At 38.4% G+C, this 70,727-nt stretch overlaps 6 protein-coding genes across 14 annotated transcripts in view; 3 read left to right on the top strand and 3 right to left on the bottom strand.

Moving 5' to 3' along the window:
* The window catches only part of LOC112576240 (tubulin beta chain-like), a 12,507-nt gene extending 6,763 nt beyond the window's left edge, over positions 1 to 5,744 (top strand). Inside the window, exons 4-8 of the mRNA XM_025258544.1 lie at positions 1,407 to 1,534; positions 2,273 to 2,453; positions 3,079 to 3,350; positions 3,455 to 3,655; positions 4,321 to 5,744. Of these exons, the coding sequence (XP_025114329.1) occupies positions 1,407 to 1,534; positions 2,273 to 2,453; positions 3,079 to 3,350; positions 3,455 to 3,655; positions 4,321 to 4,488 (950 nt within the window). The 3' untranslated portion in view covers positions 4,489 to 5,744. The remainder of the gene's footprint in view (positions 1 to 1,406; positions 1,535 to 2,272; positions 2,454 to 3,078; positions 3,351 to 3,454; positions 3,656 to 4,320) is intronic.
* Positions 5,745 to 13,953: 8,209 nt separating this feature from the next.
* LOC112576233 (serine O-succinyltransferase-like) lies at positions 13,954 to 26,438 on the top strand. The gene is made up of 11 exons (XM_025258535.1): positions 13,954 to 14,690; positions 16,136 to 16,349; positions 17,799 to 17,911; positions 18,523 to 18,556; positions 19,920 to 20,006; positions 21,102 to 21,181; positions 22,534 to 22,683; positions 22,966 to 23,146; positions 23,568 to 23,721; positions 23,945 to 24,036; positions 24,345 to 26,438. Exons 1-11 carry the CDS (start codon positions 14,353 to 14,355, stop codon positions 24,423 to 24,425), a joined length of 1,524 nt encoding a protein of 507 aa, XP_025114320.1. The 5' UTR covers positions 13,954 to 14,352; the 3' UTR covers positions 24,426 to 26,438.
* Positions 26,439 to 26,943: 505 nt separating this feature from the next.
* LOC112576231 (zinc finger protein 420-like) lies at positions 26,944 to 34,849 on the top strand. Of its 3 annotated transcripts, XM_025258529.1 has the most exons (3): positions 28,220 to 28,457; positions 28,571 to 28,736; positions 29,394 to 34,849. In XM_025258529.1, the coding sequence occupies exon 3, from the start codon at positions 29,718 to 29,720 to the stop codon at positions 32,862 to 32,864; it is 3,147 nt and encodes a 1,048-aa protein (XP_025114314.1). In that variant the 5' UTR covers positions 28,220 to 28,457; positions 28,571 to 28,736; positions 29,394 to 29,717; the 3' UTR covers positions 32,865 to 34,849. The 3 variants fall into 3 exon arrangements, with proteins under 3 accessions (XP_025114313.1, XP_025114315.1, XP_025114314.1); XM_025258528.1 differs by lacking the exons at positions 28,220 to 28,457; positions 28,571 to 28,736 and adding an exon at positions 26,944 to 27,739; XM_025258530.1 differs by lacking the exons at positions 28,220 to 28,457; positions 28,571 to 28,736 and adding an exon at positions 27,998 to 28,116.
* A 3,282-nt stretch (positions 34,850 to 38,131) lies between these two features.
* Positions 38,132 to 53,510, bottom strand: LOC112576232. Of its 4 annotated transcripts, XM_025258532.1 has the most exons (9): positions 49,539 to 50,162; positions 48,788 to 48,990; positions 48,028 to 48,104; positions 43,268 to 43,380; positions 42,287 to 42,422; positions 41,687 to 41,781; positions 41,264 to 41,439; positions 40,979 to 41,052; positions 38,132 to 39,939 (listed from the first exon to the last, which is right to left on the bottom strand). In XM_025258532.1, exons 1-9 carry the CDS (start codon positions 49,704 to 49,706, stop codon positions 38,849 to 38,851), a joined length of 2,133 nt encoding a protein of 710 aa, XP_025114317.1. In that variant the 5' UTR covers positions 49,707 to 50,162; the 3' UTR covers positions 38,132 to 38,848. The 4 variants fall into 4 exon arrangements, with proteins under 4 accessions (XP_025114317.1, XP_025114318.1, XP_025114316.1 ...); XM_025258533.1 differs by lacking the exons at positions 48,028 to 48,104; positions 48,788 to 48,990; positions 49,539 to 50,162 and adding an exon at positions 52,449 to 53,510 and having other exon boundaries at positions 42,293 to 42,422; XM_025258531.1 differs by lacking the exons at positions 48,028 to 48,104; positions 48,788 to 48,990; positions 49,539 to 50,162 and adding an exon at positions 52,449 to 53,509.
* Positions 53,511 to 58,977: 5,467 nt separating this feature from the next.
* LOC112576235 lies at positions 58,978 to 64,617 on the bottom strand. Of its 4 annotated transcripts, none has more exons than XM_025258537.1 (6): positions 64,275 to 64,617; positions 63,920 to 64,013; positions 62,722 to 62,815; positions 61,547 to 61,641; positions 60,673 to 60,743; positions 58,978 to 59,990 (listed from the first exon to the last, which is right to left on the bottom strand). In XM_025258537.1, exons 1-6 carry the CDS (start codon positions 64,483 to 64,485, stop codon positions 59,170 to 59,172), a joined length of 1,386 nt encoding a protein of 461 aa, XP_025114322.1. In that variant the 5' UTR covers positions 64,486 to 64,617; the 3' UTR covers positions 58,978 to 59,169. The 4 variants fall into 4 exon arrangements, with proteins under 4 accessions (XP_025114322.1, XP_025114321.1, XP_025114324.1 ...); XM_025258536.1 differs by having other exon boundaries at positions 61,547 to 61,644; positions 64,275 to 64,614; XM_025258539.1 differs by lacking the exon at positions 62,722 to 62,815 and having other exon boundaries at positions 64,275 to 64,615.
* A 2,148-nt stretch (positions 64,618 to 66,765) lies between these two features.
* The window catches only part of LOC112576041, a 4,133-nt gene continuing 171 nt past the window's right edge, over positions 66,766 to 70,727 (bottom strand). Inside the window, exons 1-5 of the mRNA XM_025258264.1 lie at positions 70,135 to 70,727; positions 69,074 to 69,279; positions 68,301 to 68,783; positions 67,626 to 67,987; positions 66,766 to 67,428 (exon numbers count right to left, since the gene is read on the bottom strand). The exon at positions 70,135 to 70,727 is cut by the window's right edge and continues 171 nt beyond it. Of these exons, the coding sequence (XP_025114049.1) occupies positions 67,049 to 67,428; positions 67,626 to 67,987; positions 68,301 to 68,783; positions 69,074 to 69,279; positions 70,135 to 70,727 (2,024 nt within the window). The 3' untranslated portion in view covers positions 66,766 to 67,048. The remainder of the gene's footprint in view (positions 67,429 to 67,625; positions 67,988 to 68,300; positions 68,784 to 69,073; positions 69,280 to 70,134) is intronic.

The following is a 70,727-nucleotide window of genomic DNA, read 5'->3' on the forward strand; positions in this document are numbered from 1 at the left end:
CACACTACATTTTCCTAGAACATACTTTGTTAGACATGTCATCAATGAAAGACTTCTCAAGACTTCTGTTATGTTAAATTTAAAATAAAAAAAATTAACATGATTAAAAACAGCAAGAACACTGTTGCACATGGAAATGTAATGTATGGAAATCTACAAGGATGAGGAAATCTATGAGAAAAACATTATTTCAGTCAAAACTAGATTTAAAATGATAATAGTGATGATAATTGAAACTGTGGATGCAAACTTAATGCACTGCACGTAAAAGACTACAAATATTTCAACAGTCAACCATAAAAGAAACATATGCTTCAACAAATAGATGATACCATGACAGAAACAAAACAAAACAGTAAGTGCATGGATGAAGAAATGAGGAGTAGGTGGAGCATTACTTTTGATTATGCAAGATATTTCTTAAAGAGATGAGATTCAAGGCTGGATCCTAAGGTTTTAAATGTAGACACAGATCAAAGAGGAGGAAGAGAATTCCAGCCAGTGAGACCTCAATTTCTCCAATCTCATGCATGGCACAGAGGAGAGGGCAACACAAACAGACCAAGAGACTGACTTAGATGGTAAGGCATCAGTAATAAAGGCAAGGTCATAAAGATAACGGTAGCACAGCATGACAATCTTGAGTAAAGTTAGCTCAGACTGAAAGAAAATGAACCTCACAGAGGAGAGCTATTGCATAATCTGCATTTCATCTACGGAAGACAACATAAGCAGCATCAGTCTGAGCCTTGTGTAGTTTTTTCAGTATCCAGTTAGGGATATCAATGAATTGAGAGTTTCAGAAATCCAACCAGGACAGTAGCTTTTCAGTGGCAGAAACTGACAGGAAGGGTTGGATATGACTAATTCTGTAAAGCTTAAGGAGGGTAGATTTTGAGATTTAAGCCATGTTTACAAATCAACTATATTAATTGCATGTGACCAAATAGAATTCTGGCTTTTATAGAAGATTCTTTTTATTCCTTTATCTCATCTTTCTCCCACGAAACTGCATTTTAAATATTTAAAAAAAAACTGCTGTGGTGTTCTGTTCTGAAACTTGAAACCATGAAAACTTTTCCTCTGTTTACATGACATTCATGAAATGGGCACTTGTATTTCTCAATAACTAAAATAATCAGCTTGGCTCACCATCAACATATTTTAGCAAAATTAAATAACAGTTATGAAATTATACCATGCTATTGCACACATTGATGTTTATAAATCTATATATAGATAATCATCAATCCCTACTCAAAAAACAAAATGCACAGGATGAGTACATATGCACACACACATACACTATGAGAGTATTCAATCAAAACATCAGTAAAAACATACCTTTAAGATTTGAATTGTCAGAAGTGCGAATTTGAGGCAGAAATCTATGATATTGTTGTTAGGATTCCAGTTGACCCACTCACTGGGTGGTGGCACAGGCTCTGGTATGGGCACCCTGCTCATCTCTAAAATTCGTGAGGAGTACCCTGACAGAATCATGAACACCTTCTCTGTTGTTCCATCGCCAAAGGTTTATTATTCTTGCAGTCTCATTTCAATTTCCCTTTGATTAGTTTAGCTATATATTGCTAATCTAACTTCCTAATGTGATTGGTCCACGGATGGTTTGTGATCCTTTTTCAACAAATAAATTTGTTTTCCTAGTGGGATGAAGAATGTAAGAGGTAACTTGGTTTTTCTTTTCAAGTTTATGGATTAATCTGTAAATTTTTTAAAGTGTTTCAACATCCACTTTGTCCAATAAATTGCTTTTTATGGCTCATGCTTAATATATGGCTTTTTTGGAAGAAATTTGATATATTTTAACAGGTATTGTGATGTGTTAGCAAAATTATGTTTTGTTTGTTAACTCCAAGATCAGTCGCAGCCCATGATGTTTTGTCTCCATTGAATTTTGAAGTGTAGCGTTTATTTGAATGTTGTATAAAATGCGAAAGTGAATTGGAGAATCAAACAGTGGTTTGCAGTTTTTCATTATACATTGTTAAGAAAAAAAACCAACAAAAAACATGGGGGTTTTTTTGGGAGGGGGTTGTTTTTAGCAATTAGCATCTGTGGTATTTGATGATTGTCTCCCTTCTTCCAAACTGATTGTCTAAATTGGAGTTTCTTATGATAAAGTATTCATATCTCTAAATTGTTACTGCATCTATGACATCCATTATTATCTATTTTATAGGTGTCCAAATTAATATTTTTTTCTGTCTGTATGTTCAGAGCAAACCTTATGACTTTTATTTATCAACAGGTTTCAGATACAGTTGTGGAACCATATAATGCTACTCTATCTGTTCATCAACTTGTTGAAAACACAGATGAAACCTACTGCATTGACAATGAGGCCCTGTACGATATTTGCTTCCGCACTCTCAAACTGACCACACCTACCTATGGTGACCTCAACCATCTAGTGTCAGCCACCATGTCAGGTAACTGTAAGATCCCACTCTGCATGCAGGATGCCTTAACCTGTTGCAGACATCAGCTTTTGCAGGAATACTCACAATTCTTGTGCACATATGTACTTACACATTCTGTCATCAAGTGACAATTAAAGGAATTAAATGGTCCTTGTTGTGTATTTCATAAAACTTATAAAAAAAACCTGGAGATTATAGTCACATAAGTTAAATCAAGGCTATGTACAATGAGAAACATAGTAAAGCATACATTTGAAGATTTTTAAAATTGTTTTAAAATTTATTTTCTAGTAATGGTATGCAGACTTTTATCATATCTTAAGGATAAATGTCCATAAGACATTAAGTTTCTAAACAACTATGTATATTAAATTTAATAATGATCTTTATGATTCAATGGGGAAGTAATCTTCACAGCTTGATATGTGATCGTTCTTGTCAGCTCAAAACCTTAGTGACTCAGACCAACTTTTGCAGTTTTGCTCAGGTAATTGCAACTAAAATGTGTCAGGACTGGACACTTGAACTATTGAATGTTGATGAAGTCTGTTTAGTGCCCCAAGAAATTGTAACTGTTTTATGATAAGTGAAATCTACAAGATTACACTGAAGAGATTAACTTTTATGTTTACAGGTGTCACCACCTGCCTGCGGTTCCCTGGCCAGCTGAATGCTGACCTCCGTAAACTTGCTGTCAACATGGTTCCCTTTCCTCGTCTCCACTTCTTTATGCCTGGATTTGCTCCCCTTACCTCTCGTGGTTCGCAGCAGTATCGCGCCTTGACAGTGCCAGAGCTCACTCAGCAGATGTTTGATGCCAAAAACATGATGGCTGCATGTGACCCACGTCATGGCCGATACTTGACTGTTGCTGCAATGTTCCGTGGTCGCATGTCCATGAAAGAGGTAAATTCTTGCATCCTTGATGTAATACACATGTTCTGTTATTTGTGGGAAGATCTCTTTAAATCCAAAAGGGACATGTCAACTTAATGTTTCTCTGGCAACAGGTTGATGAGCAGATGCTGAATGTTCAGAACAAGAACAGCAGCTACTTTGTGGAATGGATCCCCAACAACGTCAAGACTGCTGTCTGTGACATTCCACCCCGAGGTCTCAAAATGTCTTCTACCTTTATTGGTAATTCCACGGCCATTCAGGAGCTATTCAAGCGTATTTCTGAGCAGTTCACTGCCATGTTTCGTCGCAAGGTCAGGGTCCATTCCTTGTGCACTCAAACTGTTATATTCATCTTCCAAAAAATTAAATGATAAAAATAATCATTCTTGGCTTTATAAATGCTTCCTTTAATATAAGATGCTGTTGTATATTGTCTGCCCTTTCTTGATCTTATGTTTGTGCGAACATTTGTATGACATGCATAGACAAGTGTGCATAAAGTTAATTTTAGGTCAGATCCACAGATCAGTGGGAAATTTTATAGGAAACTTTAAATGTTTGTATTGAAAAGATTGTTTTTTTCTTATAGCATATGGTGCCTTCTAGAAAACAGTTACAAGTTTAAGGAACAGTTAGCACTTCTCATTACTCTTTTTTTTTTATATACACTTTAACAATTTATATAACATAAATAAATATTTAAACATGTTAATGAAAGCAAACAACCCTGAAGATTTCCCACAAAAGTATTGAATTCATCACCACATACAAAAAAAATTTAATGCGAAGATTCCCAGATAATGGAAAGGTTAAATGTCAAGAAAAAGTGTTTATATGGGTTGGGTGCATAAGGTATTAGTAGTTTTAGTTTATTTCTTTTTACTCCTTGAGCAACATAGAGCTTGATAGGGTATTAAGCATAATTAATAGTAAAGACTTTGACAAACTCTTACATCAATATTTTTCAAACCCACAGGCTTTCCTGCACTGGTACACTGGTGAGGGGATGGATGAGATGGAGTTCACAGAGGCTGAGTCAAACATGAATGATCTGGTGTCTGAGTATCAGCAGTACCAAGACGCCACAGCCGAGGAGGAGGGTGAGGCTGATGAGGAGGGTGAGCCTGATGAGGAGGAAGCCTAATCTTTCACGAGCGCTGGAGTTGTTTCCACATGACCAACTGTAGCTTGCACACAGACACACTAACCAACTGGTGGAGACAAAGGGTGAAGATAACATCATCTCGGTTTGCTTGTTGCCTTTTACATTGTTGTTGTGTATGGTGTCACTGTTGTTTAAACTGCTTTTTTTGCAAAAGTGAACAGGTGCCAAAAACTGTATTAAAAGAAATTGTACATTTTAAAAAGAAAGGTTAAATGTTTAAAGTTATTTTCTTCATTGCTGTTAATAGGTTTTTTTAAAATATCTTTTTTAATTCTTTTTATTTTTGGTAAAACTAGAAAAAAATTAAACCTTTAGACTCAAGAATGATAGAAAAGCTTTCAGCATGTGTCCACATGCCTTCCTCAGTAACTATAAGATTTGTGCCAACTGTCTCAAAACTGTTATTGCTGAATTTACCCATCTATGGTGGATTCATTTCTTTTTTTGATCCCTAACATCCTCAGTACTAAACACTCAGGATGAAAATGAAAGAAAGACGACTGCTTTTTAGACGGTTCCAAAAAGCATGAAAAGGTACCAGTGTTGATACTATGTGCATATTTTATTTGCTGACTAGTGACATGTTGCTTAATGAAGGGCTTTTGCCTGTGCCATCTTTGTTAAATTATATGTTTTTAAAAACAGATTTTCTTAAGCTTATTTTGTGACTGTACTATTGTGCAGATGTTTCTCTTGTACCTCATTTAGGGTACATTTTAAACATGTATTGTCGTTTTTTATGCTGTTTGCTGCAACTGGTATTTTGTGAGTTTTACATGTTGAAGAAACATGGACAATGCTTCCAGCTGTTGTACTTACTTATTTCCAAGTCATTGTAGAAAAATGGTTTGGTTTTTTTTTTTTTTTGAAGGGGGGAATTGTGATAAAAAAAAACAAACAAAGAGAAATGACAATGCCATTTCCTTTTAAGTTTATTATTTATACCTGACAATCATTTATGATCTGTAAAGTTTTTGATGGACTCTTGGTAACAAAAAAAAAAAAAAAAAAAAAGTTGTATGAAGAATCTCATTACTTACCTTAAGTTACCATTTATTGACATAAATGGTATCTGATGCAAGTTATTATAAAGGGGTGATATCATTGCATGATTTGCATCATTAGAAAAACATAAAAAAAGAGAAAGTCTGTGCTTCAAAATAAGCTTCCACCACTGCATGGTAAAGGCCACCGTTGCTTTCAGTGAAGAATAAAATATGCAGGTCAGAACTCTGTGTTTGAAGGATTTGTCCATTTTATTATTTATTTTTATTTTTGGGTGAGTGTTGATTCAAGATCCTGTCCCAAGCCAAAGCCAACACTGAACATCAATGTAAGGGCTCTAAAGTGTATGAACTGTTTCCCTGCATAAAAGTACAAATGATTCTTTGGTCCTTGTGCATTTAAAAGATATAGCTAGACCCACTTGTACAACCTATAAAAAAATATGCTTTCATATCAAATATCAGTGCAGATCGCATGGCTATTATTTACTTTATGAAGTTGCATCGTCACTCTAGTGGGTTCTGTTGAGTAGAGGTTTTTTTACCCACTCCTTTGTGCAATACATTTACAGGTGATTCTGGGGCAGGAGTATGCCCACTGATCCAGAAATAAATGCATTGTTCTCTTTGTTGTACCTGTCTATAGGGACTCACAAAACAAGTGCTGAAATGGCTAACTATAAAATGTTTAGTATTAACACTGGTTTCCCGTACATGCAAAGCATTTTAAGTCCTTAATCCTACAACAGACCTGGGCAAAGGCCGGCCCGCGGGCCGGATCCGGCCCGCCTCCTGTCTCTGACTGGCTGGCCCGCCCGCCAGTATATATACTATATATACAGTATTGGGTAAAACTGTTAACTATATTAGTCCGGCCCTCTGAAACCATCCCAATTTCTCATGCGGCCCCTTGGGAAAATTAATTGCCCACCCCTGTCCTACAAGGTCATAATAGGGCATGAGAGTCAAAGCAGCAGAAAAATATCTCTGGTACATGATCTGTCCTTCTGAAGCAGTTTTCATATGTCTCCTTTCATATGTCTCCTATTTCTCTTTGCAACTCCTTCCAGCATACTCGTCAGACAGTCTTGGTAAGACTGCCATGTTTTTATTTGATAACCAAATCAAGTCCTCAATCTTGAAGTTAAGTATGGAGTATGAAGCCAAGCATCTTCCTATGCTACTGTCAGCGTCCATTTTTCTGTATGTGTGTGTGGGGTTTTTTTTTTTCAAGGTCCTCTTTGTATAAAGTCTGCTATAATGATTGGTAAGGAAAGTGTTTCCACCTAGAGGGTTTTTTTACACACTACAAGAAGTTACTGAAGTGGGGAGAAAACTGGAGCACCTAATGGCCAGGCCTGCAAACAGGTGTCACATACAAAACGTGGCACAAGAGGAAATCTGAACTCAAGCCAACACTGCTGTGGTGACAAGCAGCATGCTAACCACTACACTAAGCACTCTTCTGCTCTATTTAGCTGCTTCATGGTATAAATCCAGTTTGTTTTTCAGCTGGAGATTTCACTTTGCTTTTTTTTTAAGTTGGTTAATAGACCTTGCTGCTGATAATTATATGCTTTATTGCTTAAATGGGCTTTGAAAAAGGCTCTGGCAAAGAGGTTGTAAGCGACTTCCTCATTTTTGTAGGGCTAGGTTTGGGCTTCTATATATGTACATCTGCTCCTGTTTTAGCTTTGTTGTAGTTTAAAGTGCGGTATGGCACTAAGATGAAGTCTGACTATACCAAACTGCCGAGCCCATGCCGTGTCCTCCTAGATGTAGGGAGGCAGTATAAAATTATCGTTTTCCCTTTAATGCCAGAGTAAGCATCCAAGTCTGTTACGAAATTGAGTATTTTTAGTTTGACGAGGCCCTGGCGGAAGTGGCGATGTCAAGGCCAGGGCGTACTGCGTCTTAATTTTTTTAATATTTTTTTTTTATTTTGCATTTTTAGCATTTTTGAAGGGATCTATAAAAAGGGCTGGGGTAGACCTAGGTGTCGGTATTCGATTTTTCTGAGTTGTTAGTAGTACTCTGTGTGAGTTGGAAGTAGTACTCTGTGTGAGTTGAAAATAAGAGGATAAGTAGCCTGTGTGTCAGTCCGCTGATTATGTGGTTATAACGTTGAGTTGTTGAACATTGAAATAATACTGAGAAATATTACAGTGTGAGCCGCTGTATACGTGTTCTATCTTCTGTTCAACGGATGACTGAAGTGACTTTGTACAGGAAAGTGTGACACCGCAGATTTTCATATCTTTAAACGAGCCAAGTTACCGCTACGGTCGTAACATCTGGGGGCCTGTCCGGGGATCTGCACCGTCATCGTTTCCGTACAAAGAAGCTGCTGTAGAAAGGACAAGAGAACTGTGAGTGAATCTTTTTGAGTTGAGTGTACAGCCATGGAAGTTACGAAGGAGCTAGTGAAGTTAGGCAAAGAATTAGGCCTGGAGAGAGAAGAGTTAAAAGTGTTTGTAAAACAGATGGAGAGAGAACAAAGAGAGAGGGAGAGAGGAGAGAGAAGAAAGAGCTGCAGAGCGAGAACTGCGGAAATTACAACTAGAACATGAAGAGAGAGAAAGACAACGCGTGCATGAATTAGAGATGGCGCGTCTGAGGCCAGCAGTCACCATGTCGGAGGTGTCTGTGAAGTGTGAGAGGCCAAAGCTGCCGAAATTTGTAGACGGTAAAGACAGTATGGACAGTTATTTACAAAGGTTCGAGCGCCATGCTGAGCTGTCTAGTTGGCCACGAGGTGAGTGGGCGGTGTCGCTCAGTGCGTTACTGTCCGGGCATGCACTGGACATTTATTCACGCATGCCGACAGAAGCAGTTCAAGACTATTATCAGTTGAAGCAAGCGTTGTTGAGTGGATATGACTTCACGGAGAACGGCTTTAGGCGACGTTTCCGTGCAAGTAAACCAGAGAAAGGGGAGAGCCCCGAGCAGTTTACAGAAAGGTTAAGAGCATACCTTTATAGATGGATTGAGGCAGCGGGGCAAAAGACGGACTTCGACGGTCTGTTGTATATAGTACTCAAAGAGCAGTTCATCGAAGCCTGCCCCAAAGACTTGGCAGTCTTCTTACAGCAGCAAGAAGACCAAAGCCTGAAAGCATTGTCGAATGCTGCGACAAGATACCTGCAGTCGCAAGGCAGAGAGTTCACAGCCAGGTTAAGAGGGTCCCTGTCTGCAGCCGACACGGCCCAGAACACCACATCTGCCCAGCGCAGCCAAGGTTACGATCGGCATCAAGGCAACGAGCTGCGGTGTTATTCCTGCGGTGGGAAGGGTCACAAAGCCATGGCGTGCCCGAGCAACTCGATGAGACATTCAACCAGCCGCCAAACATTGGAGGGAAACACACGACGGACTCCGCAACCGTCGAATCGTCGTCCTGTAATGTCAGCAAACGTGGCCATTTGTGAGCGAGATAGCCAAGGGCCAAGCTATGAAGGCCGACGACAACACACGATCGCTACTGACAGCACGACCCAGAACGAGCGGCACACTCCAGTGGTAGACTGCGCGTTTACCACGAGAACGACCGGCGACATTGGTAATATGCCGGTGTCACGCGGACAGGTGGGAGGTAACAACGTCACCGTGCTGAGGGACACTGGGTGTTCTGGAGTAGTCATCCGGAAAGACCTTGTGTTAGAAGGCCAGTTCACGGGTAACAGCTCGAGGCTCAGATGCTGCCACGGGCATAGTCAGGATGTGCCGACTGCTGATGTTGAAATATCATCGCCGTACTTCAGTGGCCAGGTGAATGCAGTATGCCTCGATAACCCGCCATATGATCTGATCATCGGCAACATTGAAGGCGCTGGAGCCGCTGATGACCCCGACCCAGAGTGGAACACACATGTGCTGTAATGACTAGAGCACAGGCGGCCCAAGAAAAAGTAAAACCCAAGCTTTAGCTGTCATACCGAACGTGAGAATGCCTGACATTGATAAAGAAGAACTCATTCGGATGCAGCGAGATGACCCGACACTGGACCAATGTCGCAAGCAGGTCGCCAAGTACACAGAAGATGACGAAAAGATCAGGTTTGAGGAGAAAGGAGGGTGTTGTACCGCATATTCCGCCAGCGAAACTTCCATAATGGGCAGCCGGTCCGCCAAGTGCTAGTCCCAGCTCCCTTACGGCGGTCAGTGATGGACGTCGCACATTCATCCATCATGGGTGGTCATTTAGGTGTCAGGAAGACTTTGGACAAAGTCACTGCAGCCTTTTACTGGCCTGGCATCTCCGGGGATGTAACCCGCTTTTGCCAGTCTTGCGATGCCTGTCAGAAAACGGTGCATAAAGGCAAGGTGGCTAAGGTACCTTTACAGAAGATGCCGCTGATTGATGTGCCTTTTAAGCGGGTAGCGGTAGACCTCATAGGTGAGATTAAGCCCGCCAGCGAGTCAGGACATAGGTATATCCTGACGCTAGTTGACTACGCAACCAGGTACCCAGAAGCAGTCCCTCTGAAGAAGATCGATACTGAGACCGTCGCTGAAGCCTTGATTGGAATATTCAGCCGCCTTGGAGTGCCAGAAGAAATACTTAGCGATTTGGGACCGCAGTTTGTGTCTGAATGCATGAAAGAGGTCTCCAGGCTCCTCAGCATTCGCCAGATTACCACTACCCCATACCACCCGATGTGTAATGGACTTGTCGAGAGATTCAACGGTACCCTTAAGGCCATGCTAAGAAAACTGTGCCGCGACCAGCCTAGACAGTGGGACCGATACGTCAACGCACTGCTGTTCGCTTATCGGGAGGTCACCCAAGAGGCTACGGGTTTTTCACCTTTTGAACTGTTATTTGGACGAACCATACGAGGTCCTATGCACATTTTGAAGGAGCTATGGACCAAGGAGGTCAACGAACCCGAAATTCGGAACAGCTATCAGTATGTATTCGAGCTGCGGGAAAGGTTGGAAGAAACCTTACAGCTTGCAATGACTGAACTAGAGAAGGCTCAAGGAAAGGCCAAGCATTTCTATGATCGGAAGACGAAGAACAGAACGTTCAAGCCCGGCGACAGAGTCCTAGTGCTACTACCTTCAGACCACAATAAACTGTTAATGCACTGGAAAGGTCCGTTTGCAGTGCGAGACGTCAAGGGTCTGAACGACTATGTCGTGTTTATAAAAGGAAAAGAGAAGGTGTTCCACGCCAATCTGCTCAAGCGGTACATAGAGAGAGATCCAGATAGAGCGGCTGAAAACATTACCGAGATAGCAATTGCTTCGATTGCTAATGGGCCGCCAAGCTTGAGCAACTCGGCATCATGTCAAGTGGCCACCATCACGAGTGATGAAGATGGGTGTGTCGAGGACGGGGGTGAGGACCTCCTCGAACTGGGAGACATACACCATGGTGAGTCGGTGGACAACCTGGTTTACGGGCTCAATCTGTCCAGCCAACAACGGGCAGAGCTACAAGAACTAGTGAGACAACATAGCTGTATCTTTACGGACGTACCGGGAAAAACTAACCTCATCCAGCACGAGATACGATTAACGTCAGACGTGCCGGTCAGATGTAAGCCTTACCCGATACCATATGCTACCAGGGAGGCTTTGAAGAAGGATATCGAGGAAATGCTGCGTTTGGGAATTATTCGGGAGTCCAAGTCACCCTACGCGTCGCCAGTTGTGGTAGTGAGAAAGAAAGATGGAAGCAACAGGGTGTGCGTCGACTTCAGGAAACTTAATAAACTTACCCACTTGGACCCAGAGCCATGCCGACGCCGGCTGATCTGTTCCGACAGCTGAGCGGTGACAGATTCTTTACGAAAATCGATTTAAGCAAGGGTTATTGCAAGTGACCATACCCGAAGAGGACATCCAGAAAACAGCGTTCGTGACACCCGATGGTGTATACGAATTTTTGAGAATGCCGTTTGGAATGAAAAATTCAGGTGCAACATTGAGGAGAGGTTTAAAGAAGATATTAGACGACTTGGAGGGTATCGTGCACTACTCCGACGATATACTGGTTCACACTCAGACTTGGGAAGATCATCTCCGCGTGATCCGCGTGCTGCTTGATCGCATCGTCGAGAACAACCTGACTGCCAGGCCTAGTAAGTGTATACTCGGCACTGATGACGTAGACTTCATAGGGCATCGTCTTAAGAGCGGAGTGAAAGGAGTGCACGAGGACAATGTCAAGAAGGTGAGAGATGCACCAAGGCCACAAAATAAGAAGCAGTTACGTTCTTTCCTTGGCCTGGCATCCTTTTATCGGGAGTATATGCCTCACTTCGCAGCCGTGACGGCACCTCTCACGGACCTTCTAAAGAAAGGACAGCCAAACTCACTCGAGTGGGGTGAAGCGCAAGAGCGGGCATTTGTTACCGTCAAAACATTCCTGACCAGTGACCCGGTGCTGCAGCTCCCAGATCCTTCTAAGATGTACGTTTTAAGCACAGATGCATCAGATACAGGGATTGGGGCGGTTCTGATGCAGGAACACGAAGGAAAGTTATTCCCTGTTTGCTACGCAAGCAGAAAGCTGAATGGGGCTGAGAGAAGATACTCTACTATCGAGAAAGAGTGTTTAGCCATCGTATGGGCGGTGAGGAAATTCCGGTTATACCTAGAAGGAGTTAGGTTTACCATACGGACAGACCACAACCTCTCACCTATTTGAACACTGCACGATTTGAGAACAATAGGGTGATGAGGTGGACCCTGTTTTTGCAGAACTTTGACGTGCATTTTGACTCTGTAAAGGGATCGGACAATGTTGGTGCTGATTTCTTGAGCCGGGTTGGCTCAAAGAACTGAACTGAGCTGAATATAACTACAATCCGATGAAGGATACTGTAATTAGCAATTACATGTGTGAAGTTTTGTTAAGTGGCTTTATTGTTAAGAGACTGGTTAGTTTTGATGTGAGGAGAGATCATGCTTTAATTTGGTTTTTGGTTGAGAAGATGGATGATACCTTAAAATGTTTGTTTTATTTCGTATGTTTGTAGAAGAAAGTCCTGCGGAGTTTCTTCTTGAAGTGGGAGGGTATGTTACGAAATTGAGTATTTTTAGTTTGACGAGGCCCTGGCGGAAGTGGCGATGTCAAGGCCAGGGCGTACTGCGTCTTAATTTTTTTAATATTTTTTTTTTATTTTGCATTTTAGCATTTTGAAGGGATCTATAAAAAGGGCTGGGGTAGACCTAGGTGGTCGGTATTCGATTTTTCTGAGTTGTTAGTAGTACTCTGTGTGAGTTGGAAGTAGTACTCTGTGTGAGTTGAAAATAAGAGGATAAGTAGCCTGTGTGTCAGTCCGCTGATTATGTGGTTATAACGTTGAGTTGTTGAACATTGAAATAATACTGAGAAATATTACAGTGTGAGCCGCTGTATACGTGTTCTATCTTCTGTTCAACGGATGACTGAAGTGACTTTGTACAGGAAAGTGTGACACCGCAGATTTTCATATCTTTAAACGAGCCAAGTTACCGCTACGGTCGTAACAAAGTCTGATCTTACCGTTTCTTCTGTTTTCTAGAGCTATCATGTTCTCTAGTGCCCTCTTCGTGAATTTCTTATAGTTGTCAGAATACTCTAGCTGAGCCTAAAAAAAAAGTACAAATCAAAAAGTTGTTTACACCAAAATAAGTGGAACAAGAGTGTACATTAAAAGCAAGACAACAGACTGTCCTAAAGCAGGAGCACGTACTAAAAAACTGCACGTGCTGATTTCCTGCCAGCTGAGGTCATAGCTAGGAAGCAAGTCATTTTATTCCCAAGGGTGAAATCGGTAATTCATGGAAAAGAACATTGCTTTCGTAAATACAATGCGATGCTTAGACCTGCATGTGCGCGTTACTTACTGTTTCTTTAACCCAAGTTATAACTACGAAACTTCGGAAACAATAAGACGCTTTTCCATGGGTTCCCCGCATTGACCCAGGCCCTAGGAGGATATATATGTATAACGCACTTTGCGGCATATGTATATGACAAACCAAGCTTCTGCTGTTTACCAATCCACATACATGTAACATGAAACAACTTCAGGAGGCCTCATCGCTACACCTACAGTGTCTACACTGATAGGTTGTTATGGACGCCAAGATAAACATCATGACACCAGATAACGCCAATCTTGGCTTTGATATGAACCTTAAATCTTATTCAAACCTTCAGTAAAAACTTTCATTGCACTGAGCTCATAAATTTGAGTGTTTATTGGATTCCCTTACATCCTTTCATGGTGAGCAGTTAAGCCTGATATATTTTCACGCTGTCGTGTACCGTGTTTCTGAACTGTGACCTGCTGGCTTAAGCATTCATGAAAATGCGATTCAGGCGCAACGTGCACTTAACAATGAACACAACCGACAACAAAAATGACGAAGCAAAATATTTGTGTCCTACATTTCGCGGACGCAGACGCAGATTAGAACATGGCGAGAGCAAATACAACGACACTTCTGATTGGACCAAAACCCTGTCAATCAAGCGAGTCCTGATCAACAATAACTTTCGCAGAAACGAAGACATCGCGATTATTACGATGCAGATTTTAGGAGAATATGAATATGCAAACTGAAATAAACCCCTTCCGCGTATAAAGCAATCCTTGGGTGAAACCGCTACAAAGAGTTATAGCTTCGACACATTGGTTCTTCTTGCATAAAGGTCAGTGCCCAAAGTCTGTGGGTCAGTGTGTCTCCGATTTTTTTTTTTTCGGGATAGTTTGACTTGTGGCTGTAATCCAGGAAATGTGGAAGGCGGTCCACAATGGCTACTTATGACGATGTCTGAAATGAAAAGAGCTTCTCAGTCTAAGTAAGTCTAAGCAAGTGTTTGTCTGCTACAAAAGGAATGATGGCTGCATCTTTCAGCCGCAAGTCTTTATCGGTGTTACGGACTGCTAATAAGTATGGCTTTCCCACACCAAAAGAAACACGTTGCGAGAGTCGTCTGCTACGAGAAATCGAAAAACGAATGCAGCTTTTTTCTACAGTGAGAGGTTACTTCTCTCAGAAAAGACCAGATCGTGAGGCATTTGCAAGTTGTGGGCAAGCACGAAAGACACCTACTTTTCATCAAGTAGAAACACCAGAATACGGAGAGATTATAGTCGAAAGTCAACTCGACAAACCAGACCAGCCATCGCCATTCAAAGGACTCAGAAGCGATTTTCCATGTGTTTCAAGAAAGTAAGTTTTGCAAGTTCAGTGGCATTATTGTCATTGTCCTATCATTTTCTCAAGTTTTTATTGAAACATTATTTTGTAAAAGAGAAACACAATGTAAATGAGAAACACAAACCAAGATCAGAGAGATGCATATATTTTTCAGAGCAAATTTCCTTACACGTACTGTACAAGATGATCTTTTCTATAATTTATAAAAGTATAATTACTACATATCAAAAGGACAATATATTATTATTTAATTTCTGTGACAAGAGTGATAGCTAAAGAGACTTGACTGTTCTCTGTTTTGTTGTTTACTTGTCGCTGTGTAAAACATATATCAAATACATTAATTGCATGTTTATTCAGAAGAAAATGATTGTCACTTGTTCTAAGGTACATCCATACTTTTAAAAGCAAAGGTTATTTTTATGAAAGCATTACAACTGATATTTTGATCAGTGCTATGGTTGAAACACTACTACATGTATAGATTTTAAGGTGTAAACTAATACTGAAGTGATCCTATTGTACAAGAGAGACTGCATTGTCCTTTTCTCACTTTCTGGTTAACATGAATACATGACTACATCAACACACATGTTTAAAAGGACACACATAAACTACAATACAGAAAGGATGTGGGCCTATGAGACATATGGCATGTTCCCTGTGTAAAGTAGAAATACAAGATGAAGCACATGTACTCTTCTTCTTCAAAGCATACACCAGCATCAGGATGCAAGTCCCAGCACTGCAAGGTGTGCAAAAAAGACCCAGACACTGTGTCTTGGGTCATGAGAGATACCTCCTGAGGCAACCATTAGGCTGATTTCCCGCTTTCTGAATAGAGCCTTTAAATTGCACTATGCTGGTCAAGATGTACCAAAATAATATTGTTATACAATGAGTGATGTTCTTGTGGGTACGTTGTTATTTAAATGTTAATGACCCAGTGTATCTTTTTAATGTTGATGGCATTATATTTATATAATTATCATAATATATAATAGTCATAAGAAATTTGGTCTCTGTAGGTATGTAGAACTGTGAGGTAACAGTCATGGTCTTTATAACAGAACTGCACAGACCAGGGCTTCTGCTTACGCAAAAAATTGCGTACAGTACGCATTAAAAGTTCGGAGGATCCCTTCAATTTTCGTCAATGGGGTCCCCTTCAAATTTGGGCGAAGAACAGGGACCCCTTAAAAATCTGAAGAAGGGGTCCCTGGGATCCCAAAGAATTTAGCCTTGGCAGAAGCCCTGGCACAGACATATATGTGTATGTGCAACCAGCAGCAAGCGCCTCTAGAAATTTAGTATGTAGATAAGTTTTATTGTTCATTAAACAAACAAATGCTGCTATAGAAAGTTTCCTTTTTGCAGTAAATCGGACAGTGTGTGATATGAAAAGGCATAGATGTGAAAGGACAGAAGGAAATTTGTTTAAACATTTGTTGCTGCAGTGCAATGTCCGGCCCAGAGCCAGAATACGACAATATCACCAAGGGATATAAATTATTCGTTGACAACAAGCCATTTTATCTCAAGTACAATGAAGGAGTTTTACCAGAATTGAATGTGGCTTATGAAACCTGGGGCACCCTCAATGAGGACCGCAGCAACGCTGTCATCATCCACGCTGGCCTTTCGGCCAGCTCCCATGCCAAGAGTCATGTGGTGAGTTGTCTGTGATCAAGTGTGAGATATGTTGTCTTCTAACAAGCCTGAGTAACATTACCTGCTAGCAAGTTTGGAGCATATTGGGATTAGTCTGCTGGCAGGTAAGAGTCATGCGTTGTCTGTTGTTGTGCCAGTCTGCAGTAGTGAATTGTCTGATGTGTATTGTGTTTTTTGTAGGATGCAATATACGATTTCTCAAAATTTGGCAAATATTCCCCTGCATAGGAAGAGGTCAAGTTATAAAATCACATTTGTACAATAATATGCCTAATTAACATATTTATTTGCTCTCATGTTGGCTGAATCCCTGACAGCATATTGGTGTTTATAGCTGTATATTTCAAGAACAGAAGTGAGGCATTCACCCAGATTAAGGGTCATTAAAGAATAAAAACAAAGAAATGCATAATGTAAAATGCATCCTACTAGATCTTTAACCCTGTTAGCATGGCAGGCCATGATCATGGCTTTACCAGGAAACAGGATAAGTCGATTTTCATTACTTTTATTACAAAGTTCAAGTTTTCTCCTTTCCAAAAATGTATAGGTTTCTTGGTCTAATGTTTACCTCAGAGCAGCAATAATAAAAAACAAACTTCACCATCTGTCCTCATCACAGTCTTCAGATATATCAGTCATGTAATGTTGCATTTTTATGTCGTGCTAAAAGGGCTAAGTCTGACCTTGAAATCTCTTTGGTGATTCCCTTCATAGCTAATCCTCATTGTTTTGACTGGAGCATAAGGCGCTAGCAAATCTCTTCTAACCAGCTCAGTCCTGGGCAAGCCAGCCAACTTCATTCCTTGTATTACCTGCCGCCTCTGTCTCCTTGACAGTTTATTACCACATACCCAGTGGCTGCTTTTCTTTCTCCTGAGGAAATCCAGCTGAGAGCAGCATGCAGCTTGTGAGTGCATAGTACTGTTAAATGGTAGTGTTTGCATAGCTAGAGGTTGTTGTTGGTTGGATTTGGCCAAGGACTTCTTTAGGGCAGGAACTTCTTTCTGGATATTGTTACTACTCTTCGTACAAGACATTTCTGCTTCGGTTACTCAAGGTTTGGTGAGTTTCTAATGACTATGTCAGTGTTTCTGTAGCATCAATTATTTTTCTATATGGTGCATTGCTCGCCCTATACACAGTCCTTCTTTTTTCTCTTCCTGGACCTGGAAAAAGGTAGCGGTAAAATTACCTTCACAGTAGTTTATGATTTCTTCTCACCATCTCTCCTTCTTGCTCATACTCCCTTATTTTTGTATTTTGCATTTCTCACGCTGTTCTTTTAAGTGCATTAAACTTAATGCCAAAAACTGACATGTGATATATAAGTGCTTTTTTATTATTTCTTCTTTTTATGGACTTCTTTTTTTTTTCATGTTCATTATCAAATGATTAAGAACAATGCTTTTTGTTCATGTTCATTGTCATTGGTTGTTTTTACTGAAGGATAATCCCAAGCCAGGCTGGTGGGAAAAATTTGTTGGTCCTGGTCGTGCTGTGGACACTTCCAAATATTTTGTTATTTGCACCAACAATTTGGGTGGATGCTATGGCACCTCGTAAGTACTTTTTTCTCGTGAGTTAATGGTGCACTTGCCACCTCACTTTGGGGCAGCTGAACCAGGATAAGACTGCGTCACATGAATGCCCCTCAAAACAAATAAACAGAATGTTTTTCTCAAACTTCCAAAGCCAAACCTATTCCCTTGAACTCTTTTTTTTAATGGGTTTGACTTCACTTATTCTAAAAAAAAATGATGTTTATTTATTTAAGAAATATATTTGAAATATATTTAGCAGTTGAATGGTTATATCAAGTTAATGAGGTTGGGAAAGGGCTTAAATCAGGATGTATTAGGTGACCAGGAGATATAAGAATTCAGTTGTCATATTTATCCATAATATGAAAAGTTGTAGAATGCTCAAAATGTAGTTATTGGTTGAATTATCAAAAAAAAAAAAAAAAAGCTTGAAAAGGTTCACATGAAAATAATATAAACAGATTTTTCTAAAAAGGAACTTTGTTTTAAAATCTTGTGCTGATAAATGGCATGCTATGCTGTCAAAGGAAAAGTGATAATTTAATATTTTGTTTGTTCTTGCATTTATAAAAATTGCTATTACACATTTTTAACTGATTACCTACCAATCGTGATTTTTCTGTATTTAGAGGACCATCCACTATCAATCCTCTTACAAACAAGGTACGGACATACTCTTTGAGTCTGTGTTTGCATGTGTGTGAATGAAAAGAAAGAGAAGAAGAATATGCAGGCTTTGTTTTGCCTGTATGGTGAGAATATTGACAAAATGAGAATATTTGGTGCTCTTCAAAGGATGGTGTCCTTGTTACTGCCTTTCACCTTATCTTTATAAGTGTCTTAAGACTTATGGCATATTTGTTTATGTATTGTAAAACTGAGTTTCGCATAAGTTAAAGCATACATATATTTTTATGAAACTGTAAATGTTATGTTAATACATGTACTTAATCTGGTCAGGTATGCACTGTTGTAGAGAAGGGAAAATAGCTGTGGGTTATATGCGCACACTGCAAGTCCTGATGCATTTATTTATGACTCATTGAACTCAATGAAAGTTCTTATTTCGATTGTAAAAAGGGAATATGTGTATTTAATTCTACTTTCATAAAGACACAATTTTTTAAAACCCTACTTATGAGTCAGCACTTATAAGTACTCTCATTCAGCACTTTAAATGTTCATTGCAGAACAATCTGTTTTCAGCTAACGCTTCAAGTGTTGACCAACACCAAGTTTTCAGCCGGTACATTGTAGACAGAAGATTGAAGACAATAGATTGTGGACAAAATTACAATTATCTCAAATGTTAGTCGAAGATAAAACACATTTTCTGTCAAAAGTTTAAACAGCAGAGAAAATCTAATTAAATCTCAGTCATTTAGATGATAATTTAAGGCACAAATCCACTTTCCAAACTGGTCTGCAGGTTTTTCTAAGGTCTTAGAGTTCAGCTGTTCAAGGCTTATTTCTAAGAGTCCATTATGTTTTCTATTTGAAAAGCAGTCCAGATAGGCTATAGCTTTCATTCCCGCATAAAGTATTGTGTGGTAAGGATTATCTTAGCTCATGTAACAAAAGATGAGGGAAGATTTGTGTATTACGCCGAGCTAGCAACTAAGGCTGTATCACGGCAAGGCAGCCAGAGCTATAAACAGATGCCACATGCAAAGAAAAAACAGCATGTCTTAGAGCTGAACCCAGGACAGCCAACCTTCACTGTATTGGTGACAGGCACTAACTGTTGTGCCACCGGACCTCCCATGTAAAAAAATAAACACAAATGTTTAGGTGTACAGATTTGATTGATAAAAACTCTAAACTTATTATTGCAAAAAGAATATCCCGAGGTAATGTGTACATATAAATTGTAGATAAATGTAATTTCTAGTCAACTAAGTAAATGTGTACTATGCTTGGACTTCTTGTGTTGAAGATCTTCTCTGTCAAATGACTATGATGAGATATTAGGATGTATTCATGAAAGTGCATTTTATTAATAGTTTTTTAACATTACTGTCTGCAGCCATTTGCTACTACATTTCCCATATTGAGTGTGGATGACATGGTTAACGCACAGTTTCGACTGCTAGATCACCTGGGCATAGAAAAGGTAAGGTCTTCCCCCCACACATACATTTTAATCCCAGAAACATGTATGTTATCTCCAAATCCAGTTCAGATTGAATAATATTAATAAACCTAGTCCAGTATGTTGGGCATCTTCTCAGACAACATTACAAGTTCATGGAACATGTGATGTTATCAGTGGAAAGTTTTGAATTTAAAAAGAAATAAATATCATTCAAGTATCTTCAGTAACACTCTGCAATGGATCCCTATGTTATTGCAGTAGTAATGGTGAACATTGGGTGCACAATGGATAACACTTATCTGATTTAAATATTCACCACGTCATCAACATTCAAACAGGCCAATCCACGCAATCAGTAAAGGTATACATATATACATAATAAAATATAATTAAGAAAGGAAGTGTGAAAAAGAAATTGTATATATATACAACAGTTATTTACACCACGGTGAGATGTTTGTAATTTTACATCTTAGTTTTCAACTTTTTTGATGTTGTAGCTGACAGACCAGTCCACTGTCACTTGATTTGGTGATGGATATATTTCACCAAATAGTTCACATAAATGTATATGCTTCACAGTTTGAATCACGAGTTTTTGGCTGTCCTGTTCAATGGTTTGCTTCTATTTCTCAGGCCTGTGTTTACATAAAGGTTTGCAATGACGATAACTTCACACGCCTGCAGATACAGGGACAAAGTAAAATCCACAATAATCTTTAAGTATCCTCGAGATGGACTTCTGCTTTCTCACTAACATGCAATTCAGAAAAGTGGTTATTTTTTTTTTTTTTACTCTGAGGCCAAGTTACCTCTCTCTGTATTTTGGATGTCAAAGGTCACCCTTTGATGCTGGATGATAATGATGATGATGATGTAGTTTTATAACGCGCTAGTATCCGCATCACAAAGATGTCACTGGTTAAAATTAACAACCCCTGTCCTAGCCATTTACAGAGTAGTGGCAACGACCAGTGGACAGTGAAGAAAATACGTTTTCTTCACACTCCCTATCTTTTTTGTTTTGTTTTGTTTTGTTTTGTTTTGAGAAAGGACATAATAAAATTCATAAATAATCCAGAATATATCTATTCATTGTTTCCATGGAAACAGCTTTATGCATCAGTGGGATCGTCACTTGGTGGGATGCTCTCATTGATGACAGCTGCGCTCCACCCAGACCGTGTTGAGAGGTAAGCCGATATCATTCTGTTTTGAAGGATAAAGTGTCTGGTTTTATTTATATGTTGTGAACAATAAAAAGTGACATCTATTTCTAGGATTTTATCTTCCTGTCTTTTGGTCTATTCATCTTTCTGTTTGCTTTCAAGTACTAATTTACTCACTGTTGTTGCAGTCTTGCTACCCTTGTCAAACATGAAACTAAGCCCAAATTTAGTGACAAATAGGATATTTGTGCATCACAAAATGTAAAGACATTTTTTTGTTTTGAGAGAGAGAGAGAGAAGCAAAGTTATATTTTATTTTCTGATGACTGCAACCTTCAGTCTAAGATGCTTAAGTTCATACTAATGAGGTGTTGCCATAACTGAGTCTACTTTTGTGACTGTTGAAAATGCTGATGAACATTGGACAGAATTATTTGACTGACTTATATTTTGAGAATTAGTATATCATATAACTAAGCCCCCATCTCTTTGTAGAGCAGTTTATCCATATGATTTTTTTCTTTGACAAAGAATTTATTAAAACACCTTTCATGTTAACGAAAGTATGATCCTACTTGGAAATGGAATCCTCGTGTGTACAAGCATCATGACCTGCACTCCTTGGAAGGTGTAGACTGTGCATTGGATGGTGTTAGCAGAACACAGAGCACCAATTTTGAATACAGCATACAGAAAATGTTGATTCATTGATTTATAATTTATCTGGAAAAAGACTCAATAACTCTGATTTTGAGAAACATTTTGCATTCCTCTCTTTAATATTTCCTAAGCAGACTTGGAAAAGAACAGAGGAGAGCGAGGCACAGGACGTCGTAACCACAAAGGCCCAACTGAGGGATGCTGTCCTAAACCGGGTCCACTGGCAAGGTGTTGTTGCGGCCCTATGCTCCTCAAGGAGTAGCAAGGAATAAACTAAACTAAAAGTTCTTTAATATTTATCTGAAAGGTTGAAATTGTAAAAGAAAAATCGGGAATTGATGGTTCTTTTTCTTCTTCCTATTCGCTCCCAGTGGAGCATAGAGCTGCAACTACACCATGCCATCAGATCCAGTTCTGGGCATCCCTTTCTAGTTGGGACCATGTCATGCCAGCTGCCTCCACCTCGTTGTGGACCAATCTCCTCCATGTCTGTCTGAGTCTCCCAACCCTGTGCCTCCCCTGTGGGTTCCAGCCCAGAGCTTGTCTTGTTAAATTGCCAGCCAGCTTTTGCAAGGTGTGACCGATCCAGCCCTACCTCTGCTTCTTGATGGTTCTTTTTAATCCACACATTTTGTTTTTCTTTGACACTCATTGCTTTTCTGATGTGAAATTTGTAATGTTAATATTGATTGTGCGCCTCTGTTTTCACATTGCAGAGTTGTGTCAATTTCATCATGTGGTCAGTCTCACCCATCTTCTATTGCCTTGAGGTATCTGCAGCGCAAATGCATCATGTGTGACCCCAACTGGAACAGAGGGCATTATTATGGTGGGACTTTTCCAAAGATTGGTATGAAACTTGCAAGGTGAGATTGTTTACATACTTCTATTTATACCATGCTACAAATCTGTTCCATGTTTCTTCACATTTTAATTCATTTCACTATTTCTATAAAGTGGGCAAAAAGTCAAGCTTTTCATTTTCTGGCCATATTTTATCAAATTTGACTCAACAAAATTCTTTGTTGTGAACAGTTTATCTACTCTCATTTTCTATAGTACAGAATGCCAAACAAAGTGAGCCTTCACAATGTTGGCATTTGTATGATTATTAAGTAAATATGCTGCTGTTTGTATTTATTGAACAGAGAAATTGCCACAATGACTTACCGAAGTGGTCCGGAATGGGACGAGCGTTTTGGACGCAAGCGTATCAGTGAAGAAGATCCATCACTGTGCCCCACATTTTTGATTGAGAGCTACCTGGAACATCAAGGAGAAAGTTTTAGCACAAAATTTGACCCCAATTCTCTTCTGTATATATCAAAGGTACAGCTGTGCTATTGTTTAAAAATTTGTTATAGATGATATACATGAAATTTATGTTCTTGGTTTGTTACTTTTACAGTGGTTTTATTTCTGAGTTCATTCAAATATGATTTGTACATGTTGTTTGTTTTTGAAATTGTCTTGGTGAAATGATAATCCAGTAAACTTACTGTTAACCATTAACTAATCTTTTGTTACATGTATTTGCAAACCTCTTAACTTAAACTAAATGCATTAAAGTAGGCATAAAATGCTTTGATTCTGCAGAGTAACTTGTTGACATTTATTGGTAACTTTTGATAGATTTATAAGGGAAGTTTGGTATCTAGTTTGGATGAAGAGCTACATATTGCCTGTTACTAAGTTGGTAAAAAAAAAAAATGGCATATTTATGAATTTCTGTTTCTACTGCTGTTTACAGGCAATGGACATGTTTGATGTGGCAGAGGGCTTTCCATCTTTGGAGGCAGGACTGGCACGAATAAAGTGCCCAATAATGGTAATTGGTGTTCAGACCGACATTCTTTTTCCCATCTGGCAACAGCGGGAACTTTCTGCTACCCTTCAGAAAGCAGGTAGTGTATTTCACAACTACTTCACAATCAGGCCATACGTGCAATTAGATGGTTGTTTTAGCTTTTCTGATTTGTTTTTTAGCTTGTCTCTTTCTGCACGAACATGCTAATAGAATTGGCCTGTTCATTCTGATGACAACTATTAAAGTATTGCATGCAAAACATGTGTGATTAACATGGCTGTTTACCTGAGACCAAAAAACTTCTTTACTGAATCTCTCAGGTAACAATGCTGTAACATATTACGAACTTAACTCCATCTATGGACATGACACTTTCCTCTTGGACCTGAATGGTGTTGGAGCTGGAGTCAAGGTATGAAATTTCCAAATTTTTATTGTATTTGCTTATTTTTGCAAGCACATCCTTGTTACTGTCATCATAGAGAAGTGACAGAAATGATGTTTGATTGTGGGTGTGTGTGAGAGCTTTTGGCATGCGTAAGTCATTAATAGCTCTTTTGCAATACATTTTACTGTCTTTTTATTTCACTTACATCATCATTTGTAGAAGTTTTAAAATAGGTCCATAAGGATTGTAATGAGTGTTTTTATCTACGTGTAGTGTTTATTTACCATTATGATTTCTTAAGACATAAGGTTTTGATTATTCCGATTATTCAGGGATTTCTGGAAACGCATCAGATAGAGTCTGGGAATCTGAGCAAGAGCACGCAACTGGATCAGGACAGAAAGCACTTCTAGACTGGCTCTAACTGAGCAGCCACAGGGATGTTTGGCTTAAAGTCAGTTCAGATATGCTATGGTCACTCTGCCTTCATTTTCACTTTTGTTGCTTCTCTCACACACGTCATCTGAATCTCTGAATGAAATATGCAAATCCCAAAGACTTGTATAAGAAAAAATTTCCACAAGTTTTGTATATAAAGACATTCCTTCCCTTTGAGTTATATTTGCTGTGTGGCTTGAATTTGCTGTGTGGCTTGAACAAGATTTGCTGTAGTTGCCTCAGTTGACTAACAGTATACTTAGTGTGATAGTAATGTGACAAAGCAGATAACTTACTCTCACAGTCACAGCAGGAAGAGGAACAGACAGTAAAAGAAAGTTCTGTGAACTCGGGCAAGAATTGCTTTTTTTAAAAAAATCGTCTTCTTCACCGATTCCTCGCTGTCAATAAAACATAACCAAAATTCTGCCAATTGTGCTGCCTTGAACTGAGAAGGATTGGCTCCTTTCGAAAATTTGTAATCAACAATGCTACTAGAAGTTTTTGCCACCTCATACTATCGAGATTTGACTACTGCCATGCATTCTTAGATGGTTGTCACAAAGACACAAGGAAGAGGATGGGGAGTTTAATATTCTTCTGCCTGGCCTACTTTCATAGCACATCCTCATCGATCTTGCCTTCATTTTATGATGATGCTGCAGCAGCTTACTGAGTGTGAAATAGAAGATTACTTGTATGTGTTATACCATTATTACAAATGCAGCTTCTAGCTAATTCAGTCTCTTGTTACACACCACCTCATTTTCTCTCTTCTTCCTACACACGCAGGCGTCATCTAACAAGAATACTGTCTCTTTTTCTACTATGAACTTCAGCTCAGGGATTCTTTGCCCTACAATGTTAGACAATCCCTCACAGCTTTTAAACCTGACCCTGTACATAGAACCAAAGCTACAGATTTATGGCTACTAAGGTTTTATATCATGTTAAGTAAGAACTTGGTAGGGCTAAATTCCGAGCTCTTACAGCTCTTTCTGTGGTGGAGAATGTCACATAACACATCCAACATCACTATATTCACACGTTTATTCAAAATAATAAAAAAACAATGAGATGTATCCCAGGACAGAAATGCTCAGAGAGAAGTATTGTAGCTGTCCACTGAGCCTGATCTTTTAGCAGTATGCATACCTTGCTGGACATGCAATTGGTGTTTGTCCTGTTTTATATGAGTGGTGAAAATGTGCATACCTAGTACATGTGCCTTATAAATACTGGACTTTATTACTGAAGTGTCCAGTACAGGAGCAAGAAAACAGTGCTTGAACTTAGTATGAACATGAGGAACACTTTCTTTTTTAATTTTAATTGTGAGGGGACTAGCGTATTTAGGTGATTTTCTTGTTTGAATTGTATTATTGATTTTTAATGAATGAATACTCCACAGAAGTTTGGAAAACTGCACAATGGAATTTAAAGCATAATAAACTTTTCTGATTGCAAAATCATTTAAGCCAGGAGAATTACTTTGTATAGACAAATTACAAGTTTTACTTTCAAATTCTAAATTTTGCTTCTCTGCCTTGTGGCTATGATCAAAGTGTATTTTCAGAGACAGCAATGCAAAATTAGTCTGATACCTGTTGTCAGGCATAAAATTATTGATGCAGGAAATTATTTTGGGGGCTTGTGTACATTGTATTTGTATTTTATGTTCTTTTTTATTAAATTACTGGTGTACTTTTCCCAAATGCTAATCATTATGCCATGAAGTGGTGTGGCTGCTATCAAAATTTGCTGTGACTGTAGTATGCTGTTACAAACCAAGGTTTTCAAAACATGGGGCTGCTTTTATTTTCTGTCATTGGTTTTTACAACTGTTTTTGTTTATATTGATTTACTTTGACAGGTAAATGTTTTATAATGGTGTAAATACACTTAAGGTTTCCCCTGTTGTTGATGACTGGCATACAGAAGTGCAAGTATGGGTGGCTGCATATGTATTAATAAACTGTGCTTTGGAATCCTTTGAGTTTCAAACTACATCAAGAGGTCAGTGAAAGACAAATATGAAAATCCAAAGGTCATCTGTTGCCATGTTGCAGGTGTGAATCACGTACTTTGCTAGTGGATAATTAATGGATGGGTTTTGGAGGCTGAAATTTACAAATTAGGTTTATATCGCCTATATCTACTGATATCTGCAAAAAACATAAATTATTCAGATTGGTCTTTATATTAAAAAAATAAACAAATTTGCTAAAGTGAAAACCAGCTTCATTGAACCAATGTACCTCACCAAACTTGGTGGAACCTCAAATTTACTCCATGACTTTACAAGGCCTAGTCCCAGTTTTAACCAGCAAGAAAAAAAAAGTCACCATTGCATGGTTCATTGATTGCAAACAACTCTATGGCCCACTCCCCTCTGTTCAACCCAATTTGTTCAATCCCCTTATTTCCATAACTCAACTTGTCTGCAGTATCAATATCAGGTACACAAATCAGGTGAAGAGAAAAGATTACCTGGCCTCAGGTACAGAAATGCCATCATTCATGTGGTAAAGTGGCATAAGGAGTCTGTGGCTGAGAGTTACAGAAAAGGTGATCTTTGGTTAGAGCACTGCTAGCTGGTGTCATCATAGGCGCACCAATTCAATACTTGTATTGGGAAGAGACCTACACCTCCATCCCACACCATCAATCCAGTTATTGGGAATGACTACTTGACTCCTTAGGAAGGTAAAGCTTCAGGAGGGAGAGATGTGCTTTCTCTCTCACACACATACACAAGCTGGACCCGAGAGAGTAGGATCTCGAACACCTCATGGTCTCTATCTTTACATTCAGTTATATAACCCAGCCCAACTATCGCCGTGTAGGTCTCAATATAAATATAAATAAATATTTAATATCTTGGATCAGATATGAGTCATTACAAAACGTTTGTGCTTCCTGCGGAATATAAATATTTTTGTCGCCTCGTATGCGCCAGGACGGAATTTGACCCAAGGCATAAAATCCTCTCTGTAATGACTAGCTTGTGCTACTGGCCGTCTCGTTAGAAGCATGCCTCAACACCAGTGACTAAAGATGCTCTTTGGCAGTGACAACGTAAACTCAGAAACGATATCATTGTGACTACAGACTGTAGTCCACTTTTAAAGCACGAGCGCGGTACGAGCGAAGAGTCCTGCAGACGCGTGCACCAATGGCAGCCTCCGTCGCGAAATCTCTCGCGAGCTCGTATTATCTATGCGGTCAAGGTCACGTGAAAAGTTTGCACCTCGGGATGGCAAAAATATTGTCCATAAACCAGAAAAAGGTAGGTTTAAAGTTATATTTTCTCTGCAAGTTTAAAAACTGATGAGAAATTAGACAATCGTATTCGCAAAGTCTTTACAGTGGACGCTGGATACATGCATGTGTAATGTTGGCTGGGTTGTGCTGCCTTTCAAGCATAAATTAATACAATACATCTTTATTAATATAGATCACGATGTAAAACTCCTGACACCCATCCCTCCAAAATATTTGTGCTTACTTCCCTTTGTTTCATCCCATCCTCTTTTCGTAAAGTATGGTACCTATCTTTGTTCAATTACATTATAGTTCGGGCTAAGATCTGCAGAAACCACTCGCTTCAGCATAACATCCGGGTCACGAGCATTTCCACTTCTTCAGAGGCGGAGATAAAGAAATGTTTGATCAATATCTTTGCACTGTCTATCAACGGAGATCTGTGTGCTTTTAACGAAATGCAGTGTAGAAATCTTAAGACAATATTATCACTAAAATCTTACCATTAGAGGCCATGTACCACGTTTGTTTGCGTTTAATTGTTAAAGAGATGGCTACGACACAATCACATACATGTATCTTGGTTTTCATCGGAATGCTGATGGGAAATGTTTCATATTAATTCAAGGAATATATACATTATAGTAAACCATTGCAAATTTAAGATCCACTTTGCTGGTAGTTCTAGGAGAAATACTAACAGTTTTCCCATTGACAGAGTTTGCTCTTGCCGCCATCGATCGGTATGGTTGGTTGTCGTCTGCTAGAGTTGTCAGTTTTTGGCAGAACTTTAATGAGCCGCTAAAACTAAAGCCATTTATCAATATAACGATGGTCTTTGATGACATTTTTCCAGAGCAATTCGGAGAAATAAGGTTCATATAGTACTTGATGTTAGTGCATGTGAAATCGATATCAGAGTCGCAGTTTGCACGAAGGCGCAGTACTCGTGGTGTAGAGTATTGCTTGAATATCAGAGAAGACACTCTTCATAGTGAGAACTCTAAGATACGGGATTAAAGGTGGGTGGGATAGAACTGCTGGGAGAATAGTTTTCGATCAATACTTATTATATTCATTAACATTCTCAAGAACATTTTTCCTGTTCATTTGGCCCATTTACCCTTCAAAATTCTGTAGACATTTCAGTGCCTATTAAATGTGAAACCCTGTCTTGGAGAGAATTATTTACATCATTATTTTACAAATGTTATTTATTACATAATTTCCCTCACTGTTGTCTTTTCTTATGTTATTTTTATGAAAATGTCCCAGATAGTATAAATGGAACCTCTAAAGCTGGTAGTCTTGTATTCTGGCCAGCAGTGTAAAAAGCTCTGGGCATAAAAGTTTACATTTTATCAGCTTTTCCCTGCATCTCCTTTTATTCACAGCTCCTTAACATGATACATTTGTTGATTTTTATAAACAACCCTACCGTCGTAGAAAGCTCAGGTGCAGTAGACAGTGACATCTAAAAGTAATTTTATAAAACTATTTGTTACTTCATCAGAACACTTTAGTGAAATACTGCCCTTTCAGTAACTTTCAGCTTTGGAACACATGAATTATAGTTACAATATATCTTAAAAATACAACTATGTTTTTTTTGTTTGTTTTTTGCTTGTTATAATTATTTTTAATTCTTGGATTGAATGTTTATTACTTGTTTGTTTCAGACCTAACATAACTCTTCACTACAATAAAGTCTGAGGAAGATTCACAGTTGAGACCTGTCAAAAGGAATAAGTCTTTTACATTCTGAGACAGAGGATGCATTTGCTTCAGACATGCCGCATGCAACCAGTAGTTTGACCTGATCTTGGACTAAAACCTGTCTCAAAAGCCTATATTGTATGTGCTATGTGGAAAAAGTGACTGAGATTTAATCTTAATACAAAATGCTGGTGTCCTAATTTTGATAATAAGTGCTGTCTTGAACTCTTGGCACAACAAAGACAGCACTTTTAAAGAGTGCTACAGAAATCCATAGTATCTGTTACATGCCCACAATTTGTAAGATACGTAGAGCTACATCAAAGTCTCAAACAATGACATCACACCAAAAGATGGAGTGTGGTCCCATCAGTGAAAGTGATACCATTTCATCTGCATATGCAAATTGCCTTTTTCAGCCTCAGCACCTTCAATGTCTACCATCACGGGGAGGAGTTCAGTCAATGTTTCTGCAAAATCCAGAGATAGAAGGCCTAGTGGAGCTTGCCTCTGGAATATCACAAAAAGCACAGCAAGCCACTATGCCTAGCTCTTTACACTGTGAGTTCCTGCATACAGTCTGCCCCAGCAGCCTGCATCATCCCTGGAGCCAGCAAATTGCATCAACTCATTCAGAACCAATGCAGTCCATTTTTTCTCACAGTCATCTCTTGGATGTGCATTCCAATATTTCTGTTGAAACTCCGCTAGCAATCAAAGAAATGGTGCCTGTCACAGCAAGAGCCTTGGAGCTGATGCAACCAGCGCAGGTGCTGCTTCATCTGCAGCAACAAACTGCACATTTAGAGGCCTTGCAGTCAACGCTGTCGCAAAATGCGGATGTTGGATCTTGGGGATGCCTTCCTAATGAGGCATTAACACATGGCATGTCAGGGATGGAGGTCACTTCTTTAGAAGGTGGGATGATGAGAAATGTTAACAATCTGCACCAACCTATGCAACATGCAACCTCACTTCTGGATGCTGGACAGTATGCAGAGGTGAAGGCTCAGCAAAATCTTGGTGTTCAAATCCCTGACCATGGTTCAATAAAAGATGTGTCAGATGATCCAAAGGAAGAAAGCTGTGGAAAGCATCTAGAGAGAGGTGTGCGTACCTTGCGAAAAGATGAAGATGTGTACCCTTCTGCGTGCTACCTTGATGATCATGGTGCTAAACATCAATGTGAGTCAAATGCCATTGTTTCCCCCGTGCCGGTTGCAAGTCAGACACAGCCATTACCAGAGGTCTGTTTACATGCCTCATATTTACAGGCATCTCAGCTGCTGTGTGAGCTAAGTGAGACAGTGGCAGCATCCAAAAATACCCCTGAACTGAAGTCAGATAAAGCTGGTGTTGCACAGCCTGACAAGAAAGGTTTTAAAGGTGGAAGGCCTTATCAATGTAGTGTGTGTAGAGCAGCATTCAAGCAATTATCTCATCTCAAAGGCCACTTGATCAGCCATACCAGTGATCGACCTTACAACTGTTCCAGCTGTAAAGGTGCTTTTAAAAGGCGGTCAGATTTAAATTGCCACCAAAAAGCTGTTCATGATGAACCTCTTCCTCATAGCCGACACCGAACTGCCGTTAGGAAAAACTGTGTTTTGAATAAAAATGTGTTAACTCGTAGCAGTAAACAAGCCTATCAGTGCACAAAGTGTAAAGCTGCTTTCAGAACACGATATTTGTTGAAGAAGCATTCTCTGGTTCACATTAATGAAAAGAATTATCAGTGTAGTGAACAAAATTTTACCTCCACGCAGATAGGTCGAAAATCTCACAGACAGATTCGCAATGGAGGTATGAAGTCTGGTTCACCAGTTAGTAGGGCAGTTGGTGAAAGGCAGACACATGTGACAGTAACTCCTTGTGCAGAAATCTCCTTGAAAGCATCGCAGCTTTTAAGTGAACTGAGTGAGACAGTAGCAGCAAACACAAAATCTTCAAGAATAAGACCAAAAAGAAAGAGTATTGATGATGATGATGATGGTGGTGGTGATAGGCCTTACCAATGCAGTATATGTAAAGCAGCCTTCAAATTGGCATCGCATCTGAAGGGTCACATGGTGGTGCACAGCAGCCTGCGACCTTACAAGTGCATGATGTGTGACTTTTCCTTCAAGAAAAAGTATTTGTTGAAAAACCATATGGTGGTGCACAGTAGTGAAAGGCCTTACCGGTGCAATGACTGTGATGGTACCTTCAAAAGGTTCAAAGATGTGAAGTCTCACAAATCAATTCACTGCAAGAGACAAAAGTCAGATTCACAGGTAGTCATGAGCCCAGGTGAACATCAAAGGCAGCTAGAGGCTGTAAACAATGCAGACAGTTTTTTGACATTTTCAGGGGAAAGAGCAAAAGGTAATGAAACAGGTGACAGTGCCTACCAGTGCATTAAATGCAGTGTTACCTTTAACCAAGTGTCACAGCTAAAAAGCCATATGTTATCTCACAGTGGTGACAGACCCCACCAGTGCACAGAGTGTAAGTTTGCCTTCACATCTGCTGCAGACTTGAATTTACACCGAACGTCATCTCACAGTGATGACAGACCCTATGAATGCAGTGAATGTGAAGCCACTTTTAAGACAAAAAGCCTGTTGAAAAATCACAAAATGTGGGTTCACAGCAATGAACGTCCTCACCAGTGCAGTGATTGTAAAGCTGCATTCAAGACAAAGTCTCGATTAAAAAGCCACAAATTGATCCATAGCAGTGAGCGACCATTCAAGTGCAGTTTATGTACAGCTTCATTCAAAAAGTCAATCTATTTGCGTGGTCATATGCAAAGTCATAGTACTGAGCGACCTTTTCAGTGTACTGAGTGTGAATCTTCTTTCAAAAGATTTCAGGACCTTAAGTTTCATAGGATGATTCACAGTGGAGAAAAACCATATTCGTGCGATGAGTGTGGTCTTGCCTTCAGAAAGCTGGGCTATTTAAAAAGTCACCTGCTTATCCACAATGATGACAAACCTTTTCAGTGCTGTGAGTGTCAGGCAGCTTTTAAGAGATCTGCAGCTTTGAAATTTCACCAACTAGTTCACGGTGATGACAAGCCTTACAGATGTAGCGAATGCAATGCAGCCTTCAACAAATTAGCACAGCTGAACGAGCACACGATCATTCACACAGGCCATGCTCCAGCCCGACCTTACCAGTGCAGTATATGTAGGGCCAGTTTCAAAAGTTCTTTTGATTTGAAAAAACACATGAATACTCACAGTAGTGAAAGGCCACATCAGTGCAGTGAGTGCAAAGCTTACTTTAAGAGCATGTTCACTTTGCGAAACCATATGATCACACATAGCAGTGAACGACCTCATCAGTGCACTGAATGCAATGCAGCTTTTAAAACGTCATATCGCTTGAAAAAACATACGCTGGTTCACACCAGCACTAGAGTAGAGATGTTTGCTGAATGTTTTTGAAGGAAGAAGTCATGAACAAGAGACCTCTGTAAAGACTTTCATTCAGAATTTTCCACAGAATAAATGCAGAGACATGATCACTGATGATAGTGAAGATGAGAAATGGGTACAAAAAAAAGATAAAGGTAGAAGCACAGAAGTGGATATTATCAGCAGACACTTCCTATCTTCCGTGACATAATTGCAAAAATAGATTTTAAATATGTGGCATAGAATCCATGCTGAACCAGCATCTGGCAGTTATTTCTCTGAGCAAAATGCAAAAATGATGAGTGTCATGAAAGAAAGTTTAATGATTTCTTAGGACCACATCAGGAAATGCTGCATTAGTTACCTAAAATACGGTTTATTACTGCTGGACATCCTGACACCTAATCATTTCTGCTGCAGATTTTGTTTTTATTGTAGTTTTGATTTACCTGTTACAGTTCTATGCAGTATGTTCTTCTGATATTTGGACATAATATTTTTTTTTAATATGATGTTCAGGATCTGTACAAAAATCAGAGTTGAAATAGTTTTCATCAGTGATACATCATACAAAATTTATTCTTGAAAGACTGTATTCTGTTTCTTGTATGGTACCCTCCATGCCTTCCAGTCTTTCCCTATATATATTAAACAAATCTTTTTCTACATTTTGGCTGTTTTTTGCTTTCTGTTAATAACATCTACTGCTGAACCTGCTTTTGTTTTGTTATTGCTGCTGTTGGAAGTGATACAATATGCTGACAGATGAGAAACACGGGTGTGCACTTGTTTCACTCTTCACTGATTGCACAAATGTGGAGATAAAAAATATTTTGTGATTATTATTATTATGAGGATTTTTTGTTATTGCTTAAAAATCCAGGTAGAAATAATAATTTGCCTGGTCCCTGAATGGGATGGTTTGGATGGTCACTATACAGCTGACAGTGAAAATATTTATGTACAATATGTTTTACACTCTTCACATGCTTCTGCTACTGTTCTGGTGAATGTTAGTTCAAATGTTTTATAAAGATCTGCTCATTTTAGTGTTAAAAGCATTTAGTAGTCTTCATAATTCTTATTTTGGGGTGTCTGATCATTTTGTTGATTAAAGCACATTCAGAATGTCTCCAAACAAGAAATAAAATGATCCAAGTACTTGTCCATATGCTGTGCAAATGACTATCAGAATATTTTTGGTTCTGTGCACAAGTTCAGCTGGTTATTTTACAGGGGTTCAAATCCTGAAACTTTTTTTATCCAAACACATGTAAGAAATTTGTATGCCCCAGTAACTATCTCACATAGTCTGTTTGCCTCTAGACTATTTCTAGATTAATTCTTTTTAATCTTTCTGACCTAAAGCCTTCATTAAGACTCACAGATCACAGACTTGGTCACTTAAAATGTTACAAATGAGTTGAAAGATTACAGTAATACAAAATCTTGCATGTGTTTCAATGCACAAATGTATTTGCGTTGGTTTGTTTGGTGTCCTCTTCGGTTACATTCCAGTAATATATGAAGAGTGATGGACTCATTCAAAACATACACACATTTGTGCGACACCATTTTGTTATGTGTTGAGTATGCTATTCACAGCAGGTACATGTTCAAAATAAAACATGTATAATGTTAATCCACCAGATGTGGATGGCATTTTGACTGCTCCTCTTAACAGTATATGCATTCCTTTTTAGGAGTTAGCAACACTGCCTGCCAAACAATGTATTTGGACATTTAATTGTCATTCCTGTGATTATAGAATTGTTGATAAAATAATACTTAATACAAGTCATACAGGTAAATAATAAGCTAATGTATAGATAGTTCTTGTTTCCATCTGTAAAATGCATCTTGACCCATGTAAAAATTTAACAATAGTACTTGTATCTTTTGCACTATTATTGAAACACATTTAATATACCTGTTAAAATAAAGTTGGGGGGAAACTTTATTTACGGATGTTTTTCAATCGGAAATAAACGCCTTAGGCTTCAGGCTCAAAACAAGATACATTGTCTCAAAATTTGCTGGTGAGTGACTGGTCCCCTATCATAGCCTCCTCCACCAATCATGCCATCGTATCCACACTTGTTGCTGGATATTAGTTCGTGATGATACAATTGCACGACTAGTTCAGAAGTGGTGCATCACCTTCAGATACACAAATAATAATTTTATAGTGCAATATCTTAGCCCGAAAACCGACGCAATGCGCGGAACAAGATCACAGACTATAGTCACAATTAATGATGTAGAACCACAAACTAATATATACATACAATCTATACACGTCCTATAGGTAGAAGGAAGAACAATGCAACGACTCGCAGCAGAAAGGGGCTTTAACGGTAACGACCCCTGAGAATAAAAGGGGTTAGTAACACCCCGAGAATACTGAGAATAAATGAAGAAATCTTGAGAATATTAAAAAACTGCAAAAAAGATGATCGTCACTTCAGTTTGTTCACTTGAAGTTGAACTCAAGGTCGTTGCGGAAGCGCGGTGGAGTAGAATCCAACCACACGTCCATGATCCAACCAAAAGATCCAAACAGCTCACACTTCAAAATTACGTTATATCAAAGATAATTTATATTTACTAGCTTTGATTATATACCAAAACAGAAGAAGGGAGAAAACGCAGCAGATTCACACACGAACTAATATACACGTCCATGGATTCACATGAAAACATAAGCTCCAACACTTTTATCCAAATCGAAACATGACCACAGCACAGAAGCAAAACCATTGAGGAGAGCCGATCCCCTCAGCCGGCCCATTAGAGTTCGAACTGAATATGTGTCTGTGCCTCCAAGACTAGCATAATCACGGGAAATTCTAATTAATTTAACATTTAGCATACATCTCTGTATTTCTGTCGTCATCGACTCATCATTACCACGAATGATGAGTAATGTTTAATGATGTATATTTTCATTTAGTTCGTCTAGTTCAAGTAGTTCTAGTTCGGGCTCGCTTGATTGCCTTGAATATCCTACATTATGTGTGAAAGAACTAGAGTGTTTTCGAGTACACAAATGCCAATTTAATTAAAAAGTCAAATCTTATTCTACATGACCTTCCAATCTTTCACTCAACAAGGTTTCCAATGCGTGATACGCCATTACCTAATGAGCAAGAGTACATGCCCTTATTTTAAAATAGACTTACTTCCCTTTTTTAGAAAAATGCTACTTCAAAGTAAATTAAATACCTGACAAATCAATTTAAAATTCTTTTAAAGGATATATTATGAATTGTGTTGATATATTTAAAAGATTAGCTTAACTGTAGTAATATAACATAGCAAAACAAAGATTATTATTGAAATATATTATACAAAATAATTAAAACCTTTCAAATAACGTAAAATAAAAAATATATAGTAATAGTTCATGCACAGTAATGTCAGTCATCTGTAAGTAAAATAGTGGAAGATGTGGGAACAATTATAACCCTCTGAAAGTTAACCATGCCAATGTCTTAGTCATCTGTGTAAATGTATGCCAATTAAGATACTTTAGAGCATTTATCTTTCTCCTTAATTTTACTTAAGCCAGTTAACTGTTACTGTCTAATGCTCCTCTGTAAGTCAGTGCTGCGATTTGAATATGGAAGAGAGTGAGTGTAGTTGCAGCCCTTTGCTCCACTGTGGGTGATTAGGAACAAGAATTCTGGCACTGTTCCACACACAAATCTCTACTGTGATGGTAGTAACTGAAATTTGATTGTTGTAGTAGCGCGAAAGTTTCCTTTCAGTAATGGTGATGGAGCGATCAGAGGCTAGCTGTCCTCCATGCATTTTTATCATGTCACATTACACAGCTGAATGCAGGAGGATAATAAATGTTGTAACCGATTTACAAGTTTGCAATTATTGCTGCTGTAGAAGGCTCAAAGGACTTTATAATAGCGATCCAACTGACAATCTTCTTGTTTTGTTCCTAGTCACCCCCAGCGGAGCATAGGGTCGCAACTACAGCCAACTGACGCTACTTATAGAAAATAAATGATGAAATGAATAAGCTGGAGACATGACTCAAAAAACAATACAAACAGGAATACTAGCTGAGCGTGATGGATAAGTAGTACTTTTCTTCTGAGAATTTGCTAATGGATTGTATGGGTATACAACTTCTGTACTGACACCAGAACACAATCATATGTTCTATGAGTGGATATCAAATGCAATTTTATTTATCATTGTCTGGGAAATTTATAATCATTCTAGAACTGCTCCATACACACATACACACAACTCTGTACTGTGACAGTAGTAACTGTGTGCTGAGAAAGTAAGCAAGTCAAAATGCCAGCAGAAACGTCTCTCATGAATAAGAATAAAGTACAGCATTCCAACAGTAAAACATTTTCTTCACTAAACTTTAATTTTGATGAAAATAATGATAGGTTTTTTTTAAGTGTCAAACTGGCAACAGCTGAATGAGTGATTTTACTCAGTTGTCTGCAACAGTTTACTCAAATGTTATTTTGTTTCTGTTTAGAAGCACAGTAAATTAAAGGCAGTAGAGGTGGGATAAACCCATACTTCTTTTGTCATTCCTGTATTCAAGCATAAAAATAACAAAAGTAATAATTATGATTGTATCAGTAGCACCAAAGTGCCCTTTCAGTAATGGCGACTGAGCAATCAGAGCTTTGCTGTCCTCCACACATTTGTAAGTCCCGTTAAATAGCTGAATACAGCAGTGGTTCTCAAAGTGTGGGGATAAGTCAGGTGGTCCGCGGCTGACAGTCAGCAAAGTGATGTTTAAAGTGATGCATTCCTCACATTAACATTTTACTTACAAAGAGCGAGGTACGTAGTTTTATGTCAACTTATTACTATGCTACTGTCACAAAAGGACATTTAGTTTTGAATTGTAATGAAACAAATGCGACTATTTAAATTTGAAATTCATAGTACAGAGTGATTTTTAGGCCTTGTTGGTCCGCCATATTTTTTACTTAAGTAAAGTGGTCCGCAGTCCGAAATACTTTGAGAACCACTGGAATACAGGATAATAAATGCTGTAACCAATTTAAAACTTTGTAGTTATTCCAGCTACAAAAGGCTAAAGGCTTTTTATAATAGCCATCCAATTGACAGTGTTTGCTGGTACTTAGAGAAAATTAAATGATGAAATGAATTAGAGACATGAATCAAAAAGACAAAAACAGGAAAATAATTGACTGCTTCTGAAAACTCATGTGAATGAATCTTACATCCTTACTCTGGCATGATGCCTCTGACTTTGCTACATAAACATCCATCATTAAAATCAGTTTATAGTGTTTTTAACTGCATTTCTTTATTATTTTTCTGTAATCTCCATATTTTATTTTTTTTTAACAAAAAAGCTCAGCCTCTCATTTTTTTCCCCAAACACTCTTACATGCATTCAACCTCTCACCAAATCCCAGTTCTCATTTTTTTTCAACAAATAATGATATTGGTTAAATAAACATATATACCTTTTATCCCAAACAACAGATTCTGAAGGCTGAAGGGTAGGACCTAAATATTCTACAACAAGAACAGTACTGGAGCAGACTAAAAAGAAAGTTCTGCCTTGAGAATATTCCAAAATATGGGAAGTTGTTTTCAACATCTGAAGGGGTGTAAGATAAAAGGTCTTGACAAAAGCATCAGGCAGTTCTCTGCTTTTGGAGAAAGAAGTTGCACTGCTGTATAAAATCCATACTGGTGTTAAGTGCATTGCTATGCTTTAATGCATGGAATTTAGGTACTTCTGGAGATGAATGACAGTATCCCATAACACCATTAATAACTGACTGGTGATGAAGTTGTGATCCACAGGCAACACTAAGATGATTGTTCTCCTGTAGCATTGTATGTCTTTGAATAATCGTTACATTCTACAGCAGTAATAAGTAAATTGGAGTGGTCATCAGCAAATTCTAGAAATTTCATGAAAACATTCTTGAGATGTCATCACAATCCAAATTCTTATCATGAAGCGTAATTTGACATGGCTGCATTTAATACGGACTGTGAACCAACATGTGTATTTTTAAGTGGGACAAGTTTTTAAAAACAGCGCTACACACACCACACTGGGTCAGTTCAAAAAAATGTCTGGACACCTCCTGATCATGAAGGCACTTTTTAGTGCTTGATTCATCATAATGTTGTAAAATATCTGATAAGAGAGGTCTGGCTTCACCTTCTGAAGGAGACCATCTCCACAATGGAACTGGTTCAATAGACTTATTACTAGATAACTCAAATGGTCCATCTGAGAACATTTCTCCACAGGGACCAACCTCTAATACTTGTGTTTTTAAAGCATCTCCCTTTAGTTGATGAACTTCATGTATATTTTTGAATAATCCTGTTGGATAAACATCTTTTCCTGGAGCTCTCTTCATAAGCTCTCCATCCATCAAAGTACTATCTTGTCCAAACCAATGAGCGCTCCAGTCCTCAGGCTCTTCTTTCACTGCTATAATGTCTTCCTGGTCCTCCACATCTGATACTGAAGACCAATCTGGTTCCGACAAACTGTGAGTATAAGAAGCACTTTTCTCAACAGGTGCTCTGGTCTCAGTTTTGACTGCAAATGTTTTCTCAGTCTCATTCACAATCTGAGATATCATGTCACTTTTACAGGAAGAGACATCTCTCTGCAAACAATCTTTGTAATCCACAGAGTGTATCGGCTCTGACTTTACCTCTCTCTCTTTTTTTAAGTGTACTGTTTCCTCCCTTTTTATGAGAGGTTTCACCTCCTGACTTGAATCAACTTCCAATTTTGCTACATCTTGAGGCATTTTACTTTGTGCTAACTCTGCTTTGTGACTAGCAACTCCAAAGGTGTACTCTACACCCTCTACTGCCTTCAAGCAACTTTTGGACACAAAAATTTGTTCCATGTTTCTCCCTTCTGGAGTTATTCTGTTTGTGATGTTAGTATCAGCAGACATGAACTCCATCCCATCTGGCTGCCACCCCTGGCTGAAGTTCGAAGCAAGTGGGTCTGCATCAGATTCAGCGTAAGACTTTCTTTTGATCTTCACAACAACCACACCTTGGTCCTCAGTCATGGTTAGTAATGGCTCACTTTTTCTGGCTAGAAAGATAATGTAAAATATTTTAAAGTTCATTTATGCGTATGTATAAATATATATGTGCACACATATATATATATACAGAGTGTTCCTAAAAGTGTACTCACAGTTGGACTGGCTACAACTTTTCCATTTCTTTTTAGATCAACTGGACCCTAATAATGGCAGAACTACGACTAAGTTTTGAAGAGAGAAAATATCATAAAATACTATTGGAAGCACAATAATATCATTGAAGTAGGTCAGTGATGCCCAACCTTTTTCGGCCTGAGGGCCATACACATTTCTGACATGAGTGTCAAGGGCCGCTTCAGCGCAAAAATAAAAAAAAAAAAAAAATTAAAAAAATAGAGCAGACACCATTTTTATTAGAAACAAGTTGAAATTACCATTAATTATATAGTAATTAGTGGGATATTTGAAGTTGTTTACCCGAAACCAACTTCTGAATGTCCGGCTGCATCGTAGAGACACCAATTCACAGCACTGAATCGAAATGTTCGTCCATCGGAAAAAAGATTGAGAGACGCCCCTACGTAGGGATAAATACTTCTTCTTCCCTTTTTTTTGTTTTTTTTTAGGTCTTTTTTTTATTACTAACATGCCGATTTCCTGCACTGTGGGCAGAAGTTTCACGGGCCGTAGGATGGGCATCCCTGAAGTAGGTGATTTTAAGGACCTTTTCACAATGATCCACCAACGCAACACACCATCTTTCCATTTTGCATTTCAACTCTAAATCTTGTCAATAAACAATGCCTTTATTGTCATTTAAAGAGTACATCTTTTGTGTATGTATTTGTAGTTTTGAGCCATTAATCTTGTTTATTAGTTAACAAACTGTTTATTTATTGACATTTAAACTGCAAGTTCATTTTGGGGGGACAGATCATTATCAACTGAAATAAAAACAAGTCCACACCACTTTAATCTTGTTTTTGCTTGACCACTGATTTAGATTATGGAACTGATTGATATAAGTAGGCCAACAGGTTTCTTAGACATTTTACATCTTATTTGCTTTATTAACATTTTACTCACCAGTTGAAATAACATCTTCCACAGCACCATCCTGACAGATTGTTCGCAACAGACTTGCATCACCATCTGCTTCCCTGTCAAGGAAAAATCCTTATCAGAGGTATGGTATTGTGGTTTCCTTTTTCATCTTCCTTTAATTAGTGTTTGAAGTGGATGGTCCTCCATTATGCAGATTTTTTAAAATCAAGGCTTAAAATTTCACATTTTTAAAGTCATATTGAGAAAGTACAGTTTAAAATAAATAAGACAAACTGTGCAGATTGTTTGTTAGAAGATTGCACTTACAAAATAAAATCTGGAGATTTTCTTCTAATGACATATGATGTCTTATTAGTAGTCCTTTCTGTTCTTTCTTTGTTCTGCCACATGTTTGAAGACATACTTGGTGTATGGCCTGGTGAGAATGGTAATTGCAAAGTTGGAACCAAGATCTTATTCTTTTGATTTTGACTGGCAGAGGACTGAAAAAAGCAAAATAAATTACTTGGTAGTGTTTCTCAAAATGAGATAAATTGTTAAGAAATGATATAAATTGTTAAAGCATTGCAGATGATGAGTTAATAATTATTCAGTTATTCATCAAGAGTTTATATTTATAAACACAATTCTCCATTTCTAGGCAGTACCAATAAAAACAAAACAAAGGCAGTGTTGCTCCTTTCTTTGGTACTTTCTACTTTTCATGTGAAACACAAACAAGATACTCACCAACTGTTTCCTTTTCGATTTATTTTTTCTCGTAACAGTGGATTTTGAACGGCGTTTTCTGTGAGCACAGCTTCCAGATGCCTGTTTTTTCTTACCTACAAGCAGAAAGAAAACGTATTCTTTTAGTCAAGCAACAATTAACTACTCTAAGAGCTGGAAGGAGGGTGGGGTAGACCCACAGAGTAAACTTAGTGTTTATACTGACATTCCTCAAATTATCAATTTTTAAGAACGCCACTCTTCTTTTGTAGAAATTTTGTTTCAAATGACAATCATGTAATACGCAAGTGAATTTGACAACAGATCAAAAAAGCACATGAATTTATATATTATATATCTTTTAAGCATCATAACAAAGTATATGTAATACATGAATAATATTGTTCTTGTGTTTAAACAATCTTTCAATTTTTTTGGCTTGAAAAGTGTCTTCAAAAAATGAGAAGTGCATAAACAATATCTGGAAATTCTAGTGACTGCTTCAAGCACAGAAATCAATAGGAAACATGATCTTATTCCCTTTTTAAGACCAACAATCAGCTCAGGTATCAAGGTACTCCATGCATGAGCTGAAATGCACTAAGCATAACTATATATTACCTGCACCTGACAGCCTCATGTCTGTTGCAGCATATCGAAACAGTGCCTCAATATTGGGTGGAATCGACAGAGTTACTGTTCTGGGGTCTTTTGCTGGATTTTTCTCATGTTTCTCACAGATAGTACAAGGCCTTCCCTAAATAGAGTCAAAGATTATGAATTTATTTTACCTGTTACAGACTACTGCATAATATGTTGGGCTTTTGAAAGATATATCTCAGTTATTCCAATTTGCTATTTGTATAATACATACAATACAAAATTAAGTATCACCTTAAAGACAGATTTTTTAGACTGTGCCAGGTATTAGCTAGAAGCTACTCACTATACACAGCACACACATGCAAGATAATCTGTTAAATATTACTGAGAAATATGTATTTCAACATGATCTTCTACAGATTTTTTGTAAATGAGTATGCCTCCACTGGCAAGGAATGTTGAAAGACTATACACCTATGCAGTAAATGGCAAAAATTGTCAAAGTCATGTTGAGGGTTAGGGAACAGAGTTCCCCAAATTAGAAATGTAGTCACTGTGCCTTTCTGGTGCCATAGTGCAGTCAAGGTGTAGTTAGGCTTCAAGATTTTTTTTAAAGCTACTTTTCCTGTATGTTTACAACACTACATTTACTGCAGTAAACATGGTTTTTCATATGACTAGGGTGTTTTCTTCTTATTTCTGATATCAGGAAGCAGTTTTCTTTTTTAATGTTTTCTCCACAAGGACATTAACCCACATCTGAAAAATCATGGTACTCATTTCACCTCCAATCAAAATATGCTTTTTGAAATAAAAAAGATACTGCAGGAAAGATGAAATGTCCTATACAAGAAAAGTTCACTGCTATCATCACTGTTGATTACACTTATACTAGCCATGACCACCTGACATAAAAAAGCAAGAAAGGCATCATAATATTACTCAACAATCACATTCTGTTTAAGCTGTGATCTCCAAGACTGTAACAGTACTACTCACAACTGGTGGAGCTGCTGCCTTCTTGCTCTGAGGTTTAAGCTTTTTAATTTTATTTGGTATAACCTCTGTGGGGAAACTTTCTGGATCAGGTGAACATACATCTTCTGATGGACCTGCAAAATACACGCGTCTTAGTCAAATAGTCAGCAAGTAGTAATCCATCAAAGATATTGCCATTTCACATTATGACTATTACTGGGTTATCATTTTGTTTACTCAAAAGACCTTCATCCCTCACCCCCACACATTTGGGTACAAGAATGTGTTTATACATTTAAACTTTCTTATGCACAACAATTGTCTAACACGTTTGCAGCCTAAAAAAACATAAAGAACAGTTATTTCAAAATAAAGTAGCAAAAGTGATAGCTGACACCCCACTGCAGGTTAAACATTCATCAACATAATACCAGCCAACAACAAAGACTTGTCTGGTCATAGACTGGGCAGTGGTGAGGAGGCAAATACACACATATTCATTCTAATGTGAAATCAATATAGTCTTGGCATGAAGTTATTAGGATTATTCCATATGCCTGTGTTCTCTGTTTTAATTTTATGGACAAATAAAAGTTGCTATAAATATGAGTACAGTAATACAGATGTATAAATATAGGTTTCCTTATACCCGACTGGATTACAGCAGGACCAGTTACAGCCAGATGTCTGTTAATAATATTTCATCTGTCAGTGCTTGTTTAGATCTATTATTAGTAGCTTTTAATTACTGCCAGAACCAGTGTTTTCTACCTCAGCAGCTGCATGCCTGTGAACGAGGTCCATACAAGCATGCTGGTATGTACAACATTCTTTCCAGCAGATATAATACTTGTCAGCTTCTGTGCTCAGAATTTTTTTTAAGTATCACCATCAGGCTGAGTTTCTTTTTATTTGGTACACCTTTATAATCATGCATCCAGATACATACATGTTCGATGTTCATCTTGCCTTGTAGCACAGCAGTCTCAAATTCATCTTTACCATGCATCTTCAGATATTCTGTGCTCTACTATTGTCTACAGTTAACAAAGTCATCCAGGGTCAATTCTATATCAGACTTTTTGTTTTCCTTGCCATATGTATTATTTTGCATCCTTCGCTTTCAGCTGGCATTTTACTACTGATGTATGCAACCACAGATTGAGCAAAACACCAGCCGTCTGCAAAATCTAACCGAGGATGACAAGTATTTAGTTTGTTTGTTTCCTCCAAAGTTTAACCATCCTTGCAAATAACTTTAAAACACAACAATGTGTGTCAGAGTTTGCTTTGTTTGTATGTTGATGATTACTTTTCTGACTGAAAATTATGTCAGCGCATGGACATTATGCCAAGTAGATGATGATTCATGGAAAAACTGCACGTCCTGTTGAAATGCTGTACTTGGAGAATGCGGAGGTGTTTTCAATTTAGAACTCATTTGCTAAAACTCTGTTTGCATGCCAGTGTTGTATCTTGTAGGATTTTTATAGAGTTAATAGAAGAAGCCTAAAGTAAATTAAAAGTCTTGATTCAAAAGCTTTATAATTGATCAGCATGTGTGTGTACAATATGTTTAAAATGTATATTTAAATAATTTTATTTTAAGAGCTGCTACAAGATGAACAACTATAAACAAATCAAATTTCGACCAAGTAGATGCAATCTAGTCTAAATCACTCTGGATGGGAAAAAGTGGACAAAAATGTACAGGCAGACAAACATTTCCATCCTCACCTTCAGAATCCAAACAAAGAACAAAATCAATTAACAATCATAATTTTGGTATTATAGTGTAGAGGGCCGGTACGCCAGCGTTGTTGCTAGTTTTGGCGGGATCTGCTAGGGCAGGGGTGTCAAACTCAATTACCCAGGGGGCCAAATCTCACATTGTCCACAAGGTGGCGGGCCGAAGGTTATTGTTTAAGCTGATAACTTTTTATTCAACAGTAGAACACTAAAGTTTTTGTTATTAATTTTGTGTAAACAAAATCATACATTAAAACAAAATTAAAGTAATAACAAACCAAGGCTTAGCAGTTTTTCTTAATTTATTTTGTCAGAAGTGGACGTTTGACATCTTTTCTTGACAACAAGTTCGTTTATGTTTGGAGTAAGTTTCTGTGTTGTGGAGATTCTCAAGATGGACTGCAAGTGTACATCAGTAAGACAACTGTGTGATGTTTGTTGATCTTCATCACAGAGAAAAGTTGTTAACACAGATATATGTACTGCCAAACATGCTCAAGATTCGAGCCTAGGCACCCTTTGATCTCGGACCGATTCAGGGAAGTTAACAGGTACTAAAAATCTTCGACCCGCGGCTCGGCTCGTGTTGAGGGCAGGGTGTCGCGTGTCAAAGGTCAGATTTATGAGCCCCGCCTTGACCATCCTTTCAGGTCATCAACAGGAGCGGTGGTACCTTGACCAGTGCACTGTTGGTGGTCTGTACAAACTTCACTAAACTCATCCCATATCTTGCTGTCCTCGACGGGAACTTTTCTGCTGTTTGCCTTTTGCTTGTCGCTGGGCCATTAACAATGATTTAATTAAAATTCTTTCGCGGGCCAGGTAAAATTTCATGGCGGGCCGGATGTGGCCCGCGGGCCGGGTGTTTGACACCCCTGTGCTAGGGCATGGTGAGCGATGGCAAATAGCGGTGATTGGCTAGGGGAGATGGCACATAGCGGTCACTGGCTAGGGTAAAACGGCGCATTGTCCCGACCGTATCAGAGCATTGCAAAGTTTACCCCTTCCCAGAGGTATATAAGGGCAGAGCTGAGACGAAAGGACAGAACAGAGTCGGCGGAGACAGCGCGCACAGCTACACGACGAAGAAGAGACAGCTCCGACCTCTAGCGCCTCGGGCGATTGACGCAGCCGTGACCATCGTACAAGAAATAAAGGGTCGCACACCTGCTGACTGTTCCTGGCTTTTTGGTTCGAGTGTTGAACTGTTATTGTCACCATACAACCCCACCTTACCACTCGGTTACAATAGCATACAGATATATTTACACATTGCAAGTATAATACTGTTCTATGTTACACATAGTTTCAATGATATATTTTATCTTTAGAAACTCAGAAGACTTGACCCTTAAATATAATAACATACAAATTGTGTTATATGTTTATAGCCTATAATTAGGCATGTGACAGAATTCCTCCAATTTTGGATCTTCAACACAAGAAGAATATATGCAAGTTTATTTAGCAGCAAGAAGCTAAGCTATACATATTTATGCACAGAGATGACCAGCACTGCCCTGATTTTTGTCTGCTGTCTTTATAAATGATCACGATTCAACAAGTTGATAGAAAAAGAAATCACATTTTACAGTGATTATCCAATGCTTCTTGGTTCCTCATCTTGCGTGAAGAGTATACCCCAAGTCATACTGCATCCATATATGTAACATTTATTTGGCATTCTCAATGAACTAAGTAGTTTGTCTTCTGTGGTACAGAATCTTGGAACACGAACTGCTAAAATATTCAGGGTTAACACATAAAACTCTGCCAAGCTTAAAGGCCCAATGAGAACTGAAAATGCTTTTAATAACATTGATGTGTAGTGGCTGGTCCTGAATAAAAAGGGTATGTAAAATTCAATGTATGCACATGAGCACAGATAAACAAAAGGACATAAGGATTTCAATGTGAAATTTTGTATTTTTAATGGTTATTAAATGGTGATATGTTAGTCTTCTTCATTATGAAACTGTATTACTAAGTTAAAGTCATACTGACATGCAAGTATGATAATCTCTATTACGTTGGAAACACATTTCATGATGTTAATCTACATGGTGTTATTTACAATGCAGGTTATGTACTGACATCATGCAATCTAAATCTAAAGATCTGATACATTTTAAGAGAAAGTGTTTAAAATATGTTAAATAATTGTTGTTATTTAAAGACTTGTAAATGTACTTGATACTGCACTTTCACTTTTAACTGTTACAAAACCTTTACAGTGAAAGGGTGTCACTAAAATAATGAAATAAATATCATAATAACTGTCAAAGACAAAACTCCGGAGGGACATTTCTTACCATTACACAGCGTCTTTTGCAATAATGCTAAGGATTTTAAGTAGTATAGGCAAATATAATGACAACAAAAATATATAACCCTGTCTGGACCTTTGGCACAAACCTGGTGAAATGCACTACTGTCAATTGCACTACACTGTACACAAAGGAAAGACTGCCAAGGAGAAATAACTGGGTTCCCTGGCTACTTACGCGGTTTCCAAAGATTTCCAAACTAGTACAGTAGGCAGCTCTTTTGATTGTTGAACTGACCCTTACCTTCGATGATTTTTCGTATCCAAATGTAATGTTGGGACATTAGTCGACTGAAGATTGGTCATTTATCTGAAATACCGACCGCACATTGTGGTGTACACTATCAGCACAAAGTGCTCTCTTCGGATCACTTGCAGTCTGTTTTCTTCTTTTTTGAGTTAGGCTTTTGCCTATCGGGATATTAGAAAATTTTAACGTTTCTCTTACCTTTCTGTATTTTGCTCTACCATTATGGTGGTTAATAACAGTAATCAGTTAACAACAGTAATCTAGCTCACATATTTCTGTAGTAAACACTTACGGCTGATACCCCCGACTTCCGCTTTGACCACTAACGAGTATGTATTGCACATGCGCTGAATAATTGACGAAATACCCTCATGAAGTTACGCACAAATGAAATGTCGAATAGTTTCCACACAAAGCAACATAAAATCAGCATGATTATTAGCAGCAGGCACTTACTGACGACCAGCCAGTGTCTGTCATGTAGTACACTTGGCTCTGCATCTGCTGTTGCAGGCTCTGCGTCCACATTTTCACTGACGAAAAGGAAAAACATGTTACCACATGAAATGACTGATTTTGCACAATTCACTTAGCAATATTTGACAGGGGTTAATCTGCAGCAATTTCTGGAATCAGATGAGGAGAAGTGAACCTACTGAATTCAGTAAATGACAGATCACTTGCAAGATATTTTGATATACTGATTTTTTTTTTTATCTCATGAATACACTAGGAATGGGAGTGTTTTGTGTTTTTTGCGATTTGAGTTGTGAGTTGTAAACTGAAAATATGTTTTGAGACTTGTTAATAGTCAGAGTGTCTGAATAATTTTGACACAATTTCTATTGTTATAATGTGTTAATATTATTACATATTTTTTAACAGTGATGATATTAAATTTGATTTGTAAAAGCACTTTGCATTTATCTTTGTATTTCTATGTGTGATTTGGACAACGATCTCCATGCACTACATATCTGAACTGATCAATACCTTTTTCTTTAAAATACACATTCTCATCATGTGTAAAGCAAACAGGTAGTTCACAATAAATGGGATTAAAAGACAAAACAATTCAGACAGTTGTAGCACAGTTGCATACCAATAAAAAAAAACACACAGAATGCAATATCCTTATAAAGAAAAATGATTAATTAATCACACTGTCTGTTTTCATTACAAGATCATTCATTAATACAATGCAACAAAAGTTTACCTCTGATTTGTGTTGGTATTTGCTTGTGAAATGGGATGACGAACTGCAGGCTGCTTTCTCTCTTTTCCACGTTGAAAGTTGTTCCATGTAAACAAACTTGGTACAGCATCTGATTTTAGTCTCCTTTGTTTTCCTTTTAAGGTCAAAGGGCGAAAATCTTCTGGCACAAAGTGCCTGCTACAAACCCTTGTCCAATTTCTGACCTGAGAAAAAAACATGTAGTCATGTGTTGTTAACATAAACATTTACCAAAACACATGTAAGATTTTATGCTTATGATTTTGTCTTTAAGCCGTTTTTAAAATGATATTCACGACATTACTTTTAATCACTGTTGACTATGTTGTGAAACTAATAATCCTTATGTTTAAATTAGTTTATGTATGATAGAGTGTAAATGAATGGCGACTGATTCACAATTAATTAGTCATGCAGCAGCAGCAAAGATATATAGGTTTAACTACAAAATAAGTTGTAATACTTGTAATATATGTCCACCTTTTTGAACATTTCTGGTGCATTTTAATATAATAACACTTAATAATACAATGTAATGCGTTTTCGGTAATACGAAATGGCTATGCCCACATGTTGTAAGTTTAAACTACGAACACAATAAGTATTCTGAAATCAGAATTTTAAATCAATTAGAAAGATTAACGATGATTCAGATAGCATGGAAAAAAGTGATGTTGCGAAAGAAGAAAATGACTAATAGTGATAGGGAATTTGAAACCTCGATCATGCTTACCCGAAAGAGTGGCCCTTCGTCTCTCCGAATTCTTACAAGCCAAAGCTTCTTCATTTGTTCATCCTTCGGAAATATATGAAAGGATAATGCTGGGCATTTGTAGGCTTTAACTGTACACTGAGGTACACAGCAAAATCGACTATCATTGTTAATTTTAAGAGCTGGCATGGTCGAAGAACGCTACGTGCAACAGTAAACATCAAAACCGGAAGTGGTCTAGATTTTTTGTGGGGTGAAGGTCATCTGCATGCATAATTTTCCGAAATCGTCATATATGTGCTTCGACAGCTCATATGGGTCAGCACCGTCGACTGCGTTTATGTTTGCTTCGTATCTAGACAAAGTGTGCTTTGCCTGTATACGACGCCGATTGTTGTGGTACAGATAATTGATATCAAGTGTCGACTGCTCGTCATATTTCTAAACCGGAAGATGCTCGATTAGCTGATCACGTGACCAAAGAAATCTTGTTCTCACATGGGCCGAAGAAGGCGCGGGCCGCGAGTTGCTCATCCATTTGTTTTACTCCCTGATTAAACGCTATTCGTGCCTGCACCTGGAGTTCCAGCGCATCACTCCCTTACTCGGGAAAAATAATTAGTACATCAGAGTTATAATTTTCACACTTACGTGGTTCTTCGCCCAATGTAATTTCAGCGCCTACATCTGTAGCTGGAAGTACACTTATCTTTCTTCTTCTCTTTCCTCCGAGACAAGAAGCGACATCAGAAGTTGTACTGCCAGCAGGTTTCTTGCTCATGGAGCTGGCTTTTGTTCTGGCGGATTTTTCACAACCAAGATGTAATGTTGGAACGTAGTCGACTGAAGTGGGATCGTTTATCTGAAATCCTGACACAAAGTGTCGACCGCATACTTGTGAGTATACTGTCGGCACGAAGTGTTCCCTTCGGATTGCTTGCAGCCACAGTTTCCTTCTCTCTTGAGCTTTTAAGCTTTTGCCCATCGGGAAATGAGAAAATACTAACTTTTTCCCGGCCTGTTTACATTCTGATCTTCGACTGCGGCAGTTAATAACACAGCAGTAATCTCTTCCACCCATCTCATTATGTTCACATAAATCAGTAAAGGAAATTCAAACTCAGTGTTACAAACAGCCTGGACCCAAGCTTCCGCCTTGATCACCGGCGAGTGCGTACTAAGCATGCGCCGAATATTTGACATCGTCGACCTATGGCAACATCCAATCAGCCTTTAGTTTTCGTGGTGCCATGCGCAGACCGGACTTGAGGGTCTTGTGCATATGTGCGTTTACCCGACAGCAGACTTTCACTGTCAGCGTCTTTCACGATCGAGCTGCCCGATTTCAGTTTCATCGACATTAACAAAGAGAATATAAGTTCAAAGAGAAATTCAGAGTAAACAAAATCACTTTAAGTTGCCGGAGTACAGTAACAACTTTTGATATTTTGCAGCAAAAACAAAGCGAAACATAACAGCCTGATCAGAGAGAGAGAGATGAGCACAGTCTGTGTTTGGCTCATTCTACTTTGTTCAAAGGTGGACAGAACATCGGCTGCTACTTTCGTTAACATCTTTCATGATGTGAGGCTAGAGGGTGGAGTGGATTAAGTATAAATGCCGTGTTCACTCATTTGAAATGAAGTGACCTATCAAAATGTATTGTTTAATTTTTTTTTTAATTCTACAAAGCATTTGTGCCACAACATTTGGAACATGCCCATGTGGAGCCCGCTCAGAGGCAATCCATTTAGAAGAAGGAATATCAATAATACTTTTAAGAATGTAAACAATGTCTTATTCCAAAAGACTCCACTCTCTGATTGGAAGGACGATCAGGAAGTGGAGAACTCATTGCTAACGTTAAGTAAAGAATCTAGTTTGTTCAACCTGAAATCAGTAAATCAATCATAATCATAGTCTGATGCACATTTCCAAATAGTCTTTGTTGCATAATAAAAATAGCATTGCTTTTGGCTTTTCATAAAATAGTTCATCTTTCTAATACACACAGTTTTTAAGCATTATATATCGGTTTATTTACAAATTGTATAATACAACTTTATTGATCCCCAGGGGCTTTTCAAAACAGTGCTCGTACTAGCAATAATATATACATAATATAAAAGAGATGATTGTGCAAATTGTTTGTGCATAATGGAAGCCATTCAGATTTGTTACTGCACTTGAAGATTAATTGGAGATCACCATACTAATTGTAAACTAGTAATATTGAAGATAATTTTTACTATATCCTAGCCTGTGAATGTCATTGAGATAAAAAGAGTCATTCCTGAATTTTATTCTAAATAAGGCATGTTTATACTGTACTAACATTAACATAATTGCTGTACATATAATTAATAATGCTACTTTCTTGATCTAATGGTTAACACTGCAAGATTTTGAGCAATTGCCTAAACTTGTACTCACTACATTTACACCAAATCGTGCTGTCAGAGTAGCAATAATTAAAAAATTGTATGTTTGTCATGGTTTCACACCTTAATTTGACATAACAAGACCTGGGTTACATAGATTAAAAATGCCACAAAATATAATAACTGGGATAGTGATTTCTGCACATGAAATCTTTTCAAGGATATGCTTGTTCCTGATCTTATGATCTTAGAACAGTTTTTGAAAAATACCTCATTCCTGGTGAGCCGTGGTTGTGGAGGTGCAGAAAGGTGGAAGATTCACAAACTTTCGGTATATTTTTAATGCATTATTTTAAAAGGTCTTGACTATAACTTATTCCTTAATGGATGGATTTCTCGGTCATCTTCCAAAAGGCTGAGCAATATTACCTGAAACGAAGCTATAAATTGCTTGAATAGTCATATACAAGCTGCTGATCATTTTTATGTAGTAGTTTTATAGAAATTTATTAATGGAAATCTTGCTATGGAAAAAAATGTTCACACTTACGTGGCTCTCCATCCACAGTTATTTTAGCGTCGATGTCTGGTGCGGCAAGTCCACACAATTTTCGTCGACCGTCGTCTCCAAAATTGGCAACGATTTCCGAACTAGTACAATAGGCAGCTTTTTTGCTTGTCGAACTGACCCTTATGTTCATTGTCTGTTCATACCCAAGATGTAATGTTGGGACGTAGTCGATTGAAGATGGGTCATTTATCTGAAATCCTGACACGAAGTGTCGACCACATACTTTGGAATATCTTGTCGGCACAAAGTTTCCTCTTCGGATCGCTTGCAGCCACAGTTTTCTTCTTTTTCCAGATTTTAGGCTTTTGCCCATCGGGATGTTAGAAAATGTTAATGTTTCTCCTCTCTCTCCATATTTAGATCTACGACTGTGGCAGTTAATGACACAGCAGTGATCATTTCCACCCATCTCTGTGTTTGCACGAATCATAAACACCAATGGCTGACCCCCTCTTCCGCTTTGATCACTGACGAGTGTGTACTGCGCATGGGCTGAATAATTGACTAAGTCCCCTCATTGTTGTACTACATAATGCTACTGATAATAAATTTCTTAATGGAATCTTGCTACAGGAAAAAATGTTCACTTACACGGTTCTCCACCGTTCAGCACCGATCATGTCTTCTCCAAGACTGCCAACGATTTCCGAACTAGTACAATAGGAAGCTTTTTTTGCTTGTCAAACTGACCCTAATTTTCGATGATTTTTCGTACCCAAGATGCAATGTTGGGACGTAGTCAATTGAAGATGGGTCATTCATCAGAAATCCCGACACGAAGTGTCGACCGCATACTTTGGAATATATATCTTGTCGGCACAAAGTTTCCTCTTCGGATCGCTTGCAGCCACAGTTTTCTTCTTTTTCCAGATTTTAGGCTTTTGCCCATCGGGATGTTAGAAAATGTGAGCGTTTCTCCTCTCTCCCTGTATTTTGATCTATAAGTGTAGCAGTTAATAACACGTACAGCAGTGATCCGTTTCACCCATCTCTGTGGTAAACAACCATGGCTGATACCCCCTCTTCCGCTTTCACCCGACAAGTGTGTACTGCGCATGCGCTGAATAATGGAGGGAGGGGGATACCAGAGAGCTTAGATGTAGAGAGGGTGCACTCCTTCTTTATCCTTACTTGTTAAGAAAAGTAGTGACGGAGTTGCGTCCCTTCGAAAAAAGATGCTACGCCGCAGTTGCTACTATCAACCACTACTAAACAAAGTCGGCGCTAGCAGTGTTTATCTTTGGAGTAAATGTCTAGGTGTTTGCGATATCAAATGACCTTTATCTAAGAACAGATTTTTGTGTCTTTTATTCATGGAAATTGCTTAGACGAGTGTAGTTTGGGAGATTTTAATACATGTATGACAGCTGACTATATTTAAAAAGGATAACTTTTATAAATTCAAACAGCACATCCATGAGCACAAATTTGCATTTATTTAAAATCCATAAAAATCTAATTTATGAGAATTTATTAATATGAGAAAAGCAGTTAAAAACAGAATTACACATGAATATAAACAAGCCACATTCAGAATACTTGCTCACATCTACTGAGACATATAGATTTCTGTTTACATACAAGCATGGGCAATAAATTCTCACACAAATCATAATAATCATAATTAATAACAAATCATAATACTACTATTAATAATAATGTATATATTTATATACATTCATATCCCTTGTTGTAAGAACATTGGTTGACAATTTAAAGATAACAGCTATGCTTACTATGAAATATACAGCAAGCAGATACTCAAAAGGGATCATTCTCACATGTACTTTAAATGAAGATTTATAACATTTTCTTTCACACTTTTCTATAATAATTTTAAATTACTTTAGCTTAAAAGCTACAAATGATGTAACTTCAACATTTTTGATTTCTTTTTGCTCCTTTTTCAAAAAAGGACACAGAGCTATCTTTCAAAGAAAAATGAAGGCGAACATTGATAAATAGATTAATCACACTTCCTTTCAGATCACATGCACCAAGTGGACAACAGAGGTCAATGCTTTTTAGCTCTTCCCACAGAAGTCGAATCAACTGAGATTTAACTTTTTTCCCAGGAAGTAACTGGTCAATATTTTTACAACATGTACACTCTAATATCTTGACTGTCTCACTCAGAATTTTCGTTTTTTTGGTGGTGGTTGTATGGAGAAAATAGTTAGAGGGTCACTACAGTTATCATCAAAATTATTGAAAGTGATATTTACTTTATCAATAATGTCTTTGTCATTTAAACAATCGATGTCATGGTCATAGTCATTCTCGTCAATATCTACATTACATATCATTATGTCCTGTTGTTTGTCAGTGGTCACAGATGTCAGAGTCAATAAAGAGCTGTCATTGTCCTTCTGGCAATTAATTCCACTACTGTGATGAAACAGGTTCTCAATCATGATCTGACGGAAGAATAATCTAAACTGTTCTGCAGTGGGGTTATGTAGATGCTCCCCTTTTCCCTGAAAGCAAGAAAAAAGTCTTCTAAGCAGTCTTGATTCAGTTTTTCTGTAAGAAGTAATGAAATACCATGATTTGTCTGAAGCTCATCAAAAAGCTCAAGCAGAGCCTGCACAGTCATCTTCCACCCTGTCAGACAAGGTAGTGCATTGGATGAGGGTGTTTCAACAGTGTGCAACCATTGCAAAGTGTCACAGAGAAACTCTTTATGCCCAGATGCAAGCTATGATCATCATTAGCCTTATGTGCCAGTTAGAGTGATCTCTCATGATAAATGTTAATTAAAAAATAAAATATGACAGAAAGAAAGGCCCATGATGGTAAAATGTGGCTTAGTAATATATATTGGAATATATCATTATCTAATAATCATAAGTTATCAACCTTGAATGGTGGATTTGGAATGGCGAAAATTGTGGGTACTGCATTCCAGACAAGACTTTTTTGGGGGTTTGACAGTTGTACTGACTTTCCTCGAAATGATCCGAGCAAAGACAGTATCAATCAGATGGTGTAAGATGGTCAAAATCTTTCCTTCTCGTAAAGTTCATCCATATTTTGCACCTGTTGTAATGAATTTTTCAATATATTAATAACAAATCTTTTTATAACACCTCACCCCAGTGACGAATGCCTTAAATGAAAATACTATAACAAATTTAAATAGGTTTGTAATCAGATAAGTGAGAATTCATTACACAGTTTCACAGTATAGTCAGTAAAGTCGTTTTAATAATCATAGAAATCGAGCAAACGTGTTATAGTAGACTGCTCTCAACTACAGTACACTTATGGATCGTAATTTGAGAATAAATTCGTAGCTTACCTCTCTTCGTCCTTTGGGAAACTGTGGAAACGTTTTTCTTTTGAGGTTGATTTAAATCTGGCGTTCTGACAGTTAATTGCAGAACAATTTGCCCACCTTGCCTCAGACGATCGCCTTGTGCCGTGTTGTTTCGTAGCATCCAATTACGAAAGATAACTCTAACCGACGAGTTTTCCCGCGGTCACGAGTGAACCCTCTCTACATCTAAGCTCTCTGGGGATACCTCCACTTCCTTGTTTTTCATCGTGTTCACTGGTTTTTGTTTTGTTGTTTTAATATTTATAAAACTTTGTTTTTCCTGTCTTCAGATGCTAAGAGACGTGGGGTAGTCATTGTTTTAACGTCATGATCTCACTATTGTTTTTCTTTTTGTTCTCATAAATATGAGTCGACTCATTTATTTATGACCATATATGTTATTATTTCATTTACTCTCTTGATAGGAAATGCCAGAAGGCACGATTTTAGACTGTCTCCTTCCCCCTGCTACAGATGAAGATTACAACTTCTGCTTTACCTGAGATGATGATGTACTCAAGCTGTCTGTAAAGAGGATAGGGATTACACTATACGGAGATCCTGCACTAGATTTTGCACATTTAGTATGCAACCTTCCATCTGATACAGAAAACCTGTCATATTTTGAAAAAAAATGACACGTGGCAAGTCTGAAAATAAGCTATAGACGGAAATGCCTATGACATTAAACGGATATGCACAAGACTGTCAACAGCAAAACACCACCCCAAAACAGTTCCAAACTAGGGCATCACATTATTGACAGAAATGCAGAGTTTACAGCAGAAGCACTGGAGTGGAGGAAAACAAAGAGAGCTCAGCAAAAGATTAGTACAGTTGTCTGCAAAAGAAGCCACATAGAAACTTAAAGATGGAAGAAAGGGGGCTTCAGATTTCAAATTTAAAACCCTTTACTGGATGGTCTTTTGTCTATGTATGAACTTGATTATTTTAACCTTATTTTTATGGCATTCTTGCCATACCAGTAAAATATAATCCTTCTTTTACAGATTCAATGATTGTTAGAGAACAAGTTTTACAATACCTATGCCTATGTTGTAGAACCACTTTTATATGATCATAATACAGATTTGTGTTCATGGAATTAAGTATCATTCAAGAACACATTTCATTCTTAAATCACATTCATTTAGTACACACAGAGACAAGCTTTAGTGGACGTAGAGGTAGAAAAACATCAGAAGTGGAGAATGAAAGTAAAAAAAAATTCTATAATGATAAAACATTCTAAAAGATATTAAACTTACTACTTTGTTCACGTAAAGGAGAAGGAATGGAGCTCTTCTTTCTTCTCTTCATCATTGCAAACTCGATTGAATCTTCACGACTCATTGCACCTTTTCTGCGCTTTTTGCGTTCAAATGATTTTAACTCCACGATCAATACTAAAGTTGGTATAGGGTATTGATATTCTGTTAGTCTCGGCGAGCCTAAACAATGAATGTGACTAAACCGGAAGCTTTGTAGTCTCATGCCTCGTTTTAGTGTTAACTGGTAAAAAGCCTGCCAGCAGTGCAGTAATGCAAGTTTGTGGCCAGGATGAAGGTTGTGGCCCGCAGAAGCAGAGGTCGACAAATGGGTCTTCATTATTGTATGCCATAAGCATAGCACACATTTATTAAATAATTTTCATCCTGATCTAAACTTTGTGTAAATTTGGTTGCATTGTCAGTTATTGCAGAGACAGTTTTTAAAAGTTAAACAGGCCTTTGACACATGATGTGAAAGCATCTGCCCTTCTCCCATTGTTTTAAATCCTAAGCTTTTTTTCCACCCAAAAGAGAATTGACAGCCTGCTCCTCATTTCATATCTTTCATTATTTGTATAGAATGGCAATTGGAAAATAACAATTGAGAGCGAGACTAAGGCTATCGGAACCACATGGGCCCAACTGAAGGGGTCTGCCCCAAACCAGTTCTGATGGCGATTTGTTGCGGCATTATGCTCTCCAAGGAGTAACAAGGAATAAACTAAAACTTAACAGAATGGCAAACAACAATGCCTGTGGAATTTGACTTTCTTAGTTTGAAACTTTCATTCTTCCTCTTAACTCTGGTGAAACAGTTAGTGTCCATCACCAATACAGTAAGGACTGGCTGGCCTGGGTTCAGATCATAAATACAAGATGTATGCAAACCATGTGCGATATACTCACAAGGCTGATGGCACACAAATAAAAACAAAATAAAAAGTATAGACGGTAAAATAAATTACTAAAGTCTATGACAGGTAAATTAGTAGGTATGGAGAAAATCAAATACAGCATCAATCTAGAAATGGTTACTTTTAAAACATTTTAGTTCCTTTTTTTAAAATCAGAAATGTGGGATGGGGAATTCGCACTCCACTTTGCCTTGGTCACCAGTCCACTAGATCTTGATTTGGTTTGAAACAGCTTGTCAAGTGTAGTATGTATGGAAAATAGGAAATGGTGTCATCAGTCTGTTTTTTTTAAATGATCATCCTACACAAATTTATTTTAAACAATTCAGAGAATTCTGATTGTATAAGTCATTTTTATATCAGTGATGAATGTAATGTCAGTTTTGAGGTTCACATCAGCCCAAATAGAAAAAGAGAGTTTTAGACAGACTGTCAGATGATCAGGTCACTTTTCTGCAACTGGACTGTCTGTCTCATCCAAAATTCATCATGCTTTGATTGGAGTTTTTGGAGGCTGCAAGTAGCTATATGTGGACAAAAAAATTCAGACAGACAGCTGGTACACGCTCAGGTCTAAAACTTTGTAGTCTGTGGATATTTGTTTATATTAAGCCGATGTATTAAGCAGAACGGTGGCAAAAAAACCAGGACCATTCAGAGTGTTGATGACAGTAAGAAGCCGGCATCATTATAGCCTATCTTTTCTTGTACATGACAATGCAAGGAAAAACAGTGCCATCAGGTTCCTTAAGGGTTTTCCCTTTAGCAACACTACATTTTCTTGGCGAAGTCTTTGGACATTGTGTTTTGCTTCCTACACTATGCACAAAACAGCAGCATGTGCTCTAGTGTCCAAGGACCTGTCTGACACAGGTTATCTGAGAGTTATAGATCATAGCAATGGAGATTTTGGAGTCCTGTAATTAATGCATTTGGGGTCACCTATACAGCAACCTCTGTGCACGCTAGCACGCACATGAGCACACCACAACAAAACTCCATTGCTGTAAACTAAAAATTTATTAAATGGACGTCTCTATAGAAAAAAAACTTTCTGGAAAGTTGAAGCCATAAACACTTTTACCAAGATTACTGATCTTGTGGAGACTGGACTGTCTGTTGAGAACCATTTTCCAAAATGTCATTCAATCTTTACAGAAAGTAATCACTTAAGTTTTTAAGTACATTTTGCAGTGTCATCGGTCAGCTGTTCTCATTTCAACACAGTGTACATTGTGATATATGCCAGTTGGGTAAGCCCCCGTCTCGGCTCTACTTTCAAGGCTACGATGAGTTATCTGTGCCACACTCTTTGTATTCCATGATGTCTCGAAGTCCTGGGGTTCTTTTTTAATGGAACCAGAACTTAATACATTCACAAAAGGGTGCTCGTCACTTGCAGACTTTGAAATTTGTCTCTTAGATTTACAATTGGAATTATGATCACCTGCCTGAGTCACACCTGATGTGTCAAACTCCTTGAGCTCTTTCTTTATGTCAACAAACTGTGACATCTTTGTGTGACCTTGAATTTCAGAATTTGAACATTGAGACTTCTCCTTTGTTAGTTTTTTGGGACTTTGCAGTTCACACTTTGGCTGCAATAAAAGACCACTTTCTTGCACCTTGCTGTTGAGGCAGGATCTAACTTTTCCTTTAAGTCTCATTTGATGTGGACAACAATATTGTGAAGAATTCTCTATCACACCCTGGATAGGACAAGGCTCCAGCAGTGCACTGACTGCAAGGTCTTCTTCCTGATCACAGCTGACCTCTCGCTTCACCTCAATGTCATTGTCAAAATCTACTGAAAGCTGGCCATCCACAGAAGACCAGGTGTGGTGCCATTCTCCCATAATAGTATCACTTCCCTTGTGATGAAGTGCATCTGTACTGCCTGTGTTGGTCCCAGCAGGATGTATTATAGTGTAAGGTTCTAGTAAGTCATCCAATGTAACCACCATGAACTCATGTGGACTGTCCAAAGTTTGCTCACTGTGAATGGAATGTTTCCTGCCTGTAAGATACATGTTTTTTAAAAAAGCTGTTTTTTTAAAGAACCAAATAAAACTGTTTAAAACTGCCTAAATGTGTTATCATCCCTAATTAGTAAGGTCTGCCTTGTTTGCTGGTCAATAATAGCTAACAGACAGTTGTGAACACAGCAGTAACAAAAGAAATGAAGAAATGGACACCGCACAACATTCCTTATTGGTTATATCTAGCTGCACAGATAAATCAGCTGTTAAATGGCACAATTTCTTTTTCTTTCAACCCAGAATGACAAACAGGTCTAAGACAAATCAAATTCTATATAAGGTGCTCTTGATTATCTGGTTGGCTCTCCCCTGCATTCACAACAGACAAGCAGCTACAAAATATTACAAAATTAGAATACAGTCCTACAGATGTAAGGAACTGTGAAAGTACACACAAGCATTAAACAGCATTTCAACAGATGCAGTCCATGAAAACTAACACTACATGAGCAAGTCACATATGAATGTGTGCATACTTGCTAAAAGACCGAACCAGGTGCAAAGGACTGAAGAAAATGATGGAAAGAGTGAAAGAAATAAATATTAGGTCATCATCAAGAGAAATGTACAGTGAAACATAAACCAAGGTAATCCCACCCATGATTTTAGACTGCTGCATGACCTATAAACATTGAAGTCTCCAGATATAGTCAAACTTACCTATAGCAGGATTTCTTTCCCCCTTCAGTGCCTGCTGGGCTACCTCACAAATGGCAACATTGCGTGGAAACCTGTACGACAACACAATGAGTGAAACAAGTTAAAATCATGACAGGCTAGCATCAAGATAACATTAAAAATATTTCTATTATAAAATACAATAATTTTATGATTAATGCAACCTTTGAACTGTGATTCCCAATCAAAATGCAGTATTTTCAATGATCAAAGCTGAAAGTAGGGACCAAACAGACCAACTTTCATGATCTATATGTCCATAAACACTTCACACACATACAATCCACAATGAGCCTAGTTATCAAAGAGTGATGTCCCTTCACCTAACTGGCTTCAAAGTGACTGCTATTCATTTTTTTCCCATCCTTTGTCTTCTTTCTACCACTAAAGTGATTTTCGTTGACTGTAATGTCCATTGTTTTTGTTTAGCTTCCTGCTTCTGTTTAGGATTGTTTTTGATGCCTGTTCCAACTTGTTTTTGTTGAATAATGGTCTCTGCAGCCATATTCACACCACCTTCCCTATTTCACTTTCTTATCTCGGAGAGACTTTCCTAAATTTTAGATTATGGATTTGCGTAGACTGATGCTATCACATAACAGCACCATTTTATGCAGTTTATATCTCTTCATACCTTCATCCACTGCTTTACGTTCTACTCTTGTACCTCAACTTTATGTTGTTCAGTGTTCCTACGTGTGCCATAGCCACTGGCTGTTATCTTTTATTTATCATGATTGGTCTGTGCATAGAGTGCAATCTATCTTGGTCGTGATGTTGTGCGTTATAAGTTCCCATTATTATCATTCAAACTCTGCAAGTTTCTCCCAATATAGATAAAACTCAGAAATTTTACCTCAATGCTGTAATTGCTCCATTACGGTTTTCATGGTATGATATTGTCTTTATTCTTGTTTGTCTACAGGTCTTCACACTATCACAGTCTGAGACCTGCTAGCAGAAAAAGAAACCAGATATAAACATAACATTTTTAATAGCTATTCATCTGCTTTCTGATAATGGTACTAAATAAAGAACAGAGTTACGAAGAAAACTGTAAACAAGTTAATATGGGAGGTTGAACTCAATTATGATTTGCAGTTCTGGATTAAAATATGGTGATCAGCAATCCTTCTGAGACAAATGGTTTTCCCTAGGTGATTGAATGACTCTAGTACAGGACAAATCTATTATTATTTACACAAGAGGCAGCCAAAGAAACGTTCTTGTAAAAATATTGATTTTAATTAAGTATTACACACATAAATGCACATGCACACAGATTAAAAGACATTTAACTTAAACTTAGCTAATCATGAAATAACAAAGAAAGAAATGAAAACAAGTGCACAACTTCTTCTGCTTGTGTGGTCATGGCAGCATCACCATATTGTAGCAAAATTATATTCAACCCGAAAGCTATTACAATTAAAAAATATTAGTTTAGCAAGTATATAGCCTAGTAATGAAAACCAACATGAAAATTGCACTGTTTCCTTCCTAAATAATAATTTAGATAATTTCAACCAATGACATTTGTAATTTAAAAATCTAGGACCTTTAATGAATATAATGCAGTTATAGTTATACTGTCACTCATTACATTCAATGTTTCATAAAATTTGGCACTGAAAATTTCATGCATTCAGTCTGTTTAGAGCTCTGCAAAATTTGGTTAGGATCAGATAACCGGTGCAGATTTGTACTGTCATCATCCACCTACCCACATACACACAGTCTGCTTATATTTCCATCCAATATTAGCAAGCACCTGCCACCCTATATTCATTTTAACTTGGTTCCACCTATTCTACTGCCACATTTCTAGTTTGGGTAGGGGATGATATGTCTAACTGTCATCAATTATACTTGAAACAAGTGCCCCCAAAATAGTTTTTTAAATTGGTATTTGCGGATGATGAAACAATCCCAGCATAACTTATTAGAGCAGCACGCCTCACCAATCACAGCCTTTTTAATACAACTTCAAACAGCTACATTTCAGCAAACAATATAATGAACATTAGAAACCTGTAAATGACCACCAGACTGCTGGGCTGATAAAGCACATTCTCTCTCTGCGGGCTTTACATTCTTTAAACGCCTTCTAATAGCCCTGGCATACCTGAAAATATTTATTATGACATCAATGTGATGCCTCTCCATTTTATTCATGAGCATACATGCACACATAAAGATGTGGACACACACTTTGTTTACACTAACCAGCTATTTAAAAAAAAAGCAATGGAGAACTCTGATGCAAAAATTTAAAAGAAAATTAACACTAAGGCATATGGCACTCTAAGCCTTATCTTTTAGAAGGTAGGTGAAATCACAATCACTATTACTGTTACTGATTGGACATAAGCTATACAACAAAGGAAGTAAACTAAGTTCAGTTAAGACATTTCATTAACAACACACCCCTTCCCTGTTCAATCTGCTCAGCTTCACTTGTATTCAATGGGGTCATACTTCATAACTCTGTTCAAGCACCCAATGTCTGTAACTATAACCCTTGTCTCTGTATATAACAGACTCAAGTATTAGTCAAAATTGTCCCTTCTGTAAAAATATTGAAGAAAATGAATTATATTTTTTATTGTCTTGTCCACAACATACTAGATTACAGTACAGGAAAAATTCAACCCTCCCAAATGTTGGCACTACCTATCCCTTTCCCATTTTTCAGTACTCATGTCAGATAACCTAATTAGTATTACGAGTTGGTCATCAAGCTATATAATATACAGTGCAATGAATTTGTGAAAGTCCACCAGCTAACTGTAAAATTCTGTTTTATACACAATTAATATGTTTAACTATTCCTAATTTACTGTCAGGCCTAAGAGGCTAAGCATGTAGTAAGGATATTACTTTATGTATGCATCTGACCATATACTTGCATGCGTGCTGTGTTACACTAGATACATTCAGAGGCATATATGTATTTGTGCTTCAACAAAAGATGTATATTTACAAGAGTTTAAATAAATCAGGGCATCAGCTAGATTGCAATATAGATGCATTTATTATGTCTGGAAATGGAATGCCAGCTATGCTAGTTAACACATCTATGTAAATATGCTTCTATGTTTGCCCTCTTCATTTAACATGTGCTTTTTATTTTGAATCTGTAACAACGTGGCATTGTGAAGCATTTACAAGTTCCACAGTTGAAGTATCGTAAGTTAAGATATGATAAAAAAAAACAACATAAAAATACCTTGCTGAATCTGTTGACTTGGCACCAGGATATCCCATACACAATGTTGGGATCCAGTCTGGATGGTTCTGATCCCATGGTTTTGCCGGCTGTCCTGCATCAGATACAGAGTTACGATTAAACAATTACATAAGCTGATACGCATTGGTGTGATCGTACCAAAAAAAAACCCTTAGAAATGAAGTAATAAAATGAAAAGAAAATAAAGTTCGCGTATGTAAACAATGCATAAAAATTGCACTTTTATACTAAAACTTTTATAATTACGTTTCTCTTCTGAATTGCAAATCATTTTTAATGTAATGTTACGAAAATAAGAAAAGATATCACGCCACGATGAAACCTGTTACCGTACCGGTGTGAAAATGACGATGACACAACCTGTGGTGTTGCCTATCTGAATAAAATGTCACTGATCTGCGTCTTATCTGACGTATCCACTCTCTCCTTCGCCTTTCGGTCAGTTCTTGAAACTCTTTGCCTTGATATGTAACTACTTTGGGTATCCGGATGGTTGCACTTTTACAAGAACAACCGTACACAATACATTTGATCGGCATGTTCATGAAGCGGAGCGGTAACTTCCAACATGGCGACTCGCAACAGATTGTCTCCCTGCAACTACAAAGTCAAGACCGCACAAAACCTACCATTAATATTTTCTATTCGGCGGCTTATGAGGTTTGTTTCAGATGAACGACTAAATATTCTCTGATTTTTTTTATTGTACCAGAAGAGTTTGACGCTCATGTTCTTAGTATATTAGGGTCAGGGTTTTCTCAAGAGAGGGCGATTGAAGGCATTCGGGAAGATATCGACACGAACTTATATCCCTGGACTGCTGGCAGGCGATTTGTTTTTCCAAAACGAGGCATTAGAGGACATAGCTTCCGGTTCACTCCCCTTCCAAGTTACGGCTCGCCGAGACTAACAGAGGCTCACTTCGCAAGAGGCCAAGAGAGAGTCTCGGCATACAGACATCAGTCCATCAATAAAAGTCCATGATATCTGGGAAAGATCCAGCAACAAGGAAAGTGTTGATGATGTTCTTGATGAAGGGAAGGAGCAGTGCAAACCGAGCAGAGAGACTGGCAGAGGGTCAAGGTCATAGGTTCTTACGAACATGAAAAGGATTGTTTGGAGAACTTCATCCTGAGCTAAGATCGAGACAAAGGAGGAAAGTGAAGTACAAAAGAAGATCGAATCAGGCGGACGAAGGAAAGAAGTCGCACATAACATCTCAGGGACCATTGCTATTTTAGCGGGACAAAAATTGGGAGAAAAAAAAAACAACAAAACCCAGAAGATAAATGTCCCGATGGTAGTGAGGTGGAGAGATTTTTGGTGGCTTTTGGGTTATTCAAGATGGAGAACTGTTCTCTAGAAGCAGAAGCTTAAAAAAATATTCGTCAAAGAGATGAGAGAAGAAACTCTGGCTCTAAGAGCGTGATAATTTCTGTGCAAACAGAGAGTTTTGTGAAGCACTAACGAAGTTCAGCTGGACATCGTATCTGAATCATTTCAAGGGTGAGCCAAGGTACCGGGTTGGTCTGGAAAAGAAGGAACTGTAGCAGAAGTACGTGTCAAGAAGTTGACGGAGGGCAGAATAAGACTGTTTAGCAAATAGAAAGATCCAGAGAGTATGTAGAGAGGACAAAATCACGAGAGCTGATAATGATCTGCTTTACACGGCTAAAAATCGTGGCCAGACCATCGGTTTCTCGCGACTCCTAAAGCTCTAACGCCAATCAATTCGATCTTGTTGCTGAAGTGGATGGAAGTTCCAAACGAAAATTTTTACTATGTCAACTTTTTTTTTTTGGGACTTTCGAACTTCGGACAAAAGGGCACTGAGCTAATGTCACAATCGCATTATCTTTAATTTAAAAAAAAAACAAAAAAAAAAAACAAACAAACAAAGAAACAAACAAACAAAGAAACAAACAAACAAACAAACAAACAAACAAACTAAAGCGATTGAGACAAATAGTAACATAGAGTCGGTTGAATTGAAATATCTAGTTTGGATGACAAATATCAAATCAATTAAATTCTTTAAATCAGTGTCACGAACATTTTCTATCGTCAGGGCTGAGTACAGCGGGACTTCGCCCTTTAGTTTTATACTAACTGTTGTGGCTCACAATTGTGAAAATCTTTCTTATTTGATTATTGGCTTTTTGGTTCTATGAGTGTATTATGCTTAATTTTAATTTTCGAATTGTAATGTTTATTTTTATTATCTTAAAATCCGTCTATTTACGTACAGTTTGAATGGAAACTTTGTTATGGTATACTGACAAAATGTTTGACATTGGCTTACGTCTATTAATACTTATGTAATTCTCTAGTTTTAAACAATTCCAGAAGACTTCTGGTACATGTATACTACCTGTTTTGTTTCGTTTTCACTATGGAATAAAATGTAAGTGTAGCTGGCCAGGTGTACGCTGCAGTGTTTTACTGTATTATTATGCAATATGTTATTATACATGGCAACAGATGTGTGTCACAGTTTGCTCAACTTCTAGAATATAATGGCACATCATCTGTTGATTATCGGCGCTGCGGAGTTTCTTTGTTGAGTGAACAAGAGCTCTCTCATCCTCGGTCATGTTCCCACAACAATGGCCTGGTATTAATGATTTTAATAATTGTTATTTAATATAATTTTGTGAGCATTGACAGAAGCCAAATGCCTGCACGGCAAGGTAAGATCAAGCCCTTTGCAATTTTGGACATCGTGCACTAGCCTTGACTCCATCTCATCCGGAAGAGCACGCGCGTGTACGCACGAACGCACACACTCGCAGATACACAGACGCTCAAAAACAAAAACATTGTTTAAATTAAAAATGACATCAGCATAACGAAGACTCACAAACACATATATTTCAGATGATAATGCACAATAGAATACAGCCTGTTATTCAAGATGGTGTCAGCTCCAGCCATTAACCTTATTCTTGCTCAGTAAAACAAGCCACAGTATGTACGCCGTATGATATTGAAGGCGACACTAGTTGTTGTGTAAACAGAGGCATGGAAAGGGTTTTGTGCTCTAAGAAAATATAATTACATCATGTAAAACTGAAGAAAAGCGTTTAAGCAAGAGCGACGCACACAAGGCTACGACAGGTGACAGGTGTCGAAGTCCGAATCATGCTTATGGAGTATGTCGCCATCGGAGATAATCACAAGTTGTGATGTACACCTGGACATGCAGTGAAGTCGGGCATTATCATCCAAACAGACGACGATTTTTCTCTCCAATCCACGAACCTGGTCTCCTAGAGCCACCCACACCACGTCACTGCGGGCTTTGGCCACGTCCTCAAAGTCATCGTCATTATTCTTCATCACCCGCACTGGAATACCCGCTCCCCTCAGCGCTCTCACCACACCTGAGTTGTCATTAACGCCAACCCAGTACAACACCAGCACGTCTCTCCACTGCAGGCAGGGTGGTGTTGTGTCGACGGTGGTGGCTGATGTCATCGTGACATTCTCTATAAACATTCAAAATCAGTTTCTTCCGTAAGTCAGTTATCGCAGATACAGGTGCACAATGCCAGACATATACGGTTTATATTTGTTTATATAGATATAAACAACAACATCGTTACGCATGAAGCAAAATCACAGACCGTTTATCGCCCGATTGTATTTGTTTACAGGAGTTATAATATGCAATACCCACACCTACCTTTAGCACCAACACGGAGACTGTGTAGGAAGCTGGCCACCTCACGACCGCACGTCACACAGTCACCTGGCCAGTCACCTAGCTGACCCTGACCTCGGTGATATAGTCGTTTGACTGGCGGGCCGTCTGTGTGGTCGGGCACACCTCGCTCACTGTACGGCTGGACATGGTCAAGCTCAGTGATAGACCTGGCCCGCTCATATTCCCTGATGACGGACGGCGGAGAGCGGAGGGGTCTGGTTAAGTATTTCACTGGCCAGTCGGCGGGTGCGTGTCCATGGAAACAACTTGCCGCCCAGAGATGGAGACGATCAGGAAATCGTTCTAGCAGCTTGTCACAGAAAATTTGGAAGTTGTTTTCACTGTCAAAGAAATGAGCGTTACAGAGGATAGAAAAAAACCGTGTTGTCTGCTTTGATGTTTGTCGTATACCAAAGTTACGAGGTCAGTTCCCTTTGTCATCACAGACTACATAAAAAAAAAATTACACCTTTTCGCTAAAAGAGCTGATCGAAGTAACAAACATACATAATTTTGTCTGTCTTTGGGTGTATATAGCTAGAACACCTACATCAGATGCCACAACCACCTACAAATTATCACCTATTAAATACCAGTCAGTAATTACCAGGGAAAAGCGAGCTCTATCATCACATCACACACTCTTGTACTCACCCCAACTCAAGCCCCACTTCATCAGCGATGACGTACAACGACTCTCCGCTCGCAGCCTGTGACAAGTCGTTGACGGCGTTCTCCACGTCTTTACCGCCATCAAAATCATAAAGCAGGAGATGAGGCTGACCACGTGGTACGTCTGCTGACCGGCACGTGTTTAGAGTGTTCAGCAACAGGTGGTACAGCATGAAGCACGCTGCACGGTTCCCCAGCCAAGTACTCACAATGTAGACGTGGTGACCACTGTCCAACCATTGCATAGCAGTTAGCATCAATACCACGGTTTTACCTGTCCCGGGCGGTCCAGTCACAAATTGTATGGGAGGTGACATGTTGAGCAGGTGAACTTGCTCCGGGAACAAGGTTATTTGAGCAGTGTAGCACTCTCCTGTATACGACACGGCCTGACCCAGGGTCTTGACAGACAGGCGTGGAGGGGATGTGCATGGCACAGTCACAATTGTCGCCGGACCACAGAATCTAGAACAAACGTATGTTTATATGACAAGCGAACATCCTACCACTATTCTACTGTACAGCTCCATCATTCTAAACCTTTTCCTGACTGTCGAATGTGAACACCAGAGACATTTTATCAACGATTATCTCACGCTTTGTCTGACGATAACAGTGGTAGGTGAGGTGACAGTTATAAAGACGTCATGCACGGCACATGACATTCTCCAGACGCATACACTGTATACCTAAGTGCGCGGTAATAATAAACTTCAAGGGGTTGTGACTAAAGTGTACATTATTCTGACACTAACCTGGCTACCAGACTCTTGTACAACTCAGGTGTCATGTGACTGTCAGGTCCAGCCCCAGCCACACGTCGCTGCCACCAGTGTCCGAGTTCCCTCAGCACGTGACTACTGACGTCAGAGGGTGTCTTGGGGTCAGACAACTGATCAGAGCAAAGGCAAAGTCCAGTGATGTCGGGGGAATCTGTTGTACCCAGACATCGACACAGGTCCTGTAAATAATAAACATGAGTGCTGTTAAAATTCATGATTCTTATATAAAACGAATTAAATGCACTAAAGCATTAGACTATAATTGTGGTGGGTTGTTGATCGTACTTTTCTTAGGGCTGAAACATATTTGTATAGACATGTTTGTAAAAAACTTATAGACAATAGGAGACAAACAATCAAATCTTGGCTCATTCTCAGGACAGTCGTAAATCTTGATCAACCTTCGGGACAATAAATCCGCAATGGTAAAATCAAACAGCAGTGGTTTCTAGAAAAGCATAAAATATTATTATTCAGACAACCCATCAAACTATAATAATAAATCATGTGTACTAGTCTCTCCACCCATCTAACGGACGTCGGGTTCCGCGAGTGTTTTACTTCCAGAATTAGAGACTTGGTCAATGGACAGAATACCTTATTGTGTATTTTTAAAAATGTAGTCTATGATTGTAGGTATTCCCTGCTCTGAGAAAGATCTGAGTACAATCATTTTCAGGCGTGGACATTCCAAGTAAAATGATTTGTCTTCTGGATCATTCCAAGGCAGGCTCTTAATCTCAGTCATTGTAAAAGTGCAGGGAGTCAGTAAAGGTGAGAGAAACATGACCCGTTAGCATACGATAATAAAAAATAAAGTGGTTTATTAAAAATCTTGGCATTCTTCACGAAATTGACTGTGCACAACTTTACATTTCATTGTACATCAGGATAGGCAATGCGATAAATATTATTGCACACACTACTAAGTTATAAATTATGTAAACATAAATAAGGTTGACAATTAATAGCAATGATTTTACTTTCTATCTTTCTTGAGGCCAATCAAAGCCTAAAATGGAAGACCCACTTACTGTAGCCAGTTGATGGTCGCCAGAGAGAGCCTGTTGTACCTGATGACCCTTGAGGTTCGGGACTGCGATCATCTTAGTGATGCGGACATGGGGCGCGATGTCCTTCACCAGGTGTAACAAGTTGGCCTTCGCGTTGTTCAGCTGCTTAATGGCATCACTTATCTTCCTTCTAATCAGCTCGTTAAGATTCTCTTGTGATATCTTAAAACGACCAGTTGATTTTACCTCAAATATCACAAAACCGTAATGTCGGTGAATAAGAAGAAAATCGAAATCCCCCTCTTTCATGTTTTGTATTTGATCAGGAGAAAGGTCAGCGGGTTCAGGAAGGAGAGCAGCCGCTGCTGAGTGCCAAGATAGAGTGCGATAACCCTTAGATTGTCCGAACTGAAGCTGACTTATTCCAACCATCACTTCTCTGTTTTGTTCCGACATCGTCTGTAGGCACATGAAAATCCGTTGCATAGCTTCGTCATCTCTGAGGTCACTGTCCTGTACGATAGGAAGTCGAGCAGAACGTCGAGAAGCAGCAGACTTAGTCGGCGAAGGCTTATCTCTCCCAGATGCTTGCTGAAGGACGAGAACCTCCTGAC

Source organism: Pomacea canaliculata, linkage group LG11 (assembly GCF_003073045.1).
Source record: "Pomacea canaliculata isolate SZHN2017 linkage group LG11, ASM307304v1, whole genome shotgun sequence".
Taxonomy (NCBI): Eukaryota; Metazoa; Mollusca; class Gastropoda; order Architaenioglossa; family Ampullariidae; genus Pomacea; species Pomacea canaliculata.

Excerpts from the sequence above, each read along its gene's own strand:
- LOC112576231 (XM_025258528.1), top strand. The coding sequence starts at position 29,718 with ATGCCCACAATTTGTAAGATACGTAGAGCTACATCAAAGTCTCAAACA.
- LOC112576233 (XM_025258535.1), top strand. The coding sequence starts at position 14,353 with ATGATGGCTGCATCTTTCAGCCGCAAGTCTTTATCGGTGTTACGGACT. Across the intron at positions 23,147-23,567 it reads CTCTTCTGTATATATCAAAG|GCAATGGACATGTTTGATGT; the intron begins GTACAGCTGTGC and ends TGCTGTTTACAG. Across the intron at positions 24,037-24,344 it reads GTGTTGGAGCTGGAGTCAAG|GGATTTCTGGAAACGCATCA; the intron begins GTATGAAATTTC and ends CCGATTATTCAG.
- LOC112576232 (XM_025258531.1), bottom strand. The coding sequence starts at position 52,899 with ATGATTCGTGCAAACACAGAGATGGGTGGAAATGATCACTGCTGTGTC. Across the intron at positions 43,381-52,448 it reads AACTGTGGATGGAGAGCCAC|GTCCATCAGAAGATGTATGT; the intron begins GTAAGTGTGAAC and ends TGTATTTTGCAG. Across the intron at positions 41,782-42,286 it reads CATGAGGCTGTCAGGTGCAG|GTAAGAAAAAACAGGCATCT; the intron begins GTAATATATAGT and ends TTCTGCTTGTAG.
- LOC112576235 (XM_025258536.1), bottom strand. The coding sequence starts at position 64,485 with ATGAACATGCCGATCAAATGTATTGTGTACGGTTGTTCTTGTAAAAGT. Across the intron at positions 64,014-64,274 it reads TCATCGTCATTTTCACACCG|GACAGCCGGCAAAACCATGG; the intron begins GTACGGTAACAG and ends TATCTGATGCAG. Across the intron at positions 59,991-60,672 it reads GGAAAGAAATCCTGCTATAG|GCAGGAAACATTCCATTCAC; the intron begins GTAAGTTTGACT and ends TGTATCTTACAG.